Source organism: Stenella coeruleoalba, assembly GCF_951394435.1.
Source record: "Stenella coeruleoalba genome assembly, chromosome: X".
Taxonomy (NCBI): domain Eukaryota; kingdom Metazoa; phylum Chordata; class Mammalia; order Artiodactyla; family Delphinidae; genus Stenella; species Stenella coeruleoalba.
Genome location: NC_137152.1, coordinates 96,764,555 through 96,833,280, shown reverse-complemented (window position 1 = coordinate 96,833,280; position 68,726 = coordinate 96,764,555). Strand labels below are relative to the sequence as shown.

The 68,726-nt window shown below is 44.2% G+C and overlaps 1 protein-coding gene across 1 annotated transcript; it reads left to right on the top strand.

Moving 5' to 3' along the window:
- The first annotated feature begins 9,483 nt into the window (after positions 1 to 9,483).
- Positions 9,484 to 31,520, top strand: STEEP1 (STING1 ER exit protein 1). Its single transcript, XM_079911437.1, has 7 exons — positions 9,484 to 9,634; positions 12,543 to 12,660; positions 21,651 to 21,692; positions 23,782 to 23,920; positions 24,452 to 24,541; positions 25,358 to 25,450; positions 26,661 to 31,520. Exons 1-7 carry the CDS (start codon positions 9,511 to 9,513, stop codon positions 26,721 to 26,723), a joined length of 669 nt encoding a protein of 222 aa, XP_079767563.1. The 5' UTR covers positions 9,484 to 9,510; the 3' UTR covers positions 26,724 to 31,520.
- Positions 31,521 to 68,726: the final 37,206 nt, after the last annotated feature.

Below are 68,726 nucleotides of genomic sequence, written 5' to 3'. Positions count from 1 at the left end.
GCAGAATGAGGCTTTAGCTTTGGGCACTCACAATTTGGCTCTGGAACCACATTTCCCCTTGGCAGTTCAACAAGCCAAGCAGCTAATATATGTTCAGAAGAGTCCAAGGTATGAGAATATCCGACTGCAGAGAATTGGAAGAGCAGTGAGTCTGAAGTAAAGTAACGGTAAGATGCACGTGAAAAAGCTGCAGGTTGCAGGGAAGAGTCACAGTTAGTATGTGGACCTGCAAAAGCAATAACAGTTTTAAAGAATATTTTTTAAAAGGTCAACCCAAGGGCTTCCCTGGTGGCGCAGTGGTTGAGAGCCCGCCTGCCGATGCAGGGGACACGGGTTCGTGCCCCGGTCCGGGAGGATCCCACATGCCGCTGAGCGGCTGGGCCCGTGAGCCATGGCCACTGAGCCTGCGCGTCCGGAGCCTGTGCTCTGCAACGGGAGAGCCCACAACAGTGAGAGGCCCGCGTACCGGGGAAAAAAAAAAAAAGTCAACCCAAAATAACATAGAAGGTAGGCAAAATACTCATTTAAGGATTTTTGAAAATATGAGAAAGGTAGGTTTGGGTTAAGTCATGGAGAGTTTTGAATGCCAAGCTAATGGCTTCCTTGGAAGGTGGTTGAGCAGAAAAGCGACATGATCAGAGCTGTGCTCATCAGAGATGGGTCCCAGGACAGCAACTAGGAGACTTTTGAAGTATTCCAGGTGAGAGATACTGAACCAGGCAAAGACAATAAACATGGAAAGGAGGGGATAAATGGAGAGGACCTGGCAACAGATAGAATGTGGGGGCAAGAGAGAGAAAGGAGTCAACTATGGCTCAAGTTCTGGGGACTTCCCTGGCGGTCCAGTGGTTAGGGCTCCGCGCTTCCACTGCAGGGGGCACAGGTTCGATCCCTGGTCCGGGAACTAAGATCCCACAAGCCCCACGGCGCACTGCAGTGTGGTGTGGCCAAACAAACAAACAATGGCTCAAGTTCTAACCTCCAAGATAATTGGGGGTTTGAAGGTGCCATTACCAGAATTACAGAATAGAGAGGGAGGGGCAGTTTTGGGAGAGGACATTTGGGGACTTACTGAATCCATGGGACTAGTGAGACATTCGCATGAAGATGTCCAGAAGATATCAGATGTGCAGGAAATTGTTTTTAACATGGGAGGCAGGAGGCACTTGACAGTGGTAGTGATTCTAGCTGCTGCTTTACAACAAGTACTCTCATGGCCAAGGATTTATATCTCCCATTAACTCCAACGTATCAGTTAAGGCAAATCTCCCTAATAGCATCACATTATGGCTGTGATGGGAAGGGGTTACAAAAATAAATTAAAAACCTCCTTTTCCTCTAATCTAGGAGCTTGCAGTCTACTAATACGCACATATGAAATCAACAAAAGCAAGGTCTACGAAAGCAAGTGCGTTAGTTTTCTATTGATGTTTAACAAATTACCACAAGCTGTTAGCCAACTTCAGTTCCTTGTGGCTGTAAGACTGAAGGCCCCATTTCCTCAGTGGCTGCCAGCTGGGGACCAGTCTCAGCTCCTAGAGGTTACCTGCATACCTTGCCACGTGGCCTACTCCATCTTCAAAGCCAGCAATAGAGAATTTCTCTCCCATCAGATCCCTCTCACGCTTTTTTTTTTTAACGTATATATATTTTTTCATCTCACAGTTTGAATCTCTTTCTTCAGGAAGAGCCCAGTTCACTTTAAGGCCTTATCTGATTAGGTCAGGCCCACCCCAGATAATCTCCTGATCCTAAAATCATCTGATTTGGGACCTTAATTACGTCTACAAATTTGCCTCATAGCAGAACCTAGATTAGTGTTTGACTGAATAGCTGAAAGAAGTGACCAGAAATCTTGAGGAAGGGGGTGGCATCATAGAATTCTCCCTCCAGAGCAGCAGCAAGATACATAGCAGAAACATGTGAATCCACAGATGCTGAGGGGCTGTACAGCAAGGGAATCATCAGTCTGGTGGGGTTAGAAGAAGCTTCCTGGAATGGGTCTATTTCAAAGTTGTTTCAGAAGAGATGAAAGCAGGGCTTGGGAGGGAGAAACTCAAGCAGTTTCTATGAGGGCAACAGCACGAGCATGGACATGGAGCTTAACCAGGATCTGGGGATAGTGGGCAGATTAGAGTGGCTAATGCAGACCGACGAGACCTTGGCTTGGAAAAGTGAGGATGACAGAAGTTAATTAAATGCCCTCAAATGCGAGGATGAGGAATTTAGGCTTGATAGGCAGCTTTTGTAGGTGTTTGAGTCCAAGAGAGATGTACTGAAAACATCCTACTGAGAAGCAGCATATAATGTACTGGAGAGGAGGAGAGGGTCTGGGAGGCTCCTGGATATAAGGGACTGGGTATAAATGTCTAAAACTCATTGAAGGCTAGAGATGGGTTTGAGTTTGTTGCAGGCCTGTTTTCTGCAACTCCTTTGCTGTATAGCTAAGGAATAGCTCTTTGACTACCTAATGAGGAAAAATCAAGAGCATGAACCGAAGCAGTTTGGAAGCCCTGGGGCACCGGGATGTGGGGAGAGTGTTCCCTGACTGCACAATGGAATTGCTTTGCAGGAACGCTGTGCCCTCACATTCCCCATCAGAAGCAGGGTTGTCATAGCAAGCAGCACACAGAAGATTGTTCTCCAGCACAGGCGATTATAGGGCTGGAATATACTAACTATAGCAGAGCTGGCCGAGCATCCCTTCCACCCCATTCTCACCTTGACATCTTGAAGAAATACCCTCTTCACAGGCAAGCATCCCCCCTTCCCCCCAAGAACAGGGGTCAAGAGACTAGAGGTCCTTTTCAATTTAAAGAAAAGTGTGTTAGCAATGCAGCTGCAGAGAAGATTAAAAATTCCAAATTGTTCAGAGGCAAGGATCTGAGCATTTTCCTAAAAGGGAGGAAAAATATGGGACTATATGACTAGGGAAATTGTGGAATTTTGTTCTTGTTTTCAAAATGCAGAATAGATTGTGATTTTCCTCGACTATTTGGGGTTGGAGAGAGAAACCAAATAAAATATCATTTCCTGCCTTATGAGGCTGGGAGTTTGTATTTCTGTTAGCCAGTGAAGGCAAGGAATTTTATTTTTCTATAGTTCCCACTTCTATCAATAAAATTCAGTACAAATGACAACCAAGGAACAACAGAAAATAAAATCAAAAGATTTTTCTTGACTCCAATAATCTTGGAAGACAAATCAAGAGGATCACCTACACAGGAGACACCAGTGGTCACAGTGTGTGTTCTTGGCAGTAAAGGTAGTAGTATGCTGTCCATTTATAGCCCCTAGAACACAAGGAGAGAAAGAGATAGGGGGAGGGAGAGAGGAGAGAGAAATGGTGAAGCTTAGAGAAATGGGGAAATTAGGGCCATGAACATAGGCTTTCACTACCTGCTGAACTGCTGAATAGAGGAAAACAAAGGCATGGCTGAATAATGCACCCCTCCTCAAGATCTCCATGTGCTAATCTCCATGTCCTAAACCTGTGAACATGTTACCTTATATGGCAAAAGGGACTTTGCAGATGTGATTAAATTTAGAATCTTGAGATACGGAGATTATCCAGGATTAAACAGGTGGCCCTGATAATAATCACATGGGTCCTTATAAAAGGAAAGGAGGAGTCTGAATTCAGAGAGAAGGCCCTGTGATGATGGCAGTAGAGATTGGAGTGATGCAGCTACCAGCCGAGGAGCCAAGGGTTGCTGGCAGCCTCTAGAAGCTGGAAGAGGCAGAGAATGACTTTTCCACTGGAGCCTCTAGGAGCAATCAGCCTGGATGACACCTTGACTTTAGACCAGTGAGATTGATTTTGGACTTCTGATCTCCAGAACCCTAAGATAACAAATTTGAATTTTCTTAAGCCACTGAGTTTGTGGTAGTTTGTTACAGCAGCAAAAGGAAACTAATACAAATGGCTACAGTGTTGCACATGAGAATTCAAACAAATCAGCCACATCCACCAGCAAACTACAACCGAATCCAGCCTGCCAGCATTCCCCCTATGGCCTGCAGGCTAAGAATGTTTTTCTGTATTTTTAAACGGTTGAAAAAAAAATCAAAAGAAGAATAGTATTTAATCATATTTCATGACACATGAAGATGACATGAAATTCAAATTTCAATGTCCATAAATAAAGTTTTCACTATGGCTGCTTTCATGCTGCAATAGCAGAGTGGAGTAGCTGTGACAGAAAGTGTATGTGGTGCTCTCATCACTTCCCACTGTTGGTCGGTACACTACGAACCATGGTGACACAGTTATATCTCAACAGCATTTTGGGTACCACTCGTATCACTTGTGTTTTGGCATTATTATTATTTTTTTATTACAAGTGCATACCTAGCATGTCAAAACAAGAAAATAAAAGTGGATTTTGAATGTTGTGCTTTTAAGGCACAGTGGAGTGTAGATTACTTGGTCATCAATTTAGATGTCAAAACACTGTGTTTATTACATAATGACGCTGTAGCATGGCTAAAAGAATATGATATACATCGACATTACGAAACTAAATGCTCATTACAATGTTCCCAGTTCACAGGAAAGCAATGGTTAGAAAAATTAGAAAGTTTAAAATAGAATATCTTACCATAGCAAAATGCTTCACAAAAATTAAAAATGAAAATGAGGTTGCTGCCAAAGTAAGTTTCTGAGTGGCTCATTTGTTAGCCAAGCAAGGAAAGCCATCTACTGATGGTGAGTTAATTAAATCGTGTTTGATTGCAGAAGCCAAAGAAATGTGTCCAGGGAAAATAAACTTTTTAAAGACTATTAGCCTTTCACCAAGAACAGCAGCTCAAAAAGTTGAGGACATTGGAAGCAACATCAATAGTCATTTAAAAAGCAGGGCAAATTATTTCAAGTGGTTTTCCTTGTCTCTTTATAAGTTGACAGATCTTAATAATACTCCTCACATGTTGTTGTTTATTTGAAGAGTCAATGCTGAGTTTAAAACGATGGAAGAATTGGCCTGTATGGATAATCTGTAGATGATGGCAAATGAGAATATTTTCAAAAAAGTCAAGAGACCACTAATTCAATACAACCTGAAGCAGAATCTGCTAAGATGCATTTCAAACACGTATGAAGAAGAAAAAGGCTTAGCTGGACAAATGTACAAAGCTTGCGAAAATGTAAGTTGTTTAAATCCTATAGTTATTTGTTACATGTTATTGAACAGCAGGTACTTCGCAGGAAAATATTTTAATCTATCTTGTGTTATTCAACCATTCGTGTCAACAGTGAACTTCATTCACTCTCATGGACTAAACCATTGTCAATTTCATGAATTTTTGTCAGAAAAAGAGGCTGAATATTCTGACTTGCCCTACCAACAGCAGTTCAACAACTTAGCAGTTATAAGGTTTTTTGTTGTTGTTTTGTTTGTTTGTTTTTGTATTTTTATAGCTCGTGGCTGGGATTGAGAATTTTCTGAGCCAGAAGAATCACCCTCAACCACTATTATTGAACACTGAATGGAATTAGCTTCTGCTGTAGAGGTAACAATGTTACTTAATAAATTTAACCTAAACTTACAAGGCAAAACGCTGCTTACATGTGAAATTTATACTGCAGTGAAATCACTTCGATGACAACTGACAGTTTTTGAACCACAAGTAATGTCTAGTTACTTAATTGCTTCCCGTGCTGTCAAATGTTAAAACAAAAAAATCAAGATTTGCAATCCCACACAAATTTGCAGTGGATATCTTTTCTGAGCTCAGATTACAGTTCCAGTGGTGCTTTTTGGACCCTGATGCAAGTGCAAAGGAAATTTCTGTATTTCAAAAGCAATTTAACTGTGCAGTTGAGGAGCTTCCACCTAAACTTCAGTTGGAATTGATTATTCTGCAATGTAACAACATACTGAAAGGCAAATGTCAAGAGAAGAATCTGATAGAATTCTATAAGTGCCATCTAAGAGATGAATATGCTCAATTAAAACTCAGATGCCTGTGGATTTTTTTTTACATGCCTATGAAGCCAGTTCTCTTAAACTAGAATTGGATTCATAAGCATGTAACCTGTACAATTGCATAGAGCTCTGCTTTCAGAAGGACCTTGCATTTGACTTAATGCTCAATTGTCACCATTTTGCAATTCTTTTTTTAAAAATTTATTTATTTATCTGTCTATTTATTTTTGGCTGTGCTGGGTCTTAGTTGCGGCACGTGGGATCTTCACTGCAGCATGTGGTATCTTTTAGTTTTGGCATGTGGGCTCTTAGTTGCAGCATGCATGTGAGATCTAGTTCCCCGACCAGGGATTGAACCCAGGCCCTCTGCATTGGGAGCATGGAGTCTTACCCACTGGACCACTGGGGAAGTCCGGAGGTGCCTGTGGATTGATATCAGTATATGGCAGTACTTATCTGTGTTAAGATTTTTCTCAAAGATGAAATACATAAATCTCATTACAGATAAGCATTAATGGATAAATATATGTAACAGATTTTTTATTAAGACCTTTATTAACAGGTGCTTGCAGTTTGTTAACTCTTAAAAAAATCAAGTTGTAAACTTTTATTACAGATTAAAAGTGAGGTTCCTAAAAACCTTGACCAATTGAAACAAGTTAAAAACCTTTAAAAATATATTGAAAAAAAAAACAAAAACAGGGGAATTCCCTGGCGGTCCAGTGGTTAGGACTCTGCGCTTCCACTGCGCTTCCAGGGCACAGGTTCCACCCCTGGTCGGGGAACTAAGATCCCACATGCTGCGCGGCACGGCCAAAAATAATAATAATAATAAGTGTATTGAGATTGTAACTGATCTGATGATAGGAAACACTCACTTTGAACCCTAATTAAGTGAAATATTATCCTCTCCATAAAAGAATGCCATTCTTATTAGGAGATCTGTATTATGCAAAAATTATACTCAGTTATTATTATATTTTGAATTTCATTGATAAAACATTTGTGGAAATTTGTTTTCTCTCGTTATATAAGTACCTACATAATGTTCTTGATTTTTCCTCTTGGCTCTCAAAGGCTAAAATATTTACTCTCTAGCCCTTTACCCACCCTTGCGCTTGACTGAGCCACTTAAGGGAGGGAGACTATTTATAATTGATCACTATGCAACCAGTATGTAGCACAGTGCCTAACACACAGTAGAAGATCAATAAATACTATTATAAAGAACATAGAATCATAGGGATGACACTGGACTAATATCTAAGGAGCAAACGCTATGATTCTTTAAGACTTGACATTTCTTTTCTACTTTATTAACTCATGTTCATTTGAGGGCTAGCAGATTGCTTTAAATTCTCATTGGTTTACATCTTGTGTATCTTGAATACTACACTTCTTCCAGCTAACCTGTCAGTTTTCTGGTCACCAGCTCCTGCTTCCTTCAGTAAGTTCTCTGTTAAAAATCCACTCTTTTGGTGTCATCACTTGAAGCTATCCAATGTAAACTGTCTCAGTGTCTTTATTCTGGATTGCCCCAGGCTCTGGTCCTCCACAGAGAGCATTTTGGGAGAGTTTCTGGGTTGAGGAAGGAAGGGTGGAAGATGTTCCCTAAACCTGTGGCAAATGGGATCATTAAGATGCCTCTATTTGCAAATCATTTACATGATTAAGGTCTAGTATCCAAAAATACATAACGAACTCTCACAATTGAACAATATAATAATAACCCAATTAAAAATGGGCAAAGGATTGGAATAGACATTTCTCCAAAGAAGATAAGCATGTGAAAAGGTGCTCAGTATCATTAACCATCAGAGAAAGGCAAATCAAACTCACGGTGAGATACCACTTCACACTCACCAGGATGGCTGTAATAAAAAAGACAAAGATAATTATTGGTGAGGACGTGAAGAAATCAGAACCCCACATACATTGCTGGTGGTAAATGTAAAACGTAAAATAATAAACTTGCTTTAGAAAACACTCTTAGCAGTTCCTCAAAAAGTTAAACATAAGGTTATCATATGACCCAGCAATTCCACTCTTAAGTAAACACCCAAGAGAACATACGTCCTCACAAAACATAAAAGCTAGAAACACATGTTCTCACAAAAACCTGGACACCAATGTCCATAGCAGCACTACTCTTTATATCACAAAAATGGAAACAACCCAATTGTCCACCAACTGATGAATGAATAAACACAATGTGGTATATCCATACAACAGAATATTATTCAGTCATAAAAAGGAATGAAGTTCCTTTTTACCGATTCATTACTACTTTTTTACTGATTCATGGTACAACAGGGTTGAACCTTGAAAACATAAGTGAAAGAAGCCAGATACCAACAGCCACATATTATATGATTTCATTCATATGAAATGTCCAGAAGAGGCAAATCCAGAGAGAGAAAGTTAGATTAGTAGTTGCCAGTGGCTGGGAAAAAGGTGGGGAGAGTGACTGCTAAGGGATATGGGATTTCTTTTGGGGATGATGAAATATTAGGTAGTGGTGATAGTTGCAAAACTCTGTGAATGTGCTAAAACCCACTGAATTATACACTTTAAAAGGGTGAATTATGGGACTTCCCTGGTAGCTCAGTTGTTAAGGATCCACCTGCCAATGCAGGGGACACGAGTTCAAGCCCTGGCCCGGGAAGATCCCACATGCTGCGGAGCAACTAAGCCCATGCGCCATAACTACTGAGCCTGCGCTCTAGAGCCCGTGAGCCACAACTACTGAGCTTGCGCGCCACGACTACTGAAGCCCTCGCGCCTAGAGCCCATGTTCTGCAACAAAGGGAAGCCACTGCAGCGAGAAGCCCACGCACCGCAACAGAGTAGCCCCTCTAGCTGCTAAAGAAAGCCTGTGTGTAGCAACAAAAACCCAACACAGCCAAAAAATAAATTAATTTTTTAAAAAGGGTAAATTATGTTATGTGAATTATATCTCAATTTTTTTTTTTTTCGGTACGCGGGCCTCTCACTGCTGTGGCCTCTCCAGCTGCGGAGCACAGGCTCCGGACGCGCAGGCTCAGCGGCCATGGCTCACGGATACAGCTGCTCCGCGGCATGTGGGATATTCCTGGACCGGGGCACGAACCAGTGTCCCCTGCATCGGCAGGCGGACTCTCAACCACTGCGCCACCAGGGGAGCCCTAGATCTCAATTTTTAACATTCCTCTACTTCATTAGGTATTCATCCTGAATACAGCCAATCAAAATCATATTTAGAGGCACACCTAAACTCTGTATCATGCATATAAAGTGTAAATAGTTCTTTCTTATATCTAGTTATATATATATATGTATATATGCATATACATACGTATACGTGTATAGAAATATAAATGAATAATTTAAATTATTAAGTGTCCCAAGTAAAGCAGTCCCAGAGAACTTAGGTCAGGTTCTGGGAGGCTCACGATGCATCTTAGCCTGATGGTACGGCCGGTAAGCTCACACAACTACTATGGACGCTTGACCAGCCTACGTAGGGGAGATTCGCTACGAGTGGATGACGTCATTTCTGCGCGACTCTTACTTTTGCCTTCATTTTCCGGTGCTGCTCTGAACTATGCCTAAAGTAGTTTCCCGGTCCGTAGTCTGCTCCGATACCCGGGATCGCGAGGAGTATGACGACGGCGAGAAGCCCCTTCACGTCTACTACTGTTTATGCGGCCAGATGGTCCTGGTGCTGGGTGAGTAGTCTGAAAGGAGCTAAACTTCGGGTTCTCGAGGGCGCATTTCCTCTGGCTGTGATCTGGCAGCCGAGTCTATGCGAGGATTTCCCTCTCCATCAAAATCCTCCGTACCCAGCCCGCCCCACTCCAGGGCAGCTTTTCGGTTTTCTGTTTAACCTTGTGATTCTGTATCCAGAACTCTCTCAAAACTAAATTCCTCTTCCATAAAAAATATACTCACTCTCCTCCCACTCTGCGTCTAGAAACTTTGTAACCTTTCTGCCGGATACAAGTATATTGTAACAGCTCTGATGTTACATGAAAATAACCTCCTACCCGCATTGATCCTACATTCTCCTCCAGCTATAACCTCATTTCTTTGCTTCTTTTATAGCAAAACTTCTAAAAAGAATTACCTATATGGGCTGTCTCTGCATCCTCACTTCCCATTCCTTCTTGCCCTCACTTCAAGCAGGCTTTCCTTCTCACCTCACCATCCAAATCATATTTGTCAAAGTTACTAACGAACGTGTTACCAGTTCCAGTGGTCAATTATCAGTGCTCATTTAAATCCCCTCTCAGTGGCATTTGACAGATGATCACTCCATCCTTCTTGAAACCCTTCATTTGCATCCAAGACTCCACACTTTACTGATTTTTCTCCTACCTTGATTTCCCCCCTCTCAGTGTCTGGCTCCTTTTTTTTTTTTTTGTGGTACGCGGGCCTCTCCCTGTTGTGGCCTCTCCCGTTGCAGAGCACAGGCTCCGGACGCGCAGGCTCCGGACGCGCAGGCTCAGCGGCCATGGCTCACGGGCCCAGCCGCTCCGCGGCATGCGGGATCCTCCCGGACCGGGGCACGAACCAGTGTCCCCTGCATCGGCAGGCGGACTCTCAACCACTGCACCACCAGGGAAGCCCTTGGCTCCTTTTTCTGTCTCAGACTTTTAGGCATTGCACGGCCCTATGGCTCAGTCCTCTCATCTGTTCTCAATCTGTACTCACTCCTTAGGCAATCTCAACCATTCCCAAGCTTTAAATACCTTTTTTATGCTGATGACTCCCAAATGTTCCTCTTTAACCTGAACCTCTTCTCAAACTCCAGCTGCCTACTCAGCGTCTCCATTTGGATGTCTAATGGACCACTTAAAGAGACCGTGTTCTCACAACACTGTAAATCAACTATACTTAAATAAAATTTTTTTAAAAATTAAAAAAAGAGAGAGAGGGAGACCATGTTCAAAATTAACTTCATGATCTCCTACTTTCTTGCTCTCCACTGTACCTCTCCGACTTCCCTATCACAGTCAGTGGTACCACTCTTCACAGAGTATCTCAGAATCATTCTTGACTTCTCCATCCAGTCCATCAACAAATTCTGCAGGTGCTTCCTTGAAAATCTATCTAGAATCTACTTTTTACCACCTCCATTTCTCCAAGCCACCACCATCCCTCACCTAGATTGCCACAGTAGTCTCTTGCTCACCACTCTTTATCCCCAGAGTCCTGTTCCAAACCAGTGTTTTCCTGTAATGCCAAGAATAAGACCAAAGTCCATAACGAGACCCTGTGTGATCAGACCTCCAGCTACCTCTCAGATTTCATCTTCTAACACTCTTCCCCTTGCTCACTGCACTCCAGCTACAGCGGCCTTTTTGATTTTTCTGTCTTGTCAAAATGTTCCTGCCTGCAGGGCCTTTGGGATCGGTATTTCTTCTGCCTCAAACCCTTTCCCCTCCATGCCCCCTTACTTCATTCAGGTCTCTGCTGAAATGTCACTTCCTTGGAGAACCCTTCCGTGACTACCCTATCTAAAATAGCACCCCGTCACTCTTTGTCCTCTTACCGTGCCTGATTTTTCTGGGTAGCACTTATCACTATCTGGATCACTGTGCATCCTCTTAATATCTTGTCTAACTTTTTTTATTAGCACTTATCATTATCCAAGATCATGTTATATAATTATTAATTTGAAAATTTCTGCCTCCTCTGCTGGCCCGTAAACTTCATCAGGTCAGGGTCTTTGTCTGCTCTGTTCTTTGCTGAATCTTTAGCACAGTGTTCCAACTGTGCCTGGTACATAGAAGGCCCTCCCGTATTTACTGAGTAAATGAATTCCCTTTTGATCACTTCGAGATGGGTCTGAATTCTTGTTCTGCTTCCTATTAAATGCGTGGCCGATCTCTTAGCCTTCCTAATCCTCAATTCCCTTACCTTTAAGCTAGGAATAGTAAATGTCTACTCCGGCAGGTCGTTGAGAAGAGTCACGAGCTGATGTGCAAACTGCCTCATGCTAACTCCCCTCTCCACCTCCTCCATGAATCTGCAATCACTCTGATCACCTGACTTCTCTGTCATCCTTTAGGTACTTAATTTGCATTGTATCAATTTTCCGTCTGCTTTATACCTGTACCTAATTTATTTCCTGTATGTTTTCATTGTTTTTGGATCAGAACTCCCCTAACTGGGATGGGTCATTCACATACCATATATATAATAGCATACCGCCTACCCACTCTCTCCTTTCCGAAGCACTTATCCAACTTTTCCAATCAATGCCTTCCTCATAGGCATTCCAGGACGCTTGATCGTCTCTTCTCATTCTAATGCATTACAGCACAAGCCAAGTGTACCAGGATCAGAAATACTCATAGAAAACTTGAATTGCAGTGCTGGGAAGGACTTTTGAGATAATATAATCAAGTAAGGAGAAAGAGCCCTAGAGAGGAAGTGATTAGCCAGAGCTGGGGCTAAAATCCAGGTGTCCTGACACCAAGTCATTTTTAGTTGGAACACTCAATAATAGGCTTCAATAGGTGTGATAATTATAGTAAAAATTAAAGTGCTAAGGGCTCCACTGAAAGCTTCTGATTGCCTCAGGGTATTTTTCAGTGGCTCTCGTGACCAAATCTTTCTCCATTCCGTCAGACTGTCAGTTGGAGAAATTGCCCATGAGGCCCCGGGATCGGTCCCGTGTGATTGATGCTGCCAAACACGCCCACAAGTTTTGTAACACAGAAGACGAGGAGACTATGTATCTTCGGAGGTAAGAGGTTGATGTTCTCTGTCTAGGATTTCCTGGTTGTCTTGGGGTCTAGTTCTGAGGAGTAGAAATACCCCATCTAGTGTGGACCAGGTCATCCATTTGGGGCCCAGTACTTTGACATTTGTGGTGGGTCTCTAACTTCTGTTAATGTAGCCGTATCTTTATTGTGCTTTGTTGAAGTGGTGCTGAGATGTGATTCTGTTGCCATTTGATAGCTGTAATTTGGGGTTTTTGCAAGTAGAATGAGTTCGTTCAACCTGTAATCTCCAGCACACCAGGTGCCGGGCACTGAGCTAGGGACTGGATCAGCAAAGATAAATAAGGCACTGTCCTTATATACCATGAAAGAGCTCATGGCTCAGTGAGGGAACAGATTACCTATTGTGATATGATAAAATTCTGGTGTGGTGAACAGAAGCCTATGGGAAAACAGACAGCAGCAGATCATCTTGCCTGAATAGTGGTCAAGAAGGATACCAGAAGATGGTGGCATTTGTGTTTGGCCTTGAACTAGGATTTCACCAAGTAGATGGAGGAGCATTCCAGGTGGAGGGACTCTGGAAGCATTAAAAGCATCAAATATGGTGTGCCTGGGAAATTTAAGTAGTCCCTTGTGGCTAGAGCCTAAGTTACTTCACAGGAAGGGGTTCATGCATCCTGGGGTGAGGACAGAGTAGAATGCTAAAGTAGACAAGTTTGGACTTTATCTTTAGGCAATAGCCATCTTCTTTTTTTAAGTAGAGGAGTGACACGATTAGATCTGTTTTAGATTTGGGAGTCCTTGGTGTATATGGGGAGTTGAAACCTGGGAAGGGATACAGTTACATGGAAAGTGTGTGGAGCAAGAAGAGAGGATTGAAGACATAATCCTGGGAAACATTGATGTCTGAAAAGCAGACAAAATAATTGGAACATAACCAGGAGAACCTGGTGATGTGGAAAACAGGAGAGGAGAGAATTTCAAGAAGTGAGGGAAGGGGATGGTCATCAACAGGTGCCAAATGCCACAGAGACGTCATCCTGCTCTAAGTCCAGTCATTCATTCAGCAAATGTTTCATTTATTGAGCTCCTACTGTGTGCCAGGTACTGTCCTAAAAGTCTGGGATATACTAGTATATTAGTTTGTTAGGGCTGCTATAACAAAGTACCATAAACTAGGCGGCTTAAAACAACAGAAGTGAATTGTCTCACAGTTCTAGAGGCTGGAATCTGAGATTACTGTGTCGGTAGGGCCATGCTGTCTCTGAAGGTTCTAGGGGAGGAGCCTTCCTTGCCCCTGCCTTGCTTCTGGTGTTTGCCGGCAGTCCTTGACATTTCTTGACTTGTAGGTGCATCACTCTAGCCTCTGTCTGCATCATTGTATGGCTTCTTCCCTGTGTTTCTGTCTCTGTGTTTCTTCTCTTCTTATAAGGACGCCAGTTATATTAAATTAAGGGAACATTCTGCTCATCTCTGTGACCTCATCTTAACTAATTATATCTGCAATGACCCTCTTTTCAAATAAGGTCACACTCTGAGGTTCCTGGAAGGACATAACTTTTTAAGGGACACTATCCAAACCAGTACAACCAGTAAACAAGCAAAGAACCTTGCCTGTACAGAGCTTATATTCTAGTGTTGAATCGGAAAAAGCTACAGGCTGACATCTAGCTATGTTTATTTAAGAAACCAAACTGTTATCAGCCCACACTAATGAAAACAGTTAGAAACTATTGCTAGGCGACATTCAGTACCAAATCAGGCACCACTGTGACAACTGGGCTTCTAGAATTATGTAGTTGAAGAGAAAATTGCTTATATACAGGATACAAGTGGGGACACAGATTATAAAACATATGAAATTCACAAAGGAAGGCCCTCCAGGTAACATTGGGGAAGTCCTCCATTGTGGTATATAGGAAGGTTTATAAATAACACGCCCTATCTAAAGCTAATCCATTCTCTTGTGCTTTTTCTCCCTCTATTAACCTTTATTTAGGTTTCTGATGTTGAAAATTCTCAACTGACTGTCTTTAGGATTGCTAAAATATTTATTACATACGTCATAATTATATATAACACTTCTAGATAATATGTATTAAATGTATATATATTAGTTAATACAGAAAGTAATCTAACAACACAACTAGGCCACAGGCTCCTATGGCACTATAAGGCAGATGCCGTCACCTGTAGGCCAGAAAACTGGGAGGCCCTAGGCTGAAGTGGCAACCCTGGAATCCAGTCAGCCTGATCCTGGAAGTGAGCCAGATTTGGGCCAGCCTTAGTGCCAGGTATTGCACAGGCCGGTGACCTCTGGCCAAGTGACTCTGTTGGGCCACAGAGTTCTCAGAGTTTACCCACAAGGCATGGTAGACTTCCCCCTTGGTTGACATGGTTCCTGCTCTAATCTTGAACTGTCTTTCCAAGGGCCCACTTTAGCATGCTCCTTTCTTATCAGGGGTGAAATTTCAGTCTGATCTTACCCCTCCTATTCTTTAGCCAGATGAGTGTGGGAGCCCCAGTTACTGAAAATATGGCAGTCTGCCTAATGCGTGCCCTGGAGCCTGTCACTTTCCACCTCCAAGTCTTCCATTCTAAAGTACCTCTCCTTTGACTCTGTTGTTCCCTGGTACCTTCCCTCCCTCATCCATTGCTTCCCCAGTTACCCATCCAGTGGGTGCTTTTCTGTCTGGATCTTTGTTGACCATATGCCTCCCTTGATGCTGTCTCCTTCCTTGACTTCTGTGAAGCTACTCTTGTGATTCTCCTTCTACTTCTTTGGCTTTCTCAGTCTTCTGGATTCTTCTTCCTGCCCCTTAAATGTTGGCATTCCCCAGGGTTCTGACCTTGATTTTATCCCCTCTCTCTCTGTACTCTCCTTGGCCATCCTCACCACCTCTTGTGGCATCAGTTACGCTTATATGCTGATGACTCACAAAATCTAGATCTGCCTCCGTTTCTCTCTTGTGCCCAGAACTGTATATCTAACTACCTATTCTACCTCTTCACCTGATGTTCTACCTCAGATACAGCATGACTAAAGCCAAACTCATTTCTCTAACGTGGAAAATCCCACAGATTGGTTCACTCAGCACCACTCCAACTCTCTTCTATTTTACCTGCCTATATACCAGTGTCTGTAAAGATAGGGCACATATTCCAGCTTCTCCCCACTCCAAAAACCCCCTAAGATTCTGAACGTGACTTAGCTTTTGCCAAGTAAAATGGACAGAAGTAGAAGTTGTTGGGTGGGGCTTCCAAGGAAAGTCCTTTTTACTCTTCTCATTCCTTCCTGCTTTTTGGAAAACGGGCGTGATAATTGGAGCACCAGCAGCCATCCTGGGACTAGAAAGGGAAGGCCACAAGGATTGCAGAGTTTTTGCCATGCTATCCTTGGGTCTCAACCATTACCAGGAACCGCCTTCCTCTACACTTATTTTACATGAGAAGAAACTCTTGTGTTGAAGCCACTGCAGTCAGGTCTCTGAAGGTGTCAGCTAAACACAATTCCTTCTTTTTCCTCCTCCTACGATGACATCACCATTCACGCAGTGGCCCGGGGCAGAAATCTGGGAGCCAGTCCTGTCTTTGTCTCATCCATCCCTGCCCCCCACCATCCCCTGCACACATCCAGTCACTCACCACGTACTGTCGATTCTACCTTCTAGTCTGTCTTGTGGCTGCCTCCTCCTGTTCAGCCCAGCCACACTGCCATCATTCTGGTACCCAACAACACTTGCTTGGGCTATCGAAGTGTCCTCTTACCTCCCCCCACCACCCCCCGCTCTCCTCCAGAGTATCGTCTACTGCCTGAATGATCTCACATGCACGTGATGTCAGTTTCCTGCTTCAGATCTTTCAGTGACTCTTCATCACCTACAGCAGTGCCTTTCAAACGTTTTTAAGCAATGAATCCTTTCTTCAAATGAAATTTTTACCAGAAGTATAAATAAGCAAGAAGCTTCTCTGATTGGGGAAGAGTTGAGCCCAACCCATTAAGGACTTCTCCCCTTTCTCCTATCCGATTTCATTTAGGGATCATTGTGGAGCGCAATTTAAAAAATCCTGGCTAGCAGGATAAAATCCAAGTCTGAAGGCTCTCTATGATCTGGCCCTAGCCTACCTGTTCATCCTCATCTCCTGGTATTCCTATGGTTTTTTGTTGTTGTTGTTTGTTTTTTTGAACAGCAAACATTGATCATCTCATATAGTTTCTGTGGGTCAGGAACTTAAGAACAGCTTAGCTGGATGGTCTCTCATGAGGCTGTGGTTAAGAGGTCGACCATGGGTGCAGTTATTTGAAGTCTTTAATTAGGGCTGGATGTTCCACTTCCAAGGTGGTTCACTCACATGGTTGGCAGCTGAGTGCTAACTGTTGGGAAGAAGCATTAGTTCCTTAGAACAAGGATCTTCCATAGGGCTGCTTGAGTATCCTCGTAACATGGCAGCTGGCTTCCCACAGTGTGAGTAATCCAAGAGAGAGCGAGTTGGAAGCTATAATGTCTTTTATGACCAAGACTCAGAAGTTACACACCATCACTTCTTCAGTGTCTTATTGGTGTCACAAGTCAGCTGTGTTCATTGTGGGAGGGCATTATACAAGGATTATTGACTTTATTATGTCAATACCAGGGGGCAAGAATCATTGGGGCCATCTTAGATGCTGCTACCACAACCAGGAAGAATGTTTTATTTTGTCTTTGGCCTTTCCTATCTCACATATTCCTGGAGATTAAGGACAAGAAAGAAAATCAAGGTCCATTAAGTCTAAATATCTAGCTCCTATTAATCACTTCTTTATAATTGTACCACTTAAAACCCTTGTCTTATTTGTATTAGAGTCTCCATATCTCAAGAAGATGAACATTTTTTCTTTTTTGGCTGTGCCATGCGGCTTGCGGGATCTTAGTTCCCCGACCAGGGATTGAACCCATGGCCTCTGCAGTGGAAGCATGGAGTCCCAACCACTGGACTGCCAGGGAAGTCCCTGTAGCTTTTTGTGTCTGGCATCTTCCGTTTAGTATATTTTCAAGATTCATCCATGTGTAGAATGACTCAATAAATCATTCTTTTTTTTTTTTTCGCTGCTTTGGGTCTTCGTTGCTGCGCATGGGCTTTCTCTAGTTGCAGCCAGCAGGGGCTACTCTTTGTTGCAGTGTGCGTGCTTCTCATTGCGGTGGCTTCTCTTGTTGCGGAGCACAGGCTCTAGGCTCGCAGGCTCAGTAGTTGTGGCACATGGGCTTAGTTGCTTCACGGCATGTGGGATCTTCCCGGACCAGGGCTCGAACCCGTGTCCCCTGCATTGGCAGGCAGATTCTTAACCACTGCGCCACTAGGGAAGCCCCATCATTCCTCTTTATGGGTGAATAATATTCCATTGTATGGATACACCACGTTTTGTTTATCCATTCATCAGTTGATGGACATTTGGGCTTTCATTTATTTATTTATTTATTCTTGGCTGTGTTGGGTCTCCGTTGCTGTGCACAGGCTTTCTCTAGTTGCTGCAAATGGGGGCTACTCTTCATTGTGGTGCACGGGCTTCTCATTGTGGTGGCTTCTCTTGTTGCAGAGCACGGGCTCGAGGTGCACGGGCTTCAGTAGTTGTGGCTCACGGGCTCAGTAGTTGTGGCGCACGGGCTTAGTTGCTCCGTGGCATGTGGATCTTCCTGGACCAGGGCTCGAACCCATGTCCCCTGCATTGGCAGGCGAATTCTTAACCATTGCGCCACCAGGGAAGTCCTGTGTTGTTGTTTTTTTTAACTAACTTTTTAAAGTATTATGGCTAATGCTGCTGTAAACATTTGTGTACAAGTTTTTGTGTGAACATGCTTTTGCTTCTCATGTATGAGTTGCTGGATCATATGGTAACTCTGTGTTTAACCTTTTGAGGACCTTGTAGAGTGGTTTCAGAAGGAGTTGCACCATTTTACATTCTTGCCAGTAGTATATGAGGGTTCCTGTTTCTCCACATCCTTGCCAGTAATTGTTATTGTCTGCCTTTTTTTTTTTTTTTTTTTTTTTTTTTTGCGGTACGCGGGCCTCTCACTGCTGCGGCCTCCCCCGTTGCGGAGCACAGGCTCCGGACGCGCAGGCTCAGCAGCCATGGCTCACGGGCCCAGCCGCTCCACGGCATGTGGGATCTTCGCGGAGTGGGGCATGAACCCGTGTCCCCTGCATCGGCAGGCGGACTCTCAGCCACTGCGCCACCAGGGAAGCCCTATTGTCTGCCTTTTTGATATAGCTATCCTAGTGTGTATGAGATGGTATCATTGTGATTTTGATTTGCATTTCCCTGATGGCTAATGATGTTGAGCTTTTCATGTCCCTATTGGTCATTTATGTATCTTCTTTGGAGAAATGTCTAGTCAAATTCTGTGTCCATTTTTGGGCTTCCCTGGTGGGGTAGTGGTTAAGAACCTGCCTGCCAATGCAGAGGACATGGGTTCGAGCCCTGGTCTGGGAGGATCCCACATGCCGCAGAACAACTAAGCCCATGCGCCACAACTACTGAGCCTGCGCTCTAGAGCCCGCGAGCCACAACTACTGAAGCCTGCGCGCCTAGAGCCCATGCTTCGCAACAAGGGAAGCCATTGCAATAAGAACCCCGCGCACCGCAATGAAGAGTAGGCCCCGCTTGCTGCGACTAGAGAAAGCCTGCGCACAGCTACAAAGACCCAACACAGCCAAAAATAAATAAATAAAATAAATAAAGTTAAAAAAATTCTTTGTCCATTTTTTAAATGGAGTATTTGTGTTTTTTATTGTTGTAAGAATTTTTTATTATGGATACTAGTCCCTTATCAGATATATGATTTACAAATATTTTTTCCCATTCTGTGGATTGCCTTTTCACTTTCTTGATGGTATTCCTGGAAGCACAAAGGTTTTTCATTTTAATTGTCCCATTTATCTATTTTTTCTTTGATTGCTTGTGCTGTAGGTATCATATTTTTAAAACCATTGCCTGATCTAAGGTCTTGAAGATTTATACTTATGTATTCTAACAGTTTTATAGGTTTGATTGTTACCTTTTTTTTTTTTTTTTTTTTTTTTTGCTGCACCTTGGTATGTGGGATCTTAGTTCCCCGACCAGGGATCGAACCCACACCCCCTGCACTGGAAGCACAGGGTCTTAACCATTGGACCACCAGGGAAGTCCCAGTTCTTACCTTTAAATCATTCATCCATTTTGAGTTAATTTTTAAATTTTTTGTTTATTTATTTTTTGGCCATGCCACACAGCTTGTGGGATCTTAGTTCCCTGACCTGGGATCAAACTTGGGCCCCCTGCAGTGGAAAAGTGCAGAGCCCTAACCACTGGACCACCAGGGAACGCCCCATTTTGAGTTAATTTTTGTACATAGTGTGAGGTAGGGATCTAAATTAATCCTTTTGTGTGTGGATATCCAGTTATCCCGGTACTATTTATTGAAAGACTATTCTTTCCCCCATTGAATGGTCTTGGCACCACTGAAAATAAATTAACCATATATGTATGGGTTTATTGTGGACTCTCAGTTCTGTTCCATTGATCTATATGTCTGTCCTTATGCCAGTACCACCCTGTCTTGATTACTGTGGCTTTGTATTAAGTTTTGAAATTATATACGAGTCCACCAACTTTGTTCTTCTTCAAGACTGTTTTGTCTACTCTGGATTCCTTACGATTCCATGTGAATTTGAGGATCAGCTTGTCAATTTCTGCAAAAAAACCAGCTGGGATTTTGATAGGGATTGTGTTGAAGTTGTAGATTCATTTGGAAAGTATTGCCATCTTAACAATATTAAGTCTTCAATCCATGAACATGAAGTGTCATTCCATTTACTTAGGTCTTTAATTTCTTTCAGTGATGTTTTGTAGTTTTCAGTGCAAAAGTTATGCACTTCCTTTGTTAAATTTATTCCTAAGTATTTTATTCTTTTTGATGCTATTGTAACTGGACTTGTTTCCTTAACTTCATTTTTGGATTGTTCATTTCTAGTGTATAGGACTACCATTAATTTGTGAATATTGATCTTATATCCTGCAGCTTTACTAAACTTGTTTATTAGTCCTAATAGTGTGTGTGTGTGTGTGTGTGTGTGTGTGTGTATGCTTTAGGGTTTCTATATATAAGATTATATCCTCTGCAAATAGACATGGTTTTACTTTTTCCCTTCCAATCTGGATGCTTTTTATTTCTTTTTCTTGCCTAATTGCCCTGGCTAGAACTTCCAGTGCAGTGTTGAATAGAAGTGTTGAGAGTGGATATCCCTGTCTTCTTCCTGATCTTAGAGGGAAAGGTTTCAGTTTTTCACCATTAAATATGATGTTAGTTTATGTGGCTTAGTAGATGTGAATTTTTCATAGATGCCCCTTATAAGGTAGAGGAAGTTCCCTTCTATTTCTAGTATATTGAAGGGGCTTTGAATTTTGTCAGATGCTTTTTATGCATCTGTTAAGATGATCATGTGTGTTTTCTCTTTTATTCTATTATTATAGTGTATCGCATTGATTGATTTTTTTTTTTGTATGTTGCACCAATCTTGCATTCCTGGGATAAATTCCACTTGGCAATGTGGTATAAACCTTCTTTATATGTTGCTTGATTCAGTTTTGCCTGTATTTTTTAAAATTTTTATTTATTTATTTTATTTTTGGCTGTGTTGGGTCTTCGTTTCTGTGCGAGGGCTTTCACTAGTTGTGGCAAGCGGGGGCCACTCTTCATCGCGGCGCGCGGGCCTCTCACTATCATGGCCTCTCTTGTTGCGGAGCACAGGCTTCAGAGGCGCAGGCTCAGTAGTTGTGGCTCACGGGCCTAGTTGCTCCATGGCATGTGGGATCTTCCCAGACCAGGGCTCGAACCCGTGTCCCCTGCATTAGCAGGCAGATTCTCAACCACTGCGCCACCAGAGAAGCCCAAGGATAACTTTTGAAAAGCCCTTTTAGCATTTGAAGTAGTGAGCTTGGTAGTTATGAGATTTGTTTGTATCTTTTTTTTTTTAACTTCCATTTTCTGTGCAGGCCTGAAGGCATTGAACGACAGTACAGGAAGAAATGTGCAAAGTAAGTATTAACAGTGTGGGTTTCTCCGAGAATAAGTAAGTAGAGGCAATGATGTGTTAGGAAAAGAATCATTTGGAGACAATTCTGTTATATCTTTATCCCTATAATCTTACCTGCCTTCAAACTTCAGTTATGCAAATACCAATATGCTTCTTAAAGAGATGCAACTGACCAAGTTACATCTCTGACCAGCTGGCCACAAAAATGGGTTTTTAAGCATAGTATTATTTTTTTCACTGAGGTGTAACTTATATATAATAAAATTTGCCCTTCCTAAGTGTACAGTTTGATGAGTGTTGACAGAAGCACAGAGCCATGTAACGTCACCACTCCTGTGACATAGACGTTTCCAGTGCTCCTTTGCAATCAGTCTCCTTCCTCACCCCTCCCCTCGCCAGCACTGATCTGCCTTCTGTTACCATGGTTTTACCTCTTCTAAAATGTGATGTAAATTCTACAGTACGTGTTCTACTACATACAATGTGTATCTCTTACATCTGGTTTCTTTCATGTTGCATGATGCTTTGGGGATTCATCTGAGTTGTTATGTGTATCAGTAATTTGTTCCTCTTTATCGCTGAGTAGTAGTCATTGCACCACAGTTTGTTTAACCATTGACCTGTTGAAGGGCATTTGAGTTGTTAATGGCTTTGGCTATTATAAATAAAGCTGCTATGAACATTCTAGTATAAATCTTGTGGGAACATGTGTTTTCTCTTGGAGTGGAGTTGTTGGCTCATATGGTAAATGTAACATAGTGTAATTTTTTTTGATATTTTTTATTTGTTTTGGTTGCACCGGGTCTTAGTTGTGGCAGGCAGCCTCCTTAGTTGTGGCACGCGGGCTCCTTAGTTGTGCCATGTAAACTCTTAGTTGCAGCCTGCATTTGGGATCTAGTTCCCTGATCAGGGATTGAACCCGGGCCTCCTGCATTAGGAGCGCAGAGTCTTAACCACTGTGCCACCAGGGAAATCCCCACATAGTGTAATTTAATCCAAACTTATTTATAAAGTCTGTTATAGGACTACAGACCCAAGAACTTTAGAGACTATTATTTAAAAATATATATGATTTCCAGCTTTAGGTTGTTAACAGTGAGAATATTAAACTATAATAAGTTTAATCTTGTTGATGAATTACAGTTCAGTCTTGGCTCTCAGAAGACTCAGACTAGAATTAAAGCAGGGAAGTGGCTAGGAAGGCATTTTAGTTTACAGCCACATTAGGTTTGTTAGACTACTTTAATCATATCTTATGGGTATGGGTCTACTTCACTTAGCTGAAGAAGTATAATAGAAGTGAGCAACCAGGACTTCCCTGGTGGCGCAGTGATTAAGAATCCGCCTGCCAATGTAGGGGACACGGGTTCGAGCCCTGTCTGGGAAGATCCCACATGCCACGGAGCAACTAAGCCCGTGCGCCACAACTACTGAGCCTGTGTGCCACAACTACTGAAGCCTGTGCACCTAGAGCCCATGCTCTGCAACAAGAGAAGCCACCGCAATAAGAAGCCCGCACACTGCGACGAAGAGTAACCCCCGCTCGCTGCAACTAGAGAAAGCCTGTGTGCAGCAACAAAGACTCAAAGCTGCCAAAAATAAATAAATAAATAAATTTTTTAAAAAAAGAAATGACCAACCAAAGAAAGCATGACGATTGCTACAGAGCTTAGTTGGCAGACCACTGCAGTGGAGCCTTTATGCTCCTTCTTTTTTTAAAATAATTAATTAATTAATTTTTATTTTTGGCTGAGAGGGGTCTTTGTTGCTGCACGCGGGCTTTCTCTAGTTGCGGCGAGCGGGGGCTGCTCTTCGTTGCAGTGCGCAGGCCTCTCATTGTGGTGGCTTCTCTTGCTGTGGAGCACGGGGTCTAGGCACGTGGGCTTCAGTAGTTGTAACACGCGGGCTCAGTAGTTGTGGCTCAACGGTCAGTGATTCTTATCAAGTAGTTTTGGGAAACACTGGGAAGAGCTAATCATCAGTTTCTGCCACAAACACAAATATTCCCAGAGTCTAAGCACACTTTGTGAAGCGCCGTTTTGGGGATTTGCATTCTGAGGCCTCCCTGAGATTCACTGTTCTGTTTGCAGGTGCGGGCTGCCACTCTTCTACCAGTCCCAACCGAAGAATGCTCCTGTGACCTTCATTGTGGATGGAGCAGTAGTCAAGTTTGGCCAGGGTTTTGGGAAGACGAACATATATACTCAGAAACAAGAGCCTCCTAAGAAAGTAATTATCACTGAAGGAGACAGATGGGTTAATACAGCTACAGATTTAGCCCTACAATTTTAAAGAAGATTATGGTGCATGAGAAACTGCCCTTCATGAGCACTCTCTTTATTAAGAGAGAGCCATTTTTGTGTATAAGCAGGTGCTACAAACTTGTAACACCTATTGTGTGTTCTCTTTTCTTTCCTACATCTGCTCTATGAGCAAAGTTAGAAATTGTATGATTTTTATTCACATTTACTTCCATTGAAATTTCTTCTTTTTCCAGTGTGAGCAATTAAACATTGAATGAATAAGGCTAGTCTTTAAATATACTTTTAAAAACCCTTGATGGCAAATACCAGAAAAATATAATGCAAATTAAAATATGGGCACTTTTAGATAGGCCAGCCTGTCCCAAGGAGGTCCCCTGCCCCCAGGAACCAGGCTTGTACACTTGCACACACGCACTCACACATACACACTCACACACACACGACTCACAGAACCTCTTGAGGTAAACTAGACTGATTCCTCTTCCTGCAACTCCAGGTGATGATGACGAAACGGACTAAAGACATGGGCAAGTTCAGCTCTGTCACTGTGTCTACTATTGATGAAGAGGAAGAGGAGATTGAGGCTGTAAGTGCTTCTGCTCTCAGGGGAATTGGAATGCGGGGCGGGGGGAGGGGGCTCTCCAACCAGAGCATTGAGTAACAGAATAACTAGGAACTTCAAGCTCGTAGATCTTGCTCTGCTACTAAGAAACGCTGTGATACCTGGCTGGTTCCTGTTTCCCTGGATCTCAGGGACATCTCTGTAAGATAAGGAGCAGGGAGTTGGACTAGATCAGTCTTTTTTTGTTTGTTTTTTGCGGTACGCGGGCCTCTCACTGCTGTGGCCTCTCCCGCTGCGGAGCACAGGCTCCGGACGCGCAGGCTCAGCGGCCATGGCTCACGGGCCCAGCCGCTCCGCGGCATGTGGGATCTTCCCGGACCGGGCCACGAACCCGTATCCCCTGCATCGGCAGGCGGACTCTCAACCACTGCGCTACCAGGGAAGCCCAGTCATTTTTTTCATACTGTTTTTTGAGATGCCTTAGGGGGCAAATCCCTCCTCATCCCTCTTCAGTTGAAAAACTACTGGGCTCAGCAATTTCAAGTCCCTTCCAGTCCAGCTCTGATGGTGTGGGAGTCTGTCCTTAGCAAGAGCAGCAATTACCTTTATGGTATTTCAGTATAATGATGTTTACAGAGAGATGTTATCTGTTACTTAAATGTGGTTTCGGTTGAAACCTGACTCTCCCGGATTATGGAAAAGCCGAAGAGTTGAAAGGGAGCAGAGTCTTGCCATTTCAGGAATAATTTCATAATTTGAGGAGTATAAACTTCTCCCGAGGTCTCTGTTGCTCCTCTTTGGTGAGACTGCTGGTCTAAGGGTGCTTCTTTCTTCCCTCAGAGAGAAGTTGCTGACTCGTATGCGCAGAATGCCAAGGTGATTGAGAAGCAGCTGGAGCGCAAAGGCATGAGTAAGAGGCGGCTGCAGGAGCTGGTGAGTGGCGGGGGCGGGGGCTGGCAGGCGCTGGGCTGGACTGTTTGGGTTCCTCGGTCTGAAAGACCCTCCGGCAGGCAGGGGAATCCTTTCAGAAGTCTGTCTGGGGTTATGGTGTGGCTGGCTGCCAGGTGTCTAACCGTGGGCCGTGGCTGTCAGTACATACCCTACTCTGGGATAGTGACCACAGGATCCAGGCCCCAAATGATAGTTCTTGTTAGCCAACCCTAACGAGAATGGTAAGTTAATCTGCTACTTGTGGTCCAAGGTCAGGAGTTCAAGATCGGGGCTCATGGGTGCTCTCCCAGGGTATGAGGCATACAGTGGGGCTACACTGGGGCGCCAGGATTGGGGCTGGTCGCTACTTCTTAAAGCACTGCTTCCACCACCACTGTCTGCACTATCCCTAGGCTCTTTGTTGAGCACACACGTCTATATGTGATGGTGCCTATGTTTCTGTCTTCCTGATAATAAGTTACTTATGATATTTCTTTGAAATCAGACATCCCAGCATTGGTGCCTCATCGAAAAGTATACCAGTCTATTCTACTGACTGTAGAGGAGTTTTTGGTGACAGAGGTAGTGGGTTTTGAGAGCTGCTTTACCTTGCCGTAGTGATCTAGAGCACTGCTTACCAAATTTTCTGAGGTGAAGGACCAGTGCTTGCTTCTTGTTTTAAAATTTGTCAAGAGTAGATTTGTAATTTATAAAATGCAATAAAAATGAATTTGCCTGAATTCTTCTTATGAGATGATTTTACTTTCTTATTGCTCTGTCAAATTGCTATAGAAGCTTCTAAATGCTTACTCTCAATTTTTGTGTGTATCTTCATGGACTGCACAACTTTAAGTAGCACTGTTCTAGAACAGTGTTCTTCCTCCTATTCTGCCACAAATAGGATACTGATATGTCATGATATTGATTCCTCCAGTCCTTCAGGGGTCCTGGAGCTGTGGGATCCCTACACTGATAGACCACAGCCCTGTGTGTTTACCCCGTTTTACCATACAGATATTATTATCTTCAATGTGTGTCATAACATCAGAAAGTTTGGAAAGCAGTTGCTAGAGTTTCATCACAATTTTAGAAACACGGTTCTAGTTTGTATACTAAATGAGCATGAGGGGATAGTGTTGGGGCAGTTAGAATAAGGCAGGAAAATCAGAATTTCATGTCATGTATCAGGACATATACTCTTCTTCCTTTCCAGGCTGAACTGGAAGCCAAGAAAGCGAAAATGAAGGGAACCTTGATTGACAACCAGTTCAAATAATCAGGACCTTTCTGTGAACCCAGACTGGAGGCAAGCATTTAGATGAGGAGGAAAAAGAGTGTTTTCTTGACTGCATGGACTGATTCCTACTTTTATGCCCCAGCAGAAGGCTTTACGTGTCCTCCAGTGATTCTCCTACATTCAGTGAGGTCTTTTTTTTTTTTTTTCCCCATTACGTGGGCCTCTCATTGTTGTGGCCTTTCCCATTGCAGAGCACAGGCTCCGGACGCGCAGGCTCAGCGGCCATGGCTCACGGGCCCAGCCGCTCCGTGGCATGTGGGATCCTCCCAGACCGGGGCACGAACCCGTGTCCCCTGCCTCGGCAGGCGGACTCCCAACCACTGCGCCACCAGGGAAGCCCTCAGTGAGGTCTTTGAGTTCATCTGACCTGCTTTCTAGAGATGGGTATTTCTCAATCTTTCTGTGTATAGGTCTTCTGTACTATTTTTTGTCCATTTGATATAAACTTCTTCATCTGTGTAGAAGCTCTGTGAATAGATCAGTGCTTCAGTGTGTCTAGTTTCTAAAGGAGCTATTCTTATTCCTTCTTCAAAGTTAATAAAATGTTTAAAGATTTTTGAAAAAAAAATAAAAGTAACATGAATTACATTTAAAGTTACAGCAAGCCAGATCCTTTTAAGTGGCTCTGTCTCTGTTCTTAGACTGGCAGGTACTGGCTAGGGTTTGAATCTCTCTACTGTCAGGGAAAATCCATAACAAGCCAGAATCTGCATAAAGTTTCCTTTACCTCAAATGTTACAACTCTAGGCACGCCAACCCTTATCAGATGTTGTACATGCAGAAGGAAAAGGCAGATTCAAGTGAGGGGGTAGGATAGCTCTGATCTGAATGAAAATGGGGTCTTGGGAAGCAACCCAAGGGAGCTACCATCCTGTCAAGCAGCTAAGAGCGTGCTTCCATGTGTGGGCATGTGGGAGGGAGACATGGTAGAGTAAGAAATGACACCGACTCTAGGTCCAAGCACCTCACTACACATAACTCAATTTCGTTTCTTTTTATGGCTGAGTAATATTCCATTGTATATATGTGCCACATCTTCTTTATCCATTCATCCGATGATGGACACGTAGGTTGCTTCCATGTCCTGGCTATTGTAAATAGAGCTGCCATGAACATTGTGGTACATGACTCTTTCTGAATTATGGTTTTCTCAGGGTATATGCCCAGTAGTGGGATTGTTGGGTCGTATGGTAGTTCTATTTGTAGTTTTTTAAGGAACCTCTATACTGCTCTCCATAGTGGCTGTATCAATTTACATTCCCACCAACAGTGCAGGAGGGTTCCCTTTTCTCCACACCCTCTCCAGCATTTATTGTTTCTAGATTTTTTGATGATGGCCATTCTGACCGGGGTGAGATGATATCTCATTGTAGTTTTGATTTCCATTTCTCTAATGATTAATGTTGTTGAGCATTCTTTCATGTGTTTGTTGGCAATCTGTATACCTACAGTCTGTCATACAGAGTGAAGTAAGTCAGAAAGAGAAAAACAAATACCGTATGCTAACATATATATATATGGAATCTAAGAAAAAAAAAGGTCATGAAGAACCTAGGGCTAAGACGGGAACAAAGACACAGACCTACTAGAGAATGGACTTGAGGATATGGGGAGGGGGAAGGGTAAGCTGTGACAAAGTGAGAGAGAGGCATGGACATATATACACTACCAAACGTAAAATAGATAGCTAGTGGGAAGCAGCCGCATAGCACAGGGAGATCAGCTCAGTGCTTTGTGACCACCTAGAGGGGTGGGATAGGGAGGGTGGGAGGGAGGGAGATGCAAGAGGGAAGAGATATGGGAACATATGTATATGTATAACTGATTCACTTTGTTATAAAGCAGAAACTAACACACCATTGTAAAGCAATTATACCCCAATAAAGGTGTTAAAAAAAAAGAAATGACACCGAGATAAACAAAAGTTATCTGTTGACTGTCTTTTATTTCACATCTGCTATTTGTGGAGGAGTGTCGTATACATAAATATTTAATGTCACACTGCTTCAGTGACATTAGTATGTAGTGTTTGTACCCATGTTTTTATCTGTTCACCTGTATTGCAAGGTGTTGGGACAGGAGGAGTGTTTTAGCCTCTTCGTATTATTTACATGGCTTGGGTGCCTAGTAGGCGCCCAAGGCGTGTATGTGAGGTGCTGCTGGGAAACAGTAGGGCATTTTTCTTTGCTTTTTTCCCCCCGATTTCTGAATTTGGAAGGAAAAGTAGGTTAGAGTGGGGGTAGATGTGAGCTAGCAAGAACTGGGAGAAAGAGGGGTGGGAGGTCCTGGGAAAGCCCGGGGTGGGGCTGTGTGACCAGCTTCCCAGTTACTCTCCTGCATCCAATGGGGGCTTTGCAACTGAGTCTTCCTCTCCACCTCATTTCCTGGTCCTCGTGTTGAGAGATAATTAGGCATCGTGTGGATAAGCAACCATAACCTCCTCACAATTCCTTGACCCCAACTCCAAACAATGACCTTTACCTTCACCCCCCTTTAGCCACAAACTCCTTGGATATCATCTATACCACCTGTGAGAGCCAATACTCTGCTCTGACCACAGCCTCCTACCATTGCTGCTCTTTCATACTTACTTCCACTAAACCTGTTTTGTTTTGTTTTTAGATTTGAAGAGAGATTATTATTTTTTTCATTGAAGTATAGGTGGTTTACAATATTGTGTTAGTTTCAGGTGTACGACAAAGTGATTTGGTTATACATACATATGTATATATCTATATTTTTTCTATTCTTTTCCATTATAATTTCTTATAAGGTATTAAATATAGTTCCCTGTGCTATGCAGTAGGACCTTGTTGTTTATCTATTTTATATATAGTAGTGTGCATCTGTTAATCCCATACTCCCAATTTATGCACCCACCCGTCCCCCTTTGGTACTCGTAAGTTTGTTTTCTGTGTTTCTGAGTCTGCTTCTGTTTTGTAAACAAGTTCATTTGTACTATTTTTTAGATTCCACATATAGGTGATATAACATTTGTCTTTCTCTGGCTGGCTTCACTTAGTATGATAATCTCTAGGTCCATCCATGTTGCTGCAAATGGCATTATTTCATGCTTTTTTATGGATGAGTAATATTCCATTGTATAAATGTACCACATCTTTGTTATCCATTCATGTGTCCATGGACATTTAGGTTGCTTCCATGTCTTGGCTATTGTTAACAGTGCTACAGTGAACATTGGGGTGCATGTATCTTTTCAAATCATGGTTTTCTCTAGATATATGCCCAGGAGTGGGATTGCTGGATCATATGGTAACTCTACTTTTAGATTTTAAAGGAACCTCCATACTGTTTTCCACAGTGGCTGTAACTAACTTACATTCCTACACCCTCTCCAGCATTTATTATTTGTAGACTTTCTGATGATAGCCATTCTGACTGGTGTGGGGTGATACATCATTGTAATTTTTTTTTGTTTGTTTTGTTTTGTTTTTTTTTTAATTTTATTTTTTTAAGGTGTTGGGGGTAGGAGTTTATTAATTAATTAATTTATTTTTGCTGTCTTGGGTCCTCGTTTCTGCGCGAGGGCTCTCTCCAGTTGCAGCAAGCGGGGGCCACCCCTTATCGCGGCGCGCGGGCCTCTCACCACCGCGGCCTCTTTTGTAGCGGAGCACAGGCTCCAGACGCGCAGGCTCAGCAGTCGTGGCTCACGGGCCCGGTTGCTCCACGGCACGTGGGATCCTCCCAGACCAGGGCCCGAACCCGTATCCCCTGCTCCAGCAGGCAGACTCCCAACCACTGAGCCACCAGGGAAGCCCCCCATCATTGTAATTTTGATTTGCATTCCTCTCATAATTTTTGAGCATATTTTCATGTGCTGTTTAGCCATCTGTATGTCTTTTTAAATGAAATGTCTGTGTAGATCTTCTGCCCATTTTTTGATTGGGTTTGGATTTTTATTATTGAGTTGTATGAGCTGTTTATATATTTTGGAAATAAAGCCGTTGTTGGTCACATCATTTGCACATATTTTCTGCCAGTCCATAGGTAGTCTTTCTGTTTTGTTGATGGTTTACTTTGCTGTGCAAAAGCTTATAAGTATGATTAGGCCCCATTTGTTAATTTTCGCTTTTATTTCTATTGCCTTGGGACTGACCTAAGAAAACATTGCTATGATTTATGTCGGAATGTTTTGCCTATGTTCTCTTCTAGGAGTTTTATGGTGTCATGTTTTATATTTAGGTCTTTAAACCATTCCGAGTTTATTTTTGTGTATGGCATCAGGGTGTGTTCTAACTTCATTGATTTACATATGGCTGTCCAGCTTTCCCAACACCACTTGCTGAAGAGACTGTCTTTTCTCCATTGTATATTCTTGCCTCCTTTATCAAAAACAAGGTGACCGGGGCTTCCCTGGTGGTGCAGTGGTTGAGAGTCCGCCTGCCGATGCAGGAGACACAGGTTTGTGCCCCAGTCTGGGAAGATCCCACATGCCGCGGAGCAGCTAGGCCCGTGAGCCATGGCCGCTGAGCCTGCGCGTCCGGAGCCTGTGCTCCGCAACAGGAGAGGCCACAACAGTGAGAGGCCTGCATACCAAAAAAAAACAAAAACAAAAACAAAACATGATTGGGAACAGATCACACTTTTATTCTGAGCCATCAAGTAAAGTGCAATGTAAAGACCCTTGCATAGAGGACTCCCTGTAGCAAATGCGTGGTTACCTTTCTACATATTTTCTGAAGTACTTGCCTTTAGATGATAATCCGGAACCATTTCAACATCTGGTTCAGCTTATGCACTTTATTTCATCTTTAAGACTGCAAATTGTTATGTCACTAGCACCAAACAAGCATGTGCTCTTCATTGTGTTTTATTCTTTCATGTTGAAATAGTTATTAAAATAACATGACATAGTCTCTCTATTCTATTTAGTTGTAGTGTTTTAGCCACAAACACAGTGTTTTAGAGTTAGTATAAAGAGCCATATTGAAATTTTGGAGAGTCTTATTCTATTTTTTTGTTTGGTTTTGCAAATTCTTGACTGTGATAATATAGTAAAATGTTTTAAAATGTTGCCACCGCAATAACTGTTTACATTTGGAAGTGTAATTTTATTGTTTAAGAGAAATTGAAAAGCTATTTATTTATTTATTGGCCACGCTAGGCAGCTTGTGAAATCTTAGTTCCCTGACCAGGGACTGAACCTGGGCCCTGGCAGTGAAAGCCTAGTCCTAACCACTGGACCACCAGGGAATTCCTTGAAAAGCTTTTTAAAAACTAGCTTGTGTCAACCATTTTAGGAGCCTTACTGCTGCAGACCACCTCCTTTTCTTAAGGGAAAATATGCCCTTTTTTATTCCTTTGATGTTTTATTCTGCTTCTTCACCTGACTACTCCTCTTTTTCACTCAGTTTTAACAAAGCACAGTCCATTACACTTGACCTTTTAATCTTTTATATTCCTCCAGGAAAACAAAAAGCATCACTTATGGTGAACTCTACCTGTTTTTATTTTGTATTATTTATTTATTTGTTTGTTTGTTTGTTTATATTTTCTGGCTGCACTGCATGGCTTGTGGGATCTTAGTTCCCCTACCAGGGATTGAACCCAGGCCCTCAGTAGTTAAAGCGTGGAGTCCTAACCATTGGACCACCAGGGAATTCCCTCAACCTCTTTTTAAACTTTATAGAACCTTGATCCTCCCGTTTTCTCCCAGTATTGCAGTTCTGTCCCCCTCTTTCTTCCTTTTGACCCAGCCTGATCCTGTGATTGATGATCACAATTCCTCTCATGAGCCCCTTTAACTCTGTTTTTTATTTATTTTTTTGGCCACGCCGTGCAGCATGTGGGATCTTAGTTCCTGATGAGGGAACCCGTGCTCCCTGCATTGGAAGCATGGAGTCCTAACCACTAGACCACCAGGGAATTCCCACCTTGATTTTTCTTTTAGATTTTAAAAAATATTTGGATAATTTTGGATTTACAGAAAGTTCCAAAAATAGTACAGAGTTCCTTTATACTCTTTACGACAGTTCCTCTAATATTAACATCTTATATCAGGGGTCCCCAACCCCCAGGTGGAACAGCAGGAGGTGAGCAGTGGGCAATCGATTGAAGCTTCATCTGCCACTCCCCATCACTCGCATTACCACCTGAACCATCCCTCCTCCCCATCTGTGGAAAAATTGTCTTCCACAAAATTGGTCCCTGGTGCCAAAAAGGTTGGGAACCACAGTATTATATAATGCTATGAGCTGAATTTTGTCCCCCTCCAAATTCACATGTTGAAGCCCTAATCCCCAATATAATGGTATGTGGACATGGGCCTTTGAGAGGTAATTAGATTTAGATGAGGTCATGAGGGTGGGACCCTCGTGACAGGATTAGTGCACTTACAAGAACAGACCAGAGAGTTCTCCTTCCCTTTCTCTGTCTCTCCCAGTCTTTCTCTTTCTCTCCACCTCTCTCTCTCCCATGTGCGGACACAGCAAGAAGGTAGCAATCTGCAAGCCAGGAAGAGAGCTCTTACCAGGAACTGAATCAGCCAGCACCTTGATCTTGGACTTATTAGTCTCTGGAACTGTGACAAATAAATGTCTAGTTTAAGTTACCCAGTCCATGGTATTTTGTTATAGCAGCCCTAGAAGACTAATATATATAAAACCATAGTACATTGGTCAAAACTAAGAAATTAACATTGGTATAATAACGTTAAACTACGGACTTCATTTGGATTTCATCAGTTTTTCCACTGTGTCCTCTTTATGTTCCAGGATCCAATTCAGGATCTCACATTGCATTTAAACTTTCATGTCTCTTTAGTCTCCTCTGATCTATGACAGTTTTTCAGTGGTATCTCATGCTTTTAATTTGCATTTCCCTAATGTCAGATGATGTTGAACATATTTTTATTCTTTATTATGGTAAAAAAACACATAACATTTACTGTCTTGGGGGGAGATTGGTTCAAGATGGCGGAGTAGAAGGACGTCCTGTCACTCCCTCTTGCAAGAACACCAGAATCACAACTAACTGCTGAACAATCATCGACAGAAAGACACTGGAACTCACCAGAAAAGATACCCCACATCCAAAGGCAAAGGAGAAGCCACAATGAGATGGAAGGAGGGGCGCAATCACAATAAAATCAAATCCCGTAACTGCTGGGTGGGTGACTCACAAACTGGAGAACACTTATACCACAGAAGTCCACCCACTGGAGTAAAGGTTCTGAGCCCCATGTCAGGCTTCCCAACCTGAGGGTCCAGCAATGGGAGGAGGAATTCCTAGAGAATCAGACTTTAAAGGTTAGCGGGATTTGATTGCAGGACTTCGACAGGACTGGGGGAAACAGAGACTCCACTCTTGGAGGGCACACACAAAGTAGTGTGCATATCGGGACCCAGGGGAAGGAGCAGTGACCCTGGCGGAGACTGACCCAGACCTACCTGCTAGTGTTGGAGAGTCCCCTGCAGAGGCAGGGGGTGGCTGTGTGTCATCTTGAGGACAAGGACACTGGCAGAAGAAGTTCTGGGAAGTACTCCTTGGCGTGAGCCTTCCCAGTGTCTGCCATAAGCCCCACCAAAGAGCCCGGGTAGGCTCCAGTGTTGGGACACCTCAAGCAAAACAACCAACATGGGGGGAACCCAGCCCCACCCATCAGCAGACAAGTGGATTAAGTTTTACTGAGCTCTGCAGACCAGAGCAACAGTAAGCTCTACCCATCACCAGTCCCTCCCATCAGGAAACTTGCACAAGCCTCTTAGATAGCCTCATCCACTGGAGGGCAGACAGCAGAAGCAAGAAGAACTACAATCCTGCAGCCTGGGAACAAAAACCACATTCACAGAAAGATAGACAAGATGAAAAGGCAGAGGGCTATGTACCAGATGAAGGAACAAGATAAAACCCCAGAAAAACGACTAAATAAAGTGGAGATAGGCAACCTTCCAGAAAAAGAATTCAGAATTATGATAGTGAAGATAATCCAGGACCTCGGAAAAAGAATGGAGGCAAATATCAAGAAGATGCAAGAAATGTTTAACAAAGATCCAGAAGAATTAAAGAACAAACAAACAGAGATGAACAACACAATAACTGAAATGAAAACTACACTAGAAGGAATCAACAGCAGAATAACTGAGGCAAAAAAATGGATAAGTGACCTGAAGACAGAATGGTGGAATTCACTGCTGCGGAACAGAATATAGAAAAAAGAATGAAAAGAAATGAAGACAGCCTAAGAGACATCTGGGACAACATTAAATGCAACAACATTCGCATTATAGGGGTCCCAGAAGGAGAAGAGAGAGAGAAAGGACCCGAGAAAATAGTTGAAGAGATTATACTCAAAAACTTCCCTAACATGGGAAAGGAAATAGCCACCCAAGTCCAGGAAGCACAGAGAGTCCTATACAGGATAAACCCAAGGAGAAACACGCCGAGACACATAGTAATCAACGTGGTAAAAATTAAAGACAAAGAAAAATTATTGAAAACAGCAAGGGAAAAACGACAAATAACATACAAGGGAACTGCCATAAGGTTAAGAGCTGATTTCTCAGCAGAAACTCTACAAGCCAGAAGGGAGTGGCACGATATACTTAAAGCGATGAAAGGGAAGAATGTACAACCAAGATTACTCTACCCGGCAAGGATCTCATTCAGATTTGATGGAGAAATCAAAAGCTTCACAGACAAGCAAAATCTAAGAGAATTCAGCACCACCAAACCAGCTCTACAACAAACGCTAAAGGAACTTCTCTAAGTGGGAAACACAAGAGAAGAAAAGGACCTACAAAAACAAACCCCAAACAATTAAGAAAATGGTCATAGGGACATACATATTGATAATTACCTTAAACATGAATGGATTAAATGCTCCAACCAAAAGACACAGGCTTGGGCTTCCCTGGTGACACAGTGGTTGAGAGTCCGCCTACCGATGCAGGGGACACAGGTTCGTGCCCCGGTCCGGGAAGATCCCACATGCCACAGAGCGGCTGGGCCCATGAGCCATGGCTGCTGAGCCTGTGCGTCCGGAGCCTGTGCTCCGCAATGGGAGAGGCCACAACAGTGAGAGCCCGCATACAGGAGAAAAAAAAAAAGACCCAGGCTTGCAGAAAGGATACAAAAACAAGACCCATGTATCTGCTGTCTACAAGAGACCCACTTCAAACCTAGGGACACATACAGACTGAAAGTGAGGGGATGGAAAAAGATATTCCATGCAAATGGAAATGAAAAGAAAGCTGGAGTAGCAATACTCATATCAGATAAAATAGACTTTAAAATAAGGAATGTTACAAAAGACAAGGAAGGACACTACATAATGATCAAGGGATCAATCCAAGAAGATATAACAATTATAAGTATTTATGCACCCAACATAGGAGCACCTCAATACATAAGGCAACTGCTAACAGCTCTAAAAGAGGAAATCGACAGTAACACAATAATAGTAGGGGAACTTAATATCTCACACCAATGGACAGATCATCCAAACAGAAACTTCATAAGGAAACACAAGCTTTAAATGACACAATAGACCAGATAGATTTAATTGATATTTATAGGACATTCCAACCAAAAACAGCAGATTACACTTTCTTCTCAAGTGCACATGGAACATTCTCCAGGATAGATCACATCTTGGGTCACAAATCAAGCCTCAGTAAATTTAAGAAAATTGAAATCATATCAAACATCTTTTCTGACCACAACGCTATGTGATTAGAAACGAATTACAGGAAAAACACGTAAAAACATAAACACATGGAGGCTAAACAATACGTTACTAAATAATCAAGAGATCACTGAAGAAATCAAAGAGGAAATCAAAAAATACCTAGAGGGCTTCCCTGGTGGTGCAGTGGTTAAGAGTCTGCCTGCCGATGCAGGGGACACGGGTTCGTGCCCCGGTCAAGGAAGATCCCACATGCCGCGGAGCGGCTGGGCCCGTGAGCCATGGCCGCTGAGCCTGCGCATCCGGAGACTGTGCCCCGCAACGGGAGAGGCCATAACAGTGAGAGGCCCGTGTACCACTAAAAAAAAAAAGAGAGAGAGAAAAAATACCTAGAGACAAATGACAATGAAAACACGACAATCCAAAACCTATGGGATGCAGCAAAAGCACTTCTAAGAGGGAAGTTTAAAGCAATACAAGCCTACCTCAAGAAACAAGAAAAATCTCAAACAATCTAATGGTACACCTAAAGGAACCAGAGAAAGAAGAACAAACAAAACCCAAGGTTAGCAGAAGGAAAGAAATCATCAAGATCAGAGCAGAAATAAATGAAAGAGAAACAAAGAAAACAATAGCAAAGATCAATAAAACTAAAAGCTGGTTCTTTGAGAAGATAAACAAAATTGATAAACCATTAGCCAGACTCATCAAGAAAAAGAGGGAGAGGACTCAAATCAATAAAATTAGAAACGAAAAAGGAGAAGTTACAAAAGACACTGCAGAAATACAAGACATCCTAAGAGACTACTACAAGCAACTCTATGCCAATAAAATGGACAACCTGGAAGAAATGGACAAATTCTTAGAAAGGTATAACCTTCCAAGACTGAACCAGGAAAAAATAGAAAATATGAACAGACGAATTACAAGTAATGAAATTGAAACTGTGATTAAAAATCTTCCAACAAACAAAAGTCCAGGACCAGATGGCTTCACAGGTGAATTCTATCAAACATTTAGAGAAGAGCTAACACCCATCCTTCTCAAACTCTTCCAAAAAATTGCAGAGGAAGGAACACTCCCAAACTCCTTCTGTGAAACCACCATCACCCTGATACCAAAACCAGACAAAGATACTACAAAAAAAATTACAGACCAATATCACTGATGAATATAGATGCAAAAATCCTCAACAAAATACTAGCAAACAGAATCCAACAACACATTAAAAGGATCATACAGCATGATCAAGTGGGATTTATCCCAGGGGTGGAAGGATTCTTCAATATACGCAAACCAATCAATGTGATACACCATATTAACAAATTGAAGAATAAAAACCATATGATCATCTCAATAGATGCAGAAAAAGCTTTTGACAAAATTCAACACCCATCTATGATAAAAACTCTCCAGAAAGTGGGCATAGAGGGAACCTACCTCAACATTATAAAGGTCATATATGACAAACCCACAGCAAACATCATTCTCAATGGTGAAAAACTGAAAGCATTTCCTCTAAGATCAGGAACAAGACAAGGATGTCTACTCTCACCACTATTATTCAACATAGTTTTGGAAGTCCTAGCCATGGCAATCAGAGAAGAAGAAGAAATAAAAGAAATACAAATTGGAAAAGAAGAAGTAAAACTGTCACTGTTTGCAGATGACATGATAACTATACATAGAGAATCCTAAAGATGCCACCAGAAAACTACTAGAGCTAATCAATGAATTTGGTAAAGTTACGAGATACAAAATTAATGCACAGAAATCTCTGGAATTCCTATACACTAATGATGAAAAATCTGAAAGAGAAATTATGGAAACACTCCTATTTACCGTTGCAATAAAAAGAATAAAATACCTAGGAATAAACCTACATAAGGAGACAAAAGACCTGTATGCAGAAAACTATAAGACACTGTTGAAAGAAATTAAAGATGATATCAACAGATGGAGAGATATACCATGTTCTTGGATTGGAAGAATCAATATTGTAAAAATGACTATACTACCCAAAGCAAGCTACAGATTCAATGCAATCCCTATCAAATTACCAATGGCATTTTTTACAGAACTAGAACAAAAAATCTTAAAATTTGTATGGAGACACCAAAGACCCCAAATAGCCAAAGCAGTGCTGAGGGAAAAAACGTAGCTGGAGGAATCAGACTCCCTGACTTCAGACTATACTACAAAGCTACATTAATCAAGACAATATGGTACTGGCACAAAATCAGAAATATAGATCAATGGAACTGGATAGAAAGACCAGAGATAAACCCACACACCTATGGTCAACTAATCTATGACAAAGGAGGCAAGGAAATACAATGGAGAAAAGACAGTCTCTTCAATAAGTGGTGCTGGGAAAACTGGACAGCTACATGTAAAAGAATGAAATTAGAACACTCCCTAACACCATACCCAAAAATAAACTCAAAATGGGTTAGAGATCTAAATGTAAGACTGGGCACTATCAAACTCTTAGAGGAAAACATAGGAAGAACACTCTTTGACATAAATCACAGAAAGATCTTTTTTGATCCATCTCCTAGAGTAATGGAAATAAAAACAAACATAAACAAACGGGACCTAATGAAACTTCAAAGCTTTTGCACAGCAAAGGAAACCATAAACAAGACGAAAAGACAACCCTCAGAATGGGAAAAAATATTTGCAAATTAATCAACGGATAAAGGATTAATCTCCAAAATATATAAACAGCTCATGCAGCTCAATATTAAAAAAACAAACAACCCAATCCAAAAATGGGCAGAAGACCTAAATAGACATTTCTCCAAAGAGGACATACAGATGGCCAAGAAGCACATGAAAAGCTGCTCAACATCACTAATTATTAGAGAAATGTAGATCAAAACTACAATGAGGTATCACCTCACACCTGTTAGAATGGGCATCATCAGAAAATCTACAAAGAACAAATGCTGGAGAGGGTGTGGAGAAAAGCAAACCCTCTTGCACTCTTGGTGGAAATGTAAATTGATACAGCCACTATGGAGAACAGTATGGAGGTTCCTTAAAAAACTAAAAATAGAACTACCATATGACCCAGCAATCCCACTACTGGGCATATACCCAAAGAAAACCATAATTCAAAAAGACACATGCATCCCAATGTTCATTGCTGCACTATTTACAATAGCTAGGTCATGGAAGCAACCTAAATGCCCATCTACAGACGAATGGATAAAGAAGATGTGGCACATATATACAATGGAATATTGCCCAGCTATAAAAAGGAACGAAATTGGGTCATTTGTAGAGATGTGGATGAATCTAGAGACTGTCCTACAGAGTGAAGTAAGTCAGAAAGAGAAAAACAAATATCGTATATTAGCGCATATATGTGGAACCTAGAAAATGGTACAGAGGAACCGGTTTGCAGAGCAGAAATTGAGACACAGATGTAGAGAACAAACATATGGACACCACGGGGGGAAAGCGGCGGGGGTTGGGGTGGTGGTGTGATGAATTGGGTGATTGGGATCGACATTTATACACTGATGTGTATAAAATTGATGACTAATAAGAACCTGCTGTATAAAAAAATAAATAAAATAAAATTCAAAAAAGAAAAAGGAAAGAAAATTGCAGAAAAGTGTGCATAATATGACCCTGTTTTTGTAAAACTAACAGCAATAAAAATATTTCGTGTACATGTAAAAAAGAATTTACCATCTTAACTATTTTAAAATGCACAATTCAATGATGTTAAGTATATTCACAGTGTTGTGAAACACATCTCTGGAACTTTTTCATCTTATAAGTCTGAAATTATATACCCATTAAACAACAACTCTCCCTTCCCTAGCTAGTTCCTCATAAACACAATTCTACTTTCTGTTTCTGTGGATTTTACTAGTTCAGAGACCGCATATGAGTGGAATCATGCAGTATTTGTCTTTTTGTGACGGGCTTACATTTTACATAGAATAATGTCCTCAGGGTTCATCCACGTTGTACCATATGATAGAACTTCCTTCCTTTTTAAGGCTGAATAATATCCCAATGTATGCATAGACCACATTTTGTTTACACATTCATCCATTGATGGACATTCAGGTTGCTTCCACCTCTTGGCTATTGTGAATAGTGCTGCTGTAAACATTGGGTACAAATATCTCTTTGAGACCCTGCTTTTAATTCTTTTGGATATATACCCAGAAGTGGGATTGCTGGATCATATGGTAATCCTGTTCAGCTTTTTGAGGAACCTCCATGCTGTTTTCCGCAGTGGCTGCACCATTTTACATTCCGAGCAGTAATGTACAGGGCTCCAATTTCTCCTCATCCTCAACAACACTTCTTATTTTCTGTTTTCATTTTTTTCCGATTTTTTTTTTTTTTTGGCTGCACCTTGCAGCCTGTGGGATCTTAGTCCCCAGACCAGGGATTGAACCCGAGCCCTTGTCAGTGAAAGCTCAGAGTCCTAACCACTGGACTGCCAGGGAATTCTCTATTTTCTGTTTTTTGATAGTAGCCATCCTAGTAGCGATGATATTTCATGGTTTTGATTTGCATTTCGTCAATGATTAATGATGTTGAGCAAGTTTTTATATACTTGTTGGCTATTTGTATATTATCTTTGGAGAAGTGTCTATTCCCAAAAAAGACCTTTGCCCATTTTGAAAATTGGATTATTTGATTTTTGCATTGTTGTGAGCATATTTTTACTTGCTAATTTTCCATCTCTGTATCTTCTTTGGTAAAGTATATGCTCAGATCTTTTGCCTATTCTTAAACTGTGTTTGTTTTTATATTGTTGAGTGTTAAAAGCTCTTTATATAGTCTGGATATAAATCTTTTATCAGGTATGTTATTTGCAACATCTCCCAGTCTCTGGTTTGTCTTTTCATTGTCTTAATAGTGCATTGCCTTTCATGACCCAGGATCATGCAGCTTTTTTTCCTATATTTTCTTCTAGAAGTTTTATATTTACATTTAGACGTATGATCCATGTGTTAAGGTTCTTTTTTTTTTTTTTTTTTTTTTGCATAAAGATGAGCAGTTGTTCCAGCACCATTTGTTGAAAAGACGTTCCTTTCACCATTCAGTTGCCTTTGTAGGTTTGTCAAATATCTGGGAATTCCCTGGCGTTCCAGTGGTTAGGACTCAGCGCTTTCACTGCCATGGGCCCGGGTTGATCCCTGGTTAAGGAGCTAAGATTCTGCGAGCCACAAGGCACAGCCAAAAAAAAAAAAAAATAGTTGACTATATTTTTGCACTTTCTTTTCTGTCTATTGCCTATCCTTGCATCAATACCACACTATCTTGATTTGACTATTATAGCTTTATAGCAAACTTAAAATTGGGTAGTATGATGCTTCTTTGTCCTTTTTGAGAATTGTTTTGGTTACTCTAGTTCTTTGCCTTTTCATATAAAATTTAGAATCAGCTTGCTGGTATGTTCAAAATTCTTGCTGGGATTTTGATTGGAATTGTATAAAATCTAAAGATCAAGTTGGGGAGGATTGACATCTTAATGATCTTGTACCTTCCAACCCATGAACATGGCATATCTCTCCATTTATTTAGATCTTTGATTTCTCTCACCAGCGTTTTGTAGTTTTTCATGTACAGATCCTGCAAATATTTTGTTCAAGTTTATACCTTCATTTCTTCTGGTGCTATTGTAAACCTTACCTCCTTTCAAACAAGGAAAATAATCTCACGGTGTATTTGCAAACTCGCTAAGCCTATTCTTATATAAACTCAGGCTGAAATTTCCATTTATCTCCTGACCCCAGGTCCTGAGCCCCAAGTCTGATTTGTCTCATGGTGGCGTTCTGACTCCCCAGAGCCAGTGCCTGAGTATTGTCCTTTTCTTGTTGACAGAAACTCTGATAATTACTTTTGGAGAAGGCCATAAAGAAACTTCATATTACATACTTGTGGCAAGGTCAAGGGGCTGCATTAGCTCTTGGTTCAAAGGTCTCTGGGTAAACCTGTCTGGAATTGGCAACAGGCCTGGGAAGTGGGTGAGAGGCAATGACATTTCATTACAGTGACAATGATTAGAGTTAGGGGTACACGGGCCAGACCTGTAGTTCTTTTTTTTTTTTTCAAAAAAAGTTACACAAATCTTTAGGGTAACAGTCTTCTGCCCAAATATTTTAAGCCACTGCCAGTGAGTCCTAATTATCAAATACTTTGATTAAAACTTTGGACTTGACTTCTGTTACAGCATGCTTAATTGAAAAAATAAATAGATAAATCTTACCTTTTTTTAATATTATAACATCTGCCCTGCAAGCTCCCAATTTAGAATCAGTCTTACAACCTGCTTTCTCTGATCTTTACCCAAATAGATGAGTGTCCATATCTTATAAATTAGTGGAGTTTGACATTGTGAATTTATGGTTCCAGTATCAGCTGGGTTCTCACCACAGGTAGTTAATCCTTCTACGATGTGTTTTGGGTCAGCAAGTCTCCTGTTTCCCTCAGGAACAATTTAGAGCCTTCACCACTTTTCACAAACCTCTCTGCCTACAAGGCCTCTCTCTCCACAGATGATTTTCCTCCACACAGCACCAAGAACATAGGGGCGCACTTTGTTGCATCTGCTCCCATCCTGTTCTCTCTCCAGTCTCAGAGGAAGAGGTGGCCCTCTGCCTGCTCAAGGCTAATCCACCTTTTATTCAATCAACTGATATACATTAAGTATCTGTTATATGCTAGATATTGCCCTAGGAGCTTGGGACATAGTGGAGAACAAAGCAGTTCACATTCTGGGGGCAGGGGTGACAGACAAACAAGTGAACAAGAAAATTATCAGTTAAAATAGTGTGATGTAAGACTTCCCTGGCGGTCCAGTGGTTAAGACTCTGCACATCCAATGCAGGGGACACGGGTTCGATCCCTTGTTGGGGAACTAAGATCCCACATGCCGCATGGCAAGGCCAAAAAAAAAAAAAAATAGTGTGATGTGATAGAGAATGATGGTGGTCAGGGATGGACTCTGAGGAGGAGCCGTGTGAGCCATGTAAGACCTGATGGGTGAGAATGAGTCAGCCAGGTGAGGACCAGGGGGAAAGCACTCCAGATGTTTGCAATAGAAAATACAAAGGCCCTATGGAGGGATAAGCTTAGCATGTTGGAGGAACAGAAAGAAGGCCAATGTGACTAGATTGTAATGAGTGAGAAAATGAACAAGCAGCAAGAGGTGAGGTCAGAGGAGTGGGCAGAAGCCAGGCCGTGTGTGGCCTTACAGGCCCAAATAAGGATTTTGGATCTTAAAGGTACAGTGGGGGCTTCCCTGGTGGCACAGTGGTTGAGAGTCCGCCTGCCGATGCAGGGGACGCGGGTTCGTGCCCCGGTCTGGGAAGATCCCACATGCCGCGGAGTGGCTGGGCCCATGAGCCATGGCCGCTGAGCCTGCGCGTCCAGAGCCTGTGCTCCACAACGGGAGAGGCCACAACAGTGAGAGGCTCACATACCGCAAAAAAAAAAAAAAAAAAAAAAAAAGTGGGAAATTATTGGAGACTTTTAAGCAGAGGAGTAAATGATTTATGCTTTAAACTCATTCTGGCTGCTACATGGAGAATGGCTTGTCGTTGGGAAGCAAGAATGGAAGCAGGGAGACCAATGAGGAGACTAGTGTAGTAGCCCAGATGGGAGATGAGAGTGGTTGGACCGGGGTAGTAGAGAAAGAGTTGGGAAAAGTGAATGGAGATGTGTTTTGGAGGTTTTGTTATCAGGACTAGCTGATAGATTGTGGGGAATGAGGGGAAGAGGAAAACCAAGGACAACTTCTTGATTTGTGGGTCAAATAACTTGGGTGAATTGAAGTGCAATTTATTGAGATGGGGAGGAACCCCATTCAGGGGAAAGCCAAGTGCTCTGTTTTGGACATGTTATGTTTGAAATGCCGATTGGCTACTGAAGTGGAGATGTCAGGTAGGCAGTTGAGTATGTGGTTGGGCAGAGAGGTCCAGCGAGAGACAGAAATTTGGGAGTGTTGAGCACATTGATGTTATTCAAAGCCGTGAGACAGGATGAGACTCCCAAAGACGTAAGTGTAAATAGCAAAGAGAATAGGTCCAGAGATTGAATCCTGGAGCACTCCATCATTTAATGGTCAAGAGATGAGGAGAAATCAGCAAAGACGACCGAGTAGAAATGGCTAGTAAGGTTGGAGGAAAACACAGTGAAATATCCTGAAAGCTAAGAGAAGTAGGTGTTTTATATCAGACAGGGGCCAGTTAGGAAACAGAAACCACACTCAGAATTTTAAACAGGAAGAATTTAACATGAGGAATGGGTTACTTAGGTGAGAGCTGTTCTTCTTGGGAAGAGCTGAGAAGCCAAGGAGGGGATGGTGAATTAACCCGCAGGAAGCTGCTTCACTTCTACTGGAGGTAAGAGTAAAAGGTGATGTTGCCCAAGTCCAAGATCAGGGACCACACAGCAGAAGCAGGAAGGCTGGCCCAGCAGGAGCTTGGTCCGTGGAGGGAGGGTCTATCCAGTGGGAACCAGAGAGGACATACAGTCACTGATAGAGATGACACTCCAAACAGAGGGAAAGGAAAGGGAATACCCTGGCTTCTCCCCTTCTCCTGCACTTTAATCTTAAACCAATGATTCCCATTGGCCAAATGTATCAGGAAGTCAGAGGGGAAGGGCAGCTGGGAAATGTAGTCTGTTCTACACAGCAGAGCAGGAGAAGAGGGAATGGCTCTGAGAGCAAATAGGCAAATGATCAGCACATGTAAGTAAGATGAGGACTTGGAAATGGCCATTGCATTTAGCAATGTGGAGGTCATTGGTGACCTTGACGAGAGCAGTTCAGTAGAGTGGTATGAGCAAAAGCCTGACAGGACTGAGTTCAAGAGAGAATGGGAGACGAGGAATTGGAGGCAGTGAACACAGACATTTTTGTTTGTTTGTTTTTGGGAGTTCTGCTGTAAAAGGAAAGGAAAGAATTGGGGAGGTATGTGGAGTGGGAAACCAGATTGACATTAGGTATTTTCAAGATGGGAGAAATAACAGCATATTTGAATGGTGATGAGGAAAATGCCAAGAGAGAAGTAAAACTTGATTAAAAAAACAGTTACCTGCGAGGAAAGAGAAGAATTACTGGAGTGATGTACTTGAGTAGGCAGGAGGGGATGAGATCCAGTGCAGAAGTGGTTTAATAATAGGATCTGGAGAGAGTCATTCATAGAATCGTTATCACTTAAGTTTGGAAAAGACCTTAAAAATCATGTGCTCTAGTGTCCCATATGCAGGAATTCCCTGTGCAGATTCCCAGACACATATTGGTCCAGACTTTGCTTGAAAGTCTCCAGTGATGGTAAAATTCCAATTTCCCAAAGAAGCCATCTCCATATTAAGACAAATACAATTGTTAGAAAAAAACTTTTCCTTTTCAAAACAACCAGATTCAATTAGTGCCTTGTTCTGAATTGGGTTTTGGTTTGGACAAACCAGCTATAAGGGTCATTCTGGTGTCAGTTGGGAAAATATAAATATGTGGTATTAGATGAGATGAAAAATTTTTTAAATGGTGGAGATTGTTGGCTGAAAAAAGTTTGCAGAACGGCATGCAGAGTGATCTTATTTAGTGTATTATATATCTGTTCCTGCGTACTCACATACACACAGAGAGAGATCTGAAAGGATATGCATTAAGATATTAACAGTGGTGATCTTGGGTAATGAGAATGTGTCACTGAGTTCTAGCAAAACTTCAATAAACAGATAGTTCTTAAACTGTTTTAGGGAATAGAAAAAGATAACTTTTCCCAATTTTTGATATGAAAATAGGATAACTGATACCATACCTGACAGTGATAGCAGGAGAAAGAAATATATGGACCAATCTTATCTGCAAACATAGGTATAAAAATCCTGAATATAGTTGTAAAACTAGAGGCATTTTCATTAATGTCAGGAACAAGACTAGGATGCTTGCCGTCATTGCAATTACTCAATATTATTCTGGACGTTCTACCTCACTGAATAAGAAAATTGAGAGGTATAAATATTTAGAAGAAAGTGTCAAAATTATTATTGTTTTAATTAAGCTCTTTTGGATGTTAGGAACAGGTACTCAAGTTATCATAGTTAATAGGGATTTATTGTAAGGATACACATGGGAATAAGGAACTATGACTAGAAGAAATTTATTAACTATGATAAAAGGTATATATATAAAAGGTATCTATAAAAGAAGTATACACCAAGTATCATACTTAAAAGCTTGCCTCCTGAAATTGGAAATGAGACAAGGATTCCCTGTATTACCATTGTGTTGGAAATCCTACACAGTGCATTAGGAGAAGAAAAAGAAAGAAAAAGTTTAGAGATTTGGAAAGGAAGAAACGACACTGTCATCATTTGTAGAAAACATGATTGTGTACATAGAATATCCAAAAGGATTGAAGGGTAAACATTTGAATTGATAAATGAATTTAGAAAGGTTGCTGAAATGTGGGTAATATCGAAAATCAATTGCATTTCTGTATATAATCAACAAACAGTTGGAAACTTTAAAAATATAAACGTTGTCATAAAAAAATACCTAGGGGTAAATCTAGAAGAACACATGCAAGGCCTTTACATAGAAAACTATAAAAAATTATTGAGAAAAATTAAAACCTAAATCAATGGAGTAATAAACTGTGTTCACGAATTGAAAGATACAGTATCCTTAAGGTGTCAAGTCTCTGCAAACTGATTTATAGATTCAATGAGACCCCATTAAAAAACCCCAACAGTTGTATGTGTGTGTGTAAGTGGGGGAGGCTTGACAAGCTAATTTAAATTATATGCAAATGAAAAGGTTTAAGAATAGCCAGGGCATTCTTGAAGAACTAGGTGGGAAGACTTGTTCTACTAGATATTATCTTTTTATATAGAGAAAGTAATTAAAGCAATGTGATATTGGCTCAGTGATAGACAAATAGATCAATGAAACAATAGAGAGTCCAGAAACATCTGGACATATCCTGTAGAGATATAACAGATATACAACAAAGGTGTCACTGGGAAAGGATTTAAAAAAAAAACTTTGCTGGGACAACTGTCTATCCATATGGCAAAAAGAAAACTTGACCACTACCTCATATCATCCACAAAAATCAATTCTAGGTAAATCATAGATCTAAATGTGCAAGGTAAAATATAAAACTTCTAGAAAATAATATAGCAAAATATTTTCATTATCTTTGGGAAATGAAAGACCTTTTAATTAAAACACAAAAGTACTAATCATAAAAGAAAAGATGAGGGACTTCCCTGGTGGCACAGTGGTTAAGAATCTGCCTGCCAATGCAGGGGCCACGGTTCAAGCCCTGGTCTGGGAAGATCCCACATGCCGCGGAGCAGCTAAGCCCGTGCGCCACAACTACTGAGCCTGTGCTCTAGAGCCCGCGAGCCACAACTACTGAGCTCGCGAGCCACAACTACTGAAGCCCGCACGCCTAAAGCTGGTGCTCTGCAACAAAAGAAGCCAGCACAATGAGAAGCCCGCGCACTGCAACGAAGAGTAGCCCCTGCTCGCTGCAACTAGAGAAAGCCCACACGCAGCAACGAAGACCCAACACAGCCAAAAACAAATAAATAAAAAGTTCTTAAAAAAAAAGATGGCTACATTTGATTACATTAAAATTAAGAGTTTCTGTTATTAAGAGAGTGAAAAAGCAAGCCACAGAGTAGGTAAGATATCTGTAATGCAGGAAAGTATATACAGAAGCTCATAGCCAAAATATCTAAAGAACTACAAATCATCTTTTAGGTAACGGAGGGTTTGACTTTCGACTCTTTGGGGACAGTGCAGGCCCCAGATCCCCAAAGGGAAGCAAGGCCACTTATTCTTTTTGCCCCTGAAGGTAGAGCCAGAGGGAGGGAGGGAGGTGGGAAAGCGGGACTTTGAAAGAGAATTTATCTAAAGACCCTAAATTGAGAGTTTTTTTCCCTCAGAAGGACCAGAGGGAATAGGTGGCCACATCCCATCACGCCCTTCATCATAGGATCTCAAATGACAAATTAGTGGAGTACTTTCTGGAGGTAGATGGACTGCACAAACTCTAAAGGTCAATTCTTTTTTTTTTTTTTTTTTTTTTTTTGCAGTACACGGACCTCTCACTGTTGTGGCCTCTCCCGTTGCGGAGCACAGGCTCCGGACGCGCAGGCTCAGCGGCCATGACTCACGGGCCCAGCCGCTCCGTGGCATGTGGGATCTTCCCGGACCAGGGCACGAACCCCTGTCCCCTGCATTGGCAGGCGGACTCTTAACCACTGCGCCACCAGGGGAGCCCTAAAGGTCAATTCTTAATCTCAGCTCGCTCCTGCTGGCTCAGCTCTAAACCCAGACTGAGGAGGAAGAGGACTTTCAAGAAAGCCCCTGTCTGTTCTCCCAGTGATGCCTTTGGAATGGAGCTGCAGAGAGAGTGAGTTATTAATAGGCATTCCTGTGGGGCCTCCCCTGTGAATCCCAGCAGGGTTTGGAGGGCTGCCATGCCGTGCAGCTGGTTTGTTTCCCCCGCTCCTAGGCACCAGATGCAGTCTCCGCTACTTGCTCCTTCATTCGGACCTCAGCTCCTACTATGATCCCCCTCAGCTCAGTCCCCTCCAGCCACAGCGGCCTCCTCCCTGGCCCTCAAACCTACCAGGCACGTTCCCGCCCTGAGCCCTTTGCATCTGTTGTTCCCCTGCTTGGAACACTTTTCCCTCAGGTATCTGCATGGCCCATTCCCTCCCCTGCTTCAGGTCTTGACTTAAATGTCATTTTTCTCAGAGAGGTCTTTGCTGCCTGTTCTGTCTAAAATTTCATTACCTCCCCATACCTCCTATCTTCCTTCCTTGCTTTCATTTTCCCCTAAGACCCTATATTTTTTTGTTGCTCATTTTGTTTATTGTTTGTTTGTTTGTTTATTGTCTCACAGTGAGGATGGATTTTTGGGGGGGAGGGGGTTATTTTTGTATCCCAGAGCCTAGTAGTTCCTGGTAATGCAGGAGATGTTCAATAAATATTCGTTGAATGAATGAATTAGGTAAACATTTACTGAGTGCTGACAAGGTCCCAGCCTGTGCTGGGCACTGAGGGTAGGATGGAGAAAGATGCAGGCCTTGGCCTTGCCCTCAGGGAGCTCGCTGTCTCTGCAGGGAAAGAGCAACGAGGGAACAGGTCTGTAGGGACACCCCAAACAGGAGGCAGGACACTTGATTGGTTCCTGCACTTCCTGATGGGAACCTCACTCACAGTGGTTTGCTTTCCAGGCTTCAGAGTGGGAGCTGAACCCACCACCAGAAATGGGTCCCCTCCTTCTTTCTGTTTGGCTCCTTTGAACCCGGACCTGAGAAAGGATCCCTGTAACCTGTCGGCAGCTGCTCTGGAGCACAGCCGTAGCGTCCCCACCCTGATCCAGGAACTCATCAGGATGTGCTGTGATTGCCCGTCAAGTGCTCTGGGGCCAGTGCTAGAAGGTAAGCAGCTTGGAGGCGGAACCAAGTCTGTGCCGCTCGGGGCTCCAACCTCTGTAGGTGTCCACTAGCCCAGTGCCTGCATCACACTCGCCGCAGAGCATGGGCGCTGAGGGCCAGACTGCCTGAGTCTGAATCCCAGCTCCGCCACTTAACTAGCTGTATAACTTCGAGCAGGTCACTTAATATCGCTTGTGCTTCAGGCTTTCCATCTGGAAAATGGAGACAATAGCAGTGCCCCTCTCATCGTGGTGTTACGAGAATGAAGTGGGTTAATATTTGTAAAGTGCTTAGAACAGTGCCTGGCACATGGTAAGTGCTTGGTCAGTAGACACGTGCTAAATACTAGCTGTTGCTTGAATGAATGAACTGCAACCGCGGTTGCCCCCCCCCCCACCCCGTGCTGAGCTCAAATGGGAATCCCACATGTCTTTGCTGAGAGCTCTGAGCTCTGGGACAGCTCACATCGACTGAATCTCTGGTAGTGGAGGGCACACCGCAGCACCTAGCCTGGCCCCCTCAGAGCAGGTTTCTGTCTGTGTCCTCTTGTATCCTTTCCTGACTTGATCTCCAGTTCTGGCCTGTGGCAGTGCCGGCAGCATCCTGGACATCACCAGTTTTCATCTGCTCTGCCGGGGAGCTTGATTACCCCCTCCCTCTCTGTTTTTGCATTCAGAGCACGGTGCCCTGATCTCTTTGTGAAAATTGTTAGAGCTTTCTGATCATCTGTGAGCCAGGGCTGGGCTAGCCCACCAGAAACCTCATCTTGGTGCAGCAGATGGCACTGGGCATGGTACCAGGGAAAATGTGAGGTCACAAGTGTCAGGTTACAAAGCCAGAGCATTCTGAACTTCAGCTGTGAGAGTAGCCCCGAAGCAGTGGACACGTGCTCTCCCAGAGGAAGCTGGGGGCCTGCTGAGCTAGGTGGGAGTCTAGGGCAAGCTGCTTCCTGGGAGTAGACTAGCCTACAGCAGAGCTTCTTAGCCTGGGCTCCATAGAGTTCAGGGTGAACTTCAGAAAGTCCTTGAACTCTTTGAAAGTAATATGTTGTGTGTATACGTGAGCAGGTGGGCATTTTTCTGCAGAGAGGATTCATTCGTTTCACCAGATTTTCAGAGGGGCCCAAGACGACAGAACAGTTAGAAATCACTAGTCTAGTCCTCAAAATGTGGGAGGCATCATAGCATTCTGGGAAACATACAATCTTGCCATCAGATTGTTTGGGTGCCGGCTCTGTCATGTATTCCTTGTGATCTTGGACAAGTCACTTTACCTCTTTGTGTCTCAATGCCTCATCTATAAAGTGGGGATAATGGCCCTACAGGCACACTTTGAGATATTGTGAGTTTGGGTCCAGATCACTGTGAGCAAGCAAATGTTGCAATAAAGTGAGTCACATGGGGCTTCCCTGGTGGCGCAGTGGTTGAGAGTCCGCCTGCCGATGCAGGGGACACGGGTTCGTGCCCCGGTCCGGGAAGATCCCACATGCCGCGGAGCGGCTGGGCCCGTGAGCCATGGCCGCTGAGCCTGCGCATCCGGAGCCTGTGCTCCACAATGGGAGAGGCCACAGCAGTGAGAGGCCCGCATACCGCAAAAAAAGAAAAAAAAAAAAGTGAGTCACATGAATTTTTTAGTTTCCCGGTGTATATAAAATTTATGTTTATACTGTAGTCTCTTAAGTGTGTAATAGCATTGTCTAAAAAAATGTACATACCTTAATTTAAAAAGACTTTATTTCTAAAAGATGCTAACCACCATCTGAACCTCCAGCGAGTCATAATCTTTTTGCAAGAGTAACATCAAAGATCACTGATGACAGAATACAGTAACAAATATAACAAAGAAAAATTTGAAATATTGTGAGAATTACCAAAATGTGACACAGAGACATGAAGTGAGCAATTTGCTCTTAGAAAAATGGCACCAATAGACTTGCTCGATGCAGAGTGACCACAAACCTTCAATTTGTGAAAAACACAGGACTTCCCTGGTGGTCCAGTGGTTAAGACTCCACGCTTCCACTGCAGGGGTCACGGGTTTGATCCCTGGTCAGGGAACTAAGATCCCGCATGCTGCGTGGCCGAAAAAAAAAAAAAAAAAAGAACCAACACAGTATCTGTGAAGTGCTGTAAAGTGAAGCGCAATAAAACAAGGTCTGGTTTTCTCCGGATGTATGCCCAGGAGTGGGATGCATCCCAATGTTCATTGCAGCACTATTTACAATAGCCAGGACATGGAAGCAACCTAAATGTCCATCGACAGATGAATGGATAAAGAAGATGTGGTACATATGTACAGTGGAATATTACTCAGCCAATAAAAAGGAATGAAATTGGGTCATTTGTAGAGATGTGGATGGACCTAGAGACTGTCATACAGAGTGAAGTAAGTCAGTCAGAGAAAGACAAGTATCATATGATATTGCTTATATGTGGAATCTTTAAAAAAGGCTACAAATGAACCTATCTACAAAACACAAATAGAGTCACAGATATAGAAAACAAACTTATGGTTACCAGGTGATAAGCGGGGGCGAGGGATAAATTGGGAGATTAGGATTGACATATACACACTACTATATATAAAAGAGATCACTAATAGGGACCTGCTGTATAGCCCAGGGGACTCTACTCAATACTCTGTAATGACCTATATGGAAGAAGAATCTAAAAAAGAGTGGATATACGTATATCTATAACTGATTCACTTTGCTGTACAGCAGAAACTAACACAACATTGTAAATCAACTGTACCCCAATTAAAACCCAAAACCAACCCCCCCCATAAAACCAAGGTCTGCCTGTACCTACTGTATAGGGTTCTTCAGAGGAAAAAAATGAGGTCATGAGGGCACAGTCCTTAACAGATTGTCTGGAGCATGATAAAGTACGCTGTGCATGTGTGTTTCTGAGGGATGGGGAACAGTGGCTGGAGCTCCTGGAACTCGTGCCTAGGTCTGGCAGGCTGCTGGAAGGAGCTGTAGGGTGATATTTGCTGGGAGCCATCCAGCCCTGGAGGCTGTGGGCAGCCCCATCTCTTTTCTAAGGTACAGCTGGAAGCAGGAGCAACTCCCCTTGCATCTAGAATGATTTTAGGGTGCAGCAAGGCAATGCTCCCCTATCAGTCTGCCATTCTCCATGAGCTAAAATTTCTACAGTTAGAGTCGCTGATAGCTTGGGCAAAAAACATATGCTCAGCAGCAAATCTGTGCGGGGAAGCAGGGTGAGGGCCCCATCACAAATGTTTACTTTGTTCTTGAATTGGCTGTGTCATTTATTTCCTAGGAGCCATATTGCTACTGCCAGTTATACAGGTTGTTGCTACTCACTCAGTTACTCATGGATGAGAAGCTGGTTTCCTGAACCAGGCACAGTTGCCTAGCCCACACTCTAAGCTGAGTGAATTTTCATTCTAACCCCTCCCCCTCATGCGGGGACCCTCTCTTCTCTGAACAGCAAAGCATCGTTTTTTTGTTTTTTTTTTAACATCTTTATTGGGGTATAATTGCTTTACAATGATGTGTTAGTTTCTGCTTTATAACAAAGTGAATCAGTTATACATATACATATGTTCCCATATCTCTTCCCTCTTGCATATCCCTCCCTCCCACCCTCCCTATCCCACCCCTCCAGGCGGTCACAAAAAGCATCGTTTTTGAATGACTAGCCACATACTTCCTGTATGGATTTTAAAAGCTCATTTCATTGGGCAGTGTACTTGTTTTTTATCACTCTAGTACCCGATGAGCCACCTGTTCTGATTTCATCATAGCAACGGTTTTTCCTTTGTGGCTTCATCATTAATTTTCCTTGGAAATTTCGTACATTTTGGATTTGCCTACTAATTAGGTTTAATCCTGACTCCTGTCATTTTCATTCATCTGCTCATAGACAAGTGTTTATTTATTGTCATCTCTGAAATAGTTTTCTGATTGGTGTTTAACGGTTAATATCCACATCGTTTGATTTGCCATTAGCCAGATTGTTGCCATTAGCATAAGTAACTATTGTCATAACAAAAATGAGTTAGATACTGAAATCCTTGAATTTAGTTCTTGTTTAGGCAATAGTTTAGGTAAAAAGTTTGTGAGTTTAGGAACATGGTACAATAAAATATTCCTCTCTAAATAATATAGACGTTTCCTGGTACAAACTAACTAAATCGGAAGGAGGGAGGACAGATCCACATGGCAGAGGATGAAGGAGCTTGAAATCTGAACGCTATTTGGGGCTGCCAAAATGATCCCTTCTCTGGTTTCAACTAAAACCCCAACGCCACCTGGCAATCCTATCCTGTGTCCCTGGGCAGATCCTCTTCAGGGTCCTGAAGCAGCCATCCCACCGCCATTCCACTTTCCTCCAGCCCCCAACTCCGGCCAGCCCCCCTTTTCAGCAAAAGGACTTGTTTCCATTTTCGCAGAGCAAAATTCAGGCCAACAGTGTAAACTTCAGCGGCAGCCTGACTGGCCCACAGATTCAACTCAAATGCAATGGCGCCCCCTTCCTCGCTGTCTCGGGCACTGTGTGTGCTTCCCTGACCCCCTTCAGGACTGAAGGACTCAGTACCTAAGCCGCCAGCCCTCAGCTGTCAGGCCCCCTTGGGGATTGCCTCAGCAGAAGAGAGCTGCTTTGCCCAAGGGCGAGCCAACTTCCTAGGGCAGCCTGTATCCAATGAATGACTGGTGAGGGATATAAAGACCCAGCCCCTGGTCCCAACGCCTGGCTTCAGAGCTTCCCTTGGGGCTGGCTGAGGCCTCCGTGGAACCTGCACTGTAGCCCAATCCTGCTTCCATTCCTTCCCTTCCGCGGGTGGTGATGCCGGGAGCACTCCCTCATAACCCTCCTGCGTGCTGATCTCCATCTCAGACTCGGCTTCTCAGCAAACCCAACCTGCAACACCCTCTTCCCTACCCCCACCCCTCCTCCTGCCCACAGCCGGGAGCCACCTCCCGCAGGTACTCACGTCCAGGACCCTGGCTTCCCCTTGGGTCTTTTTAAAAATTTATTTATTTTTATTTGGTTGTGCTGGGTCTTAGTTGCGGCTCGTGGGCTCCTTAGTTGTGGCATGCGGGCTCCTTAGTTGTGGCATGTGAACTCTTAGTTGCGGCATGCATGTGGGATCTAGTTCCCTCTCCAGGGATGGAGCCCAGGCCCCCTGCATTGGGAGCGTGGAGTCTTAACCACTGCGCCACCAGGGAAGTCCCCTCCCCTTGGGTCTTGCTCCATCACTTATGTCCTCTCTCTTTCCTGTAGCTTCAACCTCTCCCTCTCTCTCCATCTCTTTGCCTCAACCTGGAAATTTGAACAGATGCCTTCAACAAAAACTCCCTTTGACACAGAACCCCCTTCTAGCTTTGGTGGTCTCTTGCCCTTCACAGCCTAAGCTTCTGGAAGCAGCCCTCCCTCCAGCACGCTGCTGAAATGTCTCTCCTCGCGTTTCTACTCTATCTTATTTGACTTCTCTTGTGCATCTGGCTCTGATGGCCAGTCTCTCCTCCCTTCATGGCTAGGACACGAAGCTCTCTCCCATTTTCTTTCCATTTCTTAAGTGCTTGTGAGCTCCAGAGTTCCGTCCTTAGCCCTCTTCTCTTCTCATTCATCATCTCATTCCTCATCTCATTCATGACCTTGGCTTCAGCTCCCCTCACATACTGAAGACGTCCAAATTCATATCTCCAGCCAGACCTCTGCTGCTGAGCGATAACACTTTTGTATCCAACAGGGTCTTAGACATCCCCACCTCGATGTTCCACAAGTATCTCACAGCCAGTATATCCACAGTGGCGCTTGTCTCTCTCCCCTGCCCCAGCCTGGGTCTTCCCTGTGTTCCCGAGCTCAGTGAATGGCACCTGCCCAGTGACTCAAGCCAGAAACCTGACACTTCCCTTGTCACGACCTCTCTCCCTTATCACCTACTTCCGTACAACCACTACGTTCTGTTGGTTCTGCCTATTTAAGGGCTGTCAAATCCCTCCTTTATACCCTCCCTGACAATGTCCTAGTTCAGGCTTTGGGCCCATATAACCCAAACGACTGCAGTGGCCTCCTCAGCAATGTCCCGGCCTCGACAGCCTGCCCTTCCCTCTGCTGCCAGAGCAGCGTTGCTTAACGGTGACTTGGATCAGGGCGCTCCCCTGTTCAGAGTGCCCAAGCGGCCCCCCATTGCCTTCAGAATGAAGTAAAAACTCCTTTCATTGGCACCTCTCTGATCTGGGCGCTGCCAGCCTGGCTTCATCCCCCTCTACCCCAATCCCATCCAGCACTTCATACTCCAGCACAACTGGACTCCTCGAAGTGCTTTGAACATGCCTCATCCTCCCCCCTCTCAATACCTCCTTTGTACACGTCCTTCTCTCTGGAAAGCTGCCTCGTTATGCCCCAGTTACTCTTCCCTTCCCCACCCCCCACGTATTCTTCAAGTGTCCTTGCAAACTTTCTTGCATCCCGGAGGCTGTCTTAGGCCCTCGCACCTTCCCTCCTCTTACAGGCATGCCCTCTTCAGCGCCCCTCTTTCCTTGTCTGTCTTTCTACCAGACTGAGTTCCTTGAAGTCAACAGTTCCATCCTGTAGTCCTAGTACTTGGCATGGGGCTTGGCAGTCGGCTGCCACTCGTGAAGGGCTTTGGGGTGCAGTGAGTCAATGAGGCCTCAGGGTAGCAGGAGGAGGAGAGAGAAGTAGCCTGTGGGGCGACAGACGGCAGATGCCCCGGACCCACAGATATTTGCTCTGACTAGACACCGTGTCTTTGGTCTGCGCTCCACCCAGACTATCCCCAGATGCAATCTGCTTTGGCCCAGACATCTGTGGGGTGGCTGTGATCTCTTCGCCTCTCTGCACCAGGACAGGAGCACAGGTAAAGCAGAGCCTGCAGAGCTCTGCCTTGGGGCCAAGGCAGGCATGTAAGACCCTTGCCCACTGCTCAGTGGCCATTCCCACCTGGACCTGTGGTCACTACAGGGCCACCCACCAAAGCCTTTGCTGGCTGTCTTGTATGGAAAGTAGGGAAAGAGAATCCTGACAAGGCCCACCACTGCTTCTGCGACAGGAGTGCTGAGATGTCGATGCTCTCAGGCTTTGGGGGAGCTGGGCCGAGGGTGGGACAGCTCTTCCTTTTTATCCCAGTGTGCTAGACAAATGTCCTCTGTGTGCTGTGACACGAAAAAAGGTTGATTCACATTGTTAAGTAATACCTAATCATTCTGGTCAGGTGCCAAGAACTTCACGCGTGCCCCCCGGGGCCTTGGCATCTTAAATCTACCCATCCATTTGCCACCAATGAAAGCTTTTTCTCAGGTTTTAAAGTATGGCGGGGGCCTTTGTTTATCCCCATTTTACAGGTGAAGAAACTGAGGCACAGCAAGCTGAAGACCTACCCTCTTCAGTACTGGCCTAGACAAATCAACCTGGTAGGGGTAGCTGGCTTCCCCCAAACAGGAAGATGTGGGAGCACAGCTCGGCTGAGAGCCAAACCCTCTAAGGCTGCCCAGCCAGCCGCGGTGCATTTGCGTTCTGCCCACAAGAGGTCAGTAGGTTCCATAGAAGCAGAGGGGGTACCTGCAGGTGGCCGCGTAGCGGCAGGTGGAGCCCTCCTCCCTGATAACAGCCCGGGCTGCACGGCAGCTCCCTTAAAGGAAATCCTTCTACCACAGAACTTCCGGGATGTGCTCCGTCCCAGGACAGATCAGAGGTTGTGCCGGGCCAAGGGTGTGCCTATCCCGGGAAGGCTGTGGAAGTTCCCAGGGGCAGCCGCCTTATCTTACGGCCAATCCTCGGGATATGATGAGCCATTTGTGGTGGGTAGTGCTTGTAGTTGGGGCAGCTGTCATAGGTGCCCTCCGTCGGGAAGGCTGCAGTCATCTCCACAGGAATAACTGGAACCAAAAATATCACAGGGCTGTGTTTACTGAGCCAGAACCTTCCTGGGCGAGGGAGGTTGAGGGGAGGCTTGAAGAACCATATATAATATAAGCGTCCCCAGGATTTAGAATCAGACAGACCTGGGTTTGAATCCTGACTTGTCCTCTTATTAATCATGACCTTGGGCAAGTTACTTAACTTCCTTAAGCTTCAGTCTCCTAATGGGTAGCATGCTCATAATTAATAGCATGGGGAATAAAAATACTTGCTTTTCAGGGTTATCCTGACCACTTATTCATTCATTCATTTGACAAGTAGCAGAGGTCCTATCCTAGACTTGCTACTAGAATCAGGGGCTACAACGCTTAGACTCAACGCCTGGCACACTGCTAAGTGCCGAATTGATGATAACTTCTCTTTGAAGGTCAGGCCATGAATTTGGACTCAAGATAGCAGGCAGTTGGAGGCATTCTGAACAGAAGAGTAGCAGGAGAAAAGCCTTATTAGGGAAGGCTCCACTCATACGTGCAGTGCGGGGCAGGGTAGGAAAAGGCCAGCCTTATCATTTCCACAGGGTTATTATGAACATCATAAAGTACAGGCAGAGCAAGAGGCCTAGAGCTGACTCATCAGGAGTTGAGCCCAGACTGCAGTTGGGGACCAGAAGTAGCAAGGCGGGGAAGGGGCCGGGAGGAAGCCTCCTCTCGGCGCCCTGGAAACTGCCGCGCTTCGTTTTCAGATCACCTTGCCTGTCCTTGGGCAGTGGTTTCAGGATGTGGGAAGAAGGTGTGGGCACGTCTGTGCCGCAGCGAGGACGTGAGCCAGGGCGTTTGAAGGACATGAGAACACAAGGGTATAAAAATGCCACCCTGTGGGTGAGGACCCCATTCCTCTGACTCAGACAAGGGCATCGTGGGATGCAAAGACCCGAGTGTCGTCCTTGAGTCCTTCAGTAAACTGTCAGCCACGAGTCTATCCAAGCCTTTTGGAAGCTGTAGTATTTCTTTTCAGCCTCCCTCACCAACTGGGATGTTTTCGATACGCTTGCTTACTCCTAAAGAGAAATTCTTTTCTTAAAAACACACGTTTCCCGGGACTTCCTTGGTGGCGCAGTGGCTAAGACTCCGCGCTCCCAATGCAGGGGGCCTGGGTTGATACCTGGTCAGGGAACTAGATCCCACATGCCGCAACTAAGAGTTCGCGTGCCACAACTAAGACCCGGCACAACCAAATAAATTAAAAAACAAAACCCCCAAACCCCCACACCTTTCCCAAGCTTCACACGATGCCCTTCTTGTGTATCAGCCTTCCCCCACTCACCCACCCACCAGATTGCAGGTGTGTGTGTCAGCAGTAGCCCCCGACACAGCAAGGCTGGAGGAAACCCAGCAGATCTTCTAGAGTAGTCCCTTCAGATAATTTCCTACAAAAGCAGACTGACGATCAGAGAGGTGAAGTAACTTGTCGAAGGTCTTACAGCTACTAGGTGGTAGGTAGAACTGGAAATTTCCATAGGCTTCTAGTCGGGAGACTGGCCTGCACTTTTCTTCCCAAGCCAAATGGTTTCCCATTTGGATTGCATTTTTCTGGACTTCCCTCACGTCTCCCCACCCCACCCCTCAATTTCTTTTCATTCTGTCCATTTGTCAGGCGAACGCACCAAGCTAGCCGAGGCCAACGTGGAGAGCCGGCATCCAGGCAGTAAAGCAGTGGACCTTCCTGTCAGGCACCAACATGACATGCTAGAGCAGGAGGCCTCTCAGAGATGGACTGCGGTGAAGCCAGGAACCTGTGTGGGGGGCAATTTCTAGGCCTGGGTCTCCAGTCAGGGCCCTCTCTGCATGATATCTTGAGGAAGAAGCTAAATCAAAGTTAGTTGGCAGAGAAGAACCATTCATTTTTTTTTCAAGAACTGACTGAGCACCTCCTATTGCCAGGCACTCGCTAAGCACCGAGGAGGCCACTGTGAATAAGACAGGCAAAGTCCTTACTTTCATGGAGTTTAAAGCCTAAATGATGTTTTAGAAAAGATTTTTCTTTGTTTGCATTTAAAAAAAAACAAACCACATAGATGTTTTTAGTCACGTGTCTGTCCTCTACCAGGTTTTGGCCAGGGTTGGAATACCTCTTGGACCCTTCAACCTTGTGTTTCTGGTGCCAAAGAAGTTCTGAACCTTGGACCTTAACCAGTGGTGGGTTGGTAAATGTTTAACAACTGGCTCTCTGGGGGGATGTGTATATATGTATATATGTACATAAGTTAATTATAAATTTTACTGATATAAAGGATGTAGAGCACACAAATTACACATAATAAAATATATAATATAATAAATGAATTGTATTGTTGATATTCATATTAATTAATAATATTAAGTGTATATACGAATCAGTAGCCAACTGATTCCCACAGAATGCTTTCATTGATTTCTGCCAGACTCTTATATCTGTAGCCAGCCTGTGGTTGCTTGTATCTGATGAACAAATGTAGTTTTGACGTGAATGTTGGTTGATATTTTCACTTACGTGTGAAAGAACAAAGACACGTCAGAACCTCATTAATTTGTCAATAATGTGAGTGACTTCTTTGTAGGTAGGACAATGGTTTTCAAACACTTGGAGATTATTTCCTCATTTTTTGGTATTATTCACAATGTAACAGTTACAGACATGGCTCACAGTTGAGTTTAATCTGCATTATTAACATTTTTTCCCCTCACTTTCTTAGGTTTAGATAATCAGCAAAACAATAACTCAAAAAAAAAAAAAACAATAACTCAAACCCTGATTCATAGCATTTACTGATTTCTGAGTTGTAAATACTCCCACCCTGCCTGTATTCAAGCTGCCAACTTCACTGTGATGTTGGGAAGAGGTGCAGTTGCACTTTGTTATACAGGATTCCAACCACACAGATATGATAGACAATAAATAACCTCAAGGGCACAGATAAAGTAACATGTAGTAAAATGAATAGGAAGTGATGAGTTTGAAGGTATTTGTTACCTTCGTTTTTGATAGAATTTATTTCACTGTAAGTATATATGTTTCTAAACAATAGCTGTGCTTAACAAGCTGCCCACATTTCTGAAAATGTAGCCTTTGGCTCTCATGGGTCAGAAGGCAGTAGCTCCAGCAGCCCCGGGGCCTGACTATGCTGCCAGGTCCTGAATGACCCTCATCCCTACTACCCACTCCCCTCTGCCATTAATTCAGGCCCCCCAGCTGCCACCTTGAACGAGGGCCCTGGGGACAGATTGACAACAGTGGCTTTTCCATGAATGGGTGGCCTCTTTCTGCCTGAAAAAAGCAGGGGTGGAAGAGAGCCAGGGACACTTGCCATGAGTCTGGAAGGCACATCTGGCAAGCACTCAACACTAAGGGGAAGAGGAAGGATGTAGGAATGAGGGCAGGGGAGCTGTGGCCCAGTCTCTTGTCCACTTGGCCCTGCTCCTGGCTGGGCTGTAGTTTACTATTTTTTTTAAAATAATTATTTTAAATTAATTACTTTATTTACTTATGGCTGCGTTGGGTCTTTCTTGCTGTGTGCCGGCTTTCTCTAGTTGCGGCGAGTGGGGGCTACTCTTCGTTGCGGTGCATGGGCTTCTCATTGTGGTGGCTTCTCTTTGTTGCGGAGCTCTAGGTGCATGGGCTTCAGTAGTTGTGGCACACAGGCTTCAGTAGTTGTGGCACGTGGGCTCAGTAGTTGTGGCACGTGGGCTCAGTAGTTGTGGCTCACGGGCTCAGTAGTTGTGGTGCGTGGGCTTAGTTGCTCTGCGGCATGTGGGATCTTCCTGGACCAGGGATCGAACCCGTGTCCCCTGCATTGGCAGGCGAATTTTTAACCACTGCACCACCAGGGAAGTCCCATAACTTACTGTTGAAGGCTTTCCAGAAAGGCTCGTGACACTGGAGACTGTAGGCTGGGGAGGGGGGCCGAACCCTTCTCTCCTGCCTCTAGGATGTCAGCCAGGGTCCTGGAAGCGACTCCTGAGGGTGGCCCAGAGTTTGCCCTTGGGGTCTACATTTGAGGCCCTGTTTTCTTTTCAGCAGAAGGAGAAGGTGGCAGGGGGACTTTGGGTGTGGGGTTGGGCCTCTTGCTGGCTGGCTCGGACTGCTTTGGAACATGACCCTTTCTGGTGGAAAGCCCTCCCAGCATTCTGGGACATCCTCTGTGTGCAGGCCACGAATGAACCCTGTCTGCTTCCAGGCCGCAGGCACTTGTCTCCACTCCCCAGTTCACCCTGGGCAACTTAGCAGGCACAACTGCATCCAGTTGCTGCCGTGCTGGGATATTCTGCTCTGACGTCATTGCATGAATGACTGTTCTGTGTTTGCACCTAGGCTGGTGGCTCTCCAAGGGCATAGTCTCCAGTCCCACTCCACCCAGCACTCAGTACAAAGACCAGCCCTCAGTGACTGAATGAATCAGTGAGTACAAGCCTGGCTGCCATTCAAGATTTCATCCTGGTGAAACAAGCTCAGTGTGGACTCCTGTGTGGGAGCGCTCAGCTTGTCATCTTCTACCAAGAATGTCCTTTATTATTCCTAACACTTGGAGGGAGGGGAAACTCCCCAATCTCCACCCCCAGGCACACACAGGTTTCTGCTAGCTAGATGTTCTATAACCAGGAAGTTCAGACACCAATTGTTTCTCTTCCAACCTAGGAGAAAAGTCACCTCTGCCACCTTCCTCCCCCTCCCCACCGTCTCCCCCCTCCCCCCCTCCCCCCCCCCTGCTCCACCCTGTGCCTACCTAGGCCTGCAGAAGTGCTGACTGGGAGTGATCTGCTCTTGGCCTCAGCCTGAGAATATCCTGTGCAGCTAAGAGTGCGGTGCTGCCCTCCCTGTAGTACACAGGATGGGAACGGACCAGGGTGAGGATGCAGACACGAAGGGCTCAATAGGCTCTGAAAGGGGAAGGATCAGACAGATTTACAAGTGTTCCTTCCCTGCCAAGCACCCAACACCCACCCCGGCATTCCCACACATCCTCCAGCCCATGCCTTCTGACAACACCATTCACAGAAGTTGAGGGGAGGCCTGCTGTGTAGCCTGCAGAGAGGCATGACTCTGGAGTTTCAGGACTCAAATGTCTCCGGGCCACTGTTACTGTTGTCCTTATGATTACGCACCATGACTATTAAGGAGGCATTGTAAAACCACCGTGCAGGCAGCAAAGGAAACCGTAAACAAGACGAAAAGACAGCCCGCAGAATGGGAGAAAATATTTGCAAATGAAGCAACTGACAATGGATTAATCTCCAAAATTTACAAGCAGCTCATGCAGCTCAATATCAAAAAAACAAACAACCCAATCCAAAAATGGGCAGAAGACCTAAACAGACATTTCTCCAAAGAAGATACAGTCTGCCAACAAACACATGAAAGAATGCTCAACATCACTAATCATTAGAGAAATGCAAATCAAAACTACAATGAGGTATCACCTCACACCGGTCAGAATGGCCATCATCAAAATATATACAAACAATAAATGCTGGAGAGGGTGTGGAGAAAAGGGAACACTCTTGCACTGTTGGTGGGAATGTAAATTGATACAGCCACTGGTGGTTCCTTAAAAAACTAAAAATAGAATCACCATATGACCCAGCAATCCCAGTCCTGGGCATATACCCTGAGAAAACCATAATTCAAGAAGAGTCACGTACCACAATGTTCACTGCAGCTCTATTTACAATAGCCAGGACATGGAAGCAACCTAAGTGTCCATCGACAGATGAATGGATAAAGAAGATGTGGCACATATATACAATGGAATATTACTCAGCCATAAAAAGAAACGACATTGAGTTATTTGTAGTGAGATAGTCATACAGAGTGAAGTAGGTGAGAAAGAGAAAAACAAATACCGTATGCTAACACATATATATGGAATCTTAAAAAAAAAAGGTTCTGATGAACCTAGGGGCAGGACAGTAATAAAGACGCAAACGTAGAGAATGGACTTGAGGACACAGGGAGGGGGAAGGGTAAGCTGGGACGAAGTGAGAGAGTTGCATGGACATATACACACTACCAAACGTAAAATAGATAGCTAGTGGGAAGCAGCCGCATAGCACAGGGAGATCAGCTCGGTGCTTTGTGTCCACCTAGAGGGGTGGGATAGGGAGGGTGGGAAGGAGATGCAAGAGGGAGGAGATATGGGGATATATGTATATGTACAGCTGATTCACTTTGTTATAAAGCAGGAACTAACACACCATTGTAAAGCAATTATACTCCAAAAAAGATGTTAAAAAAAAAAAACCCACCGTGCAGGGACTCTCCACACCTTCTTCTGTCAGCTTGCCCTGGGCTGAATGATCTTGGGAGTATACCAGGTTGGAAGTTCTGGAGTGTGTGTGTGTGTGTGTGTGTGTGTGTGTGTGTTAAAATATTAAAACTTTCTGTTTGCAGGCCAGACTTTGCTCCTCTGCTGCAGACCATACACCGCCCCCTCAATCCAAATGGCTCCTGGCCAGCCCCACTTGGCTGTCACACAGGCAACTCAAATTTGATAGCCCCAGGGACTTCCCTGGTGGCACGGTGGTTAAGAATCCGCCTGCCAATGCAGGGGACACGGGTTTGAACCCTGGTCCGGGAAGATCCCACATGCCGTGGAGCAACTAAGCCCGTGTGCCACAACTACTGAGCCTGTGCTCTAGAGCCCACGTGCCACAACTACTGAAGCCTGCATGCCTAGAGCCCATGCTCTGCAACAAGAGAAGCCACCGCAATGAGAAGCCCACGCACTGCAACGAAGACACAACGCTGCCAAAAATAAATAAATAAATTTATTTAAAAAAACAATTTGAGGGCTTCCCTGGTGGCACAGTGGTTGAGAGTCCGCCTGCCGATGGGGGGGACACGGGTTCGTGCTCCAGTCCGGGAGGATCCCACATGCCGCGGAGCGGCTGGGCCCGTGAGCCATGGCCGCTGAGCCTGCGCGTCTGGAGCCTGTGCTCCGCAACGGGTGAGGCCACAACAGTGAGAGGCCCGTGTACCGCAAAAAAAACCCGAAAAACAAAACAACAAAACAATTTGATAGCCTCCAGCACACTATGATCCTTTCTTTCCCCCTCACGCCCATAGTCTGTCCTGTCTGATGATCCGTTTCTGAATAAATGGCACCACCACTCACCTATGTGGCTAAGCAGGAAACCGGGGCACTCCCTCATCCCACATCTCCATAGGTCCAGGCACCAAGTCAGGCCTGTTCCATGCTGCACATTCTCGCTTCAGTAACCTAGCCCTGCACACCCTGGCAAGACTTGAGGTCAGGCCACCGTCTTCTAGACGTGCAGCCACAGCTTCCTGATGTTCTTTCCTGCCTCCGGGTCCCCCATCATCTCTACCCCACCCCCCTGCATTCTCTAGCCCGTCTATAAACCAGTCCTGAATGATGTGCCCAAGGCAGCAAGAAGAAGGCCCGGCCTGACCAAACAGGTCTTTCTCTCCAAGTCTCAGGGGCCTGAAGTTCTGGTCAACTCTGGGGACATACGCTGGCTTAACAGCTAGCTCGCTGTTTAACACAGCCCAGCTTATCTGATTTATCCTACTGACGTCGGATTTTCCTGGACAGAAAGAAAGGAACATGAAGTGAAAAGTTCTGACACCAATGAGAAAGTCGGGGGCAGGCCCAGGGCAGGATAATGTGCATGTCCACAGGGCCAGAGGGGACTCCTGGGATTTGGGGAAGTGGCTTCCAGAGAAGGGGTGGCCTCGGTCCTGCAGGGACCGCCCTGAGGAAGGGCCCGCCCTGGGGACAGAGAGGTCTCAGGCGACCAGCTCCCGTGGTGACTGGGGCTGTGCTTCCCTCCCTGGGTCTCTCTGGGGTGGGACCAATGAAGATTTCCCAGAGGGAGGATGCTCAGATCTCCCAGGACATGGCCTGGGGTCTCCCATCCAGAAGGGAGGGAGAAACCAGGGAGAGGAAATCGGGGATGCGGCTGGAGAAGCAGCTCCCATTCTCCCCACTGAGACCTCTGGCCTGAGGCGGCGACAGCCCACGTTTCAGCTCTGGGTGGGCAGGGCCTGATTCTCAGAGTCTGAAGGACGCTTTTCAACTTACTTTCATGGTAATTCTTTACAAAACACAAGTCTCTCTTCCCAACCACCTCCTCTAGGCCAGCTGGAGAGACGGCCCCCAAAAGTGACAGCCCCGCCAGCCCCCCATAGTCCTGCAAGGCCAGGTTGAAGCCCAGGCCCTCTCATGGCTGCCCTGACAAATCCAGGACACCACCCTGCCAGCCCTCCAGCAAGGTGACTCCACCGGGCTTCTTGGGAAGGGACCACCGTGCTCATCTTTGGACCTCTGGGGTGAAGTGTCCTCCAAACATAACAGGCACTCAGGAAATTAGCCCGACGCCTCCGTCTGCTCAGCCTGCTACGTGCTGTCTTTCCTCTCCATCCTTGTCCATCCTCCGAGGCCAAGCCCTTTCCCTGCACTCAGTTGAGAGCACACCTTTACCGTCCCTCCCAGACCTGTAGACACTGTATGTCACAGCTGTTCCAAATCTGTAAACTACCAAAAGCTACAAATTAGAAAACCAAACATGAATCAGCACTGTGGTGCAAGGTCTTTTAAAAAAATGTATCTGTTGTGTGTATCTCATTGTACTCAGGATAAAGTCCAGATTAAAACTGTGATATTCAAGTCTCTTCAATATTTGCCTGCTGCCACATGGGGAGATGTTGGTCAAAGGGTACAAACCTCCAGGTATAAGATGAGTCAGTTCTGGGGATCTAATTACTGCATGGTGACTATGACTAATAATAGTGTATTATATACTTGAAAATTGCTAAGAGAGTAGATCTGTTTTTAAAAATTTTATTTATTTATTTATTTTTGGCTGCGTTGGGTCTTCGTTGCTGTGCGCGGGCTTTCTCTAGTTGCGGCGAGCGGGGGCTACTCTTCGTTGTGGTGCGCGGGCTTCTCATTGCGGTGGCTTCTCTTGTTGCGGAGCACGGGCTCTAGGCGCGCGGGCTTCAGTAGTTGCAGCACGCAGGCTCAGTAGTTGTGGCGCACGGACTTAGTTGCTGTGTGGCATGTGGGATCTTCCCGGACCAGGGCTCGAACCCGTGTCCACTGCATTGGCAGGCGGATTCTTAACCACTGCACCACCAGGGAAGCCCCCTTGCTAACACTTTTAACAGAATGAATGCTGTTGTTTCCCTGCTGTTTCCTCACGATGTGACTGGGGATATGCATCTCTGCTGGCACGCGGCTGCGTAGCTAATATGGTGCCTAATCTGGAGGCACTCAGTGGACGTCTGTCTCTCATTGGTGATGTTAATTTTGATCACGAGTTCAAGGTGGTGCCCGATTTCTCTGTGGCTACTTTTAAATGTCTCCCTTGCACATAGTAAACAGTCTGTGGGGAGATACTTTAAGACCATGGAAATATCCTACTTCTCATTAAAATCTGCACTCAATTTAGCATCCATGGAAGATTTTTGTCCAATCTAATCTTTACAATGACGATAGCCATAAAATGACGAGTTTCCAACTGCCACTCTCCCTCCATCCACACTTACCAGGGTCAACCGTATATATAAAAGGTGTGTGTGGAGAGAGAGAGAGAACCCAAATGATAAAGGAACAGGATAAAATTTTAATTTTAAAATGTACCACTCTAGCCATTTTGTGCCACTTTTGTTTCGTCACACCTATTAAGCACTCTTGGCTAATTCCTAGTCGTCCTTCAGCCTGGGCTGCTGCAAATGGCGGTACACAACTCCAGGGGGCACCATTTACATTGTAGCCATCCCAAGTGGCAGCCGTGGATCTCGGTTTATCGGAACTGCCTGTCTGGAAGCTTTCCCAGATTCCCCAAGTGTCGGTGAGGCATTCCTGCTCTTTGCTTCCAAAACTCTGTCTGCTGACCCCATCAGCATCCTTGTTACATTAAATTATCATCGTCTTCTTACTTCTCTGTCTCCATCATGGAGATATGAGCTCCTCAAGGGTAGGACTTTCTCTCTCTTCTTCTCTGCTGTGCCCCGCCCAGCATATGTATTCAGCAAATGTCAAATCAGTTAAAGAGATGCGTCTCATATTTCAGCTGGTTACCTATATGGCTGGCGTCTCCAGTAGAGGACAGTCTTTAAGGGCAAGGACCTCACTTAACTCGTCTCTGTATCCTCTTCCCCTCCCCTCAGTACTTGGCACAGGGCCTTGTTCATAACAGGCACTTGAACCTTTGCTGAATGAGTCCATACGTGTATACTGGTCGTTAAGGAAATGCTTTTGTTCAATTTCCACAGAAGTGTACTAAACTCTGTGGGCAACACCTGTGTGCCAAGTGGCGTGCCCTTTGAACCCTTGCTGTTCTGGCACAGCTGGGCCCAGCCCCGCCTGATCACAAGGTACAGGACACGCAGGGGTACGTGGTCAGGGTCATCGGGGTTCCCGTCACTGAGTGCATCTCTGAGAGTGACCAAGGGCTGTCCAGGACCCATCCTGAGGCCTGAAGCCTTCCCAGATGATAGTCCCTGGCTCCTCCCATGGAACATTACCAGGAGCTCCTGGCTGAACTATACACACTCGGCGAGCTGACTTTGGATGTCTTTCTGGTGCTAGGTCATTTGGAAGGCACGCCGCTCTGTGTTGGGCTGATGCAGAAGCAGGAGAGACCTGGCGGGAAGGCCTAGGAGGAGCCCTTTGGAGAGCATGGGGCACCCCTGTTGTCTGCAGCATAGCCTGCCAATCCGGTAGAATGACCTCTGATGACCGCCAAGATCTGGACCTGGATTCCAGGCTGTCTTCTTGCTCTGCAGCCCCTCAGGGCCGAGGCCCATTGCCATAACAGCATACACATCTTTGGAGAGGCTGAGCGCTGCACCCAGCTCGGCAGCCAGAGCAACTCTTCCCAGAAGGCACTGGCTGGGGCAGCTCTCGAGAGGGCTCTGCTCACCCTCTAGAGGCAGAGAGGGGCCCCAGAGCAGCCCCAGGCAAAAGTCAGCATAGTGACACAACCCTGCCTTTATACTGAACTTTTATCCTTCATAAGGGCTGTTCTTTCG

What these genes read in the sequence shown, in the direction of transcription:
- STEEP1 (XM_079911437.1), top strand. Translation starts at nt 9,511, where the DNA reads ATGCCTAAAGTAGTTTCCCGGTCCGTAGTCTGCTCCGATACCCGGGAT. An exon ending in GAGACTATGTATCTTCGGAG is followed by an intron (nt 12,661 to 21,650) that starts GTAAGAGGTTGA and finishes TTTTCTGTGCAG; the next exon opens with GCCTGAAGGCATTGAACGAC. An exon ending in TACAGGAAGAAATGTGCAAA is followed by an intron (nt 21,693 to 23,781) that starts GTAAGTATTAAC and finishes TTCTGTTTGCAG; the next exon opens with GTGCGGGCTGCCACTCTTCT.